Consider the following 72,089-nt stretch of genomic DNA (forward strand, 5'->3'; position numbering starts at 1 on the left):
GTGAAGGGAATGAAGTGGATTGCGGTTATTTATTGTGGAAAAGCGGATCAAACGGATCGAATTTTTCACCAATCTAAACACACATTACAACATTACAATATAAATGCGCTAGCGTCACTTCCCAGTGAATTAATATATATATATATATATATATACATATATATATATATATATATATATATATATATATATATATATATATATATATATATATATATATATATATATATATATATATATATAATGTAACATGAAAGAAATAGCATTCTTTTGTGAAATGTAAATATGTTGCATATTAAGTGCTTTGTTTTAAGTCACAAAATTTAATTTAAAACGTGCTTTACTAAAACAAAGAAAAAAATAACTTGTAAATAGGATTGTTTCATGTCCAAATGTTTATATATTGAATGGATAGTGCAGAGACCATGACAAAGGTCTGAGAGCGCATGCATATACTTGAATAAATGTTTTGATCCCATACAACAGACTTTTCTTATAGGAGTCTCTATTATATCTGTGAGTCTTTCTTTGAAATATCTCTGTCCTATTTTCTGTGTGTTTGGATGTGCATTTGTTTGTTTCTGTATGTCTGTGTTTGTTAGTATCAATCCGTTGTCCCTACAACTACATTTCACCCTAAAAATAGTTTTGACCCTATAAATCCATGACGTCACCAATGTTCAGTTCCCATTGACCTTCAGGTGACATTACCATGTTAAATTCCCAATGACGCCCATTGCAATATACCCATTTTTAACGTTAAGTTCTCATTTCGCGACCGCTCTGGTGACCTAGTGGTTAGAGCGTCCGCCCCGGATGCGGGACGTCGTGGGTTTGAACCCCGGTCGAGTCATACCAAAGACTTCTAAAAATGGTATTAACAGTTCTCTTGCTAGGAGCTCAGCATTAAGAGGTTAGTGTTAGGACTGGTCGGCCTGGTGTCAGCATAATGTGACTGGGCATGATGCCCCAGTGCTAGACATCACTTTAAACTGCCACACTGCAGACATCGTAGCGATATGACTGGAAAATTATTAAAGCTACGTTAAAAATTAAAATCACATACACACACACGCACACATTCCATTCTCGCTGAAGGTGCTCCATATACTACTTAAACAACGAGTTCTAATTTACTTATAAGATAAATAAATATTATATGATTGTTTGAAAAAGCAATGAAATATAAAATTGGTTTAATAGATCAACTAAGCTTTAGCACACTAACACGACTTAATACGTGAATTTGGATATATAAAGTCATACTTTTCAAACTATTTGTAAAATGTTTTATGCAAAATGAAACACATGCCGTCTTCTAGTTGTTCAAACTTTTTGTACAAATGGCGTCTCTATAATTTTCCTCATTAATGACTATACGCCTTTCTGCCCTTTCAAAATGAATAATTCTGCCATCAGTCAAACAAATCGCCCGGATTGAAAAATCGCAAAGAGCTCAATAGCTACTAGCGCTAAAATATCAGACAGAAAGTAATTCTTACTTTACTCTAGAAAATCTAAGGCATCAATAATAATTTGATTCTATTCGGACATAGCTGATGAAATTTACATTTGATTTATTTGTTTTCAAAAAAAATATTTTACAAGAATTGATTAATTACTTATGAATGAAAGGATAATTAAGAACTGATGAACATAGAGTGTAAGTCTGATATCTTTAGGTATAACAATAAAGAAGTTATAGCCTGGGCAGGAATGATGGGAAAAAAAATTACGATATTTTTTAATAATTTCCACAAAATACGATATAAAGCCTTGGTGGAAAGGAGACACCCACTCGAAAATGTACCTTGACTGTACATACGGTGACGATATGTGATAAGATATTGAATTTAGTGGTGGATTTATACCAGTTACATATTATTCATGAAATGTAGGTGAAAGTAGTGCACTTTTGATGCGCGATGAATGATCATTCTAAAATGTACCGACAGTGAATATTCAATATCAAAACGAGAAGTAGTACAGGAGTTTCATACCGGAGAAGATGCACAGACTCATGCACGAACGGACAAAATGAATCATATTTATTGCTTGCTTCTTGAAGCAGGGGACATACATTCATTTTCAAATAATCAAAACACTAAAGTAGAAATGAATTAGAATACAAGGAGATAAAAATTAAGCAGAGAAAAATCTGAATTTATTCCAAACAATTTGATAATTAATCTACTTCATGTCAATTTTACATGGGCACGTTCAACGATATTTCTTGGTGTTTATGCTCGTGTTTCCCGTCATTTTGATAAAGCATAGTAACTGTAGAGAACATTCGTTCTATTCAAGGCCAGGGAGTGAAAACTATATATCCGCCCAAACTGGGTTTTGACTATTAGTTTTTGCTCACTTGCTCCTTCTCGGCCCACAATTTACTCGGTGCTTCCGTCTACATTATGTATGTAATAAAAAAGGGAACATTAGTTTAGACACTGACAATTATAATGTTTTACTACAGACTCATTTCTGTCGCATGACGGCTACCCTCTTCCTCCCACCTCTCCTTCTAGTAAAAAAAAATCAAACCTACGTAATACAGAAGGAAACAAAAAGGCTTTGTCAGAGACTACGTTTTCGCGCCGATTAAGGAAGGTGTCTTATTGGGAAGGAAGACGCGAATGACGAGTAAAGAAAATATACTTTAGAATATAAGAGAAATTTTCTGACTGACATGAAAAGACAAAACAAATAGTAGACCTGAAAAATGGATTTTCACCAAAATGATTTGGGAACATAATGTGATTATTTTCAGTCATACCTGTCAAAAGAAACAAATTAAGTTGCCTTTAATACTGTACGAAAAGGAATGGAAAAACAATTAAACCTAGCTAAACTTTATTTTCACAATTGTCATGGTACTGCGTGAAGGATAGAAACACAGGGTACATGCAATGAGAAAGAATGACTTTATGTTTCAGAGATCTTTGGTATTTAAGGGTGGTAGGGGTAATGGGCGTCCTCCATTGTCTTCTTGACCCAGTCTGAGTATTGAACAACGTCCTTAAACGCTCCAGGCTCATTGTGAAGCTTGCAGTTGCCACCAGATAAAGCTATACCTAAAAAAAAGAATGTGAAATAATGTGGAATAGAAGATCAAACAAATAAGACAGTTTGTTTATTTTAAAGGAATACTTGTAATCCTTGGTACAGTTAAGTTTTACAACACTTCTTACGCCACTTTTGCACTTGGGCATTCTCGTAGAGAAAGTGTGATTTTGCTAAGGAAATGAAATCGCAGGACATGAGAAACAAATTCATTGCAAGTCATTGGATGGAAAAGCCTTACGTTTCATTCATAATTTGTTTTAAAAATATGTCGAACACTAAAAGCCGACTCTAGTATATGCATGTACAGCATACTTTCCAACTTTTATTTTAGTTGCCAGAACAATGCAAACTTACAAGACTTTGTGACAAGTATATGTAACTAAGAAATGTGGATGAAGACGGTTGTAGGATGAGAACACATTGAATTTGAACCGTCATTTGGCTGATATATTTTTTTATCTCTGAGGACAAAAGAGTGATGTTGAAACTCAGCATTTACATTACGGAGGCATCTAAAGACAGTAAATATTTGATATAGAAGCAAGACATCTCGTTAATTGAAATTGTTGCCCGCCTTCTGAAAGATGTTCTTTTGGAAATTATTCAGTGAATAGACAAATTTCATCTGTACCCAGAACTCAATCAGTAAAATAAATCAGTCCATGAGTGAAACACACTTTTAAAAAGAAATTCAGTTGACATTATATAAGTATATAGAATTATCCTACAGGCTAAATTATTTGTCTTCATTCATGAGAGATGAATCTTGAAGAAATGTGGTTATAAATGGATTCGTCCTCCAGTATAGGATGATTGCCACTTGGAAAACGTCACGCGCTGCCAATTCAAGATTTTTTATTAGCCTTTGTACTTTTCATTATAATGCTAGAGCTGGTTCGACAATTCATGGCCAGCCCTTCAAAGGTATTTAGCTAACTTTTTTTTGGCATGATACAGCCAAATAAAATGCTGAATATGCCGTCAAAAATCAACCAATCAAAGTTGATATTCGATTGCAAGAGACAATGAGTATTTAACAGTTCTGGTCATTTTCCGTTCTTCTCGGAAACATATGTGAGACTTTGAGACTGCTCGTTAGAGCGTATGTGCCCTCATGTGACCAAACTGATTTCTTTGTAATGTTGTTGTACTGTTTTTGTATACTTTAGTGTCCCGGTAGAAATACGAATCTGACAGTCTTATTATTTGAATCCGTTTACGTACAGGGTAGGTTGTTTAGAAAAATTGGTAACTTAATAATAATGGGGCCAATATGTTGCATTTTTGTAAAAAAATAAATTGATATTTTGTTTTATTTTTGTCTCCCCTCTGAATGGACGAGTCATCAATATAGTTTTCCCCGTCAGCGAAGATGAAGGCTGTGGCGTCATTTATGTTACTAATTTCTGTATTTAAGTTGTGAAAATATCTGCTACATATCTGGCTACATTCAATTACGACACTGGTGGATATTTGCTGCATCAGTGGCTGTATTTAATTACAACATTGGAGAATATTTGCTACATCAGTGGCTGTATTAAATTACAACATCTGCGGATATCTGCTGCATCCGTGGCTGTATTCAGTTAAAACATTGGCGGATATCTGCTGATTCAGTGGCTGTATCCAATTACAACATTGGTAAATATCGGCTACATCAGTGGCTGTATTCAGTTACGCCATTGGAGGGTATCTGCCACATCCCTGGCTGTATTAAATTACAACATTGGCGGATATCTGCTGCATCAGTGGCTGTATTCAATTACAACATAGTGAATATATTTTATATACCTAAGTGTTTACCCTGATATGAGTTCATATCTCGACTGCCTCAGCAAAATCTAGACTTCGTACATAAGTGAGAATTCTCGTGCGCGAAACCTATATTTAAAAAACAAGGGGTCATCCGACCGCTGTCTTACATGCGAACATCATTATTATGACGCATTTTTTCCTGCGTGTCAGACGAGAGAGGAAATCACACCACATCACAAAAGGTATTTATGCAGTAATACTAATCCAAGTTGTAATTTAATATAGCGAGTGATGTACGCTTCAGGAGACTTTAAAATACTTAAACACAGTATTGAACATTGTTGACAAGGACGAAAACAACTTCCAGAAAACTCAGTGGCGTCGCTAGGGGGGTGGGGTGCAGAGGGTGCGGACCGCACCGGGTGACACCATCTCAGAGGGGTGACACCAAAATGAAAAATTGCAAATTTTACAGAGCACACACTGCTCGATCTAGTCGGAATTCATAAGCGGATAACCGATCATAGTTAAATACATGACTAGCAGGCACAGCAGTGGCGTCGCTAGGGGGATGCGGGGGGTGACACCATCGGGGGGGTGACACCAAAATGACATTACTAAGGATTCTGTATGGTCTGTTACGGAAGGAGGACCATGGGGGTGACACCATGAGCTACCGCACTGGGTGACACCAACCCGAGTGACGCCACTGAGAAAAGTAATAAAGTATCTAAATCTCGCCAAACATGTAAGACAACAGGTCTGCATTGCTCAACGAAGGTAACTGTTCCATTCCAACTGCAATGGATATCTCCGCGGAAAAATTACCTCTTTACACTATAAGAATTCTGCGGAATGTTATTATTCAACTGATTTAATCCACAAACCTTGCAACGGCAGTAGAGAAAGACAAGTGGGTCACTATGATCTACTTTTGTTCGTCGTAAGAGCTATCTATCAAGATAAACACACCCATCAAGATTCATGACTACATGCAGCAGTGTGAATAGACAAAGACTTAGCATAGCCATTGGAGCGTCAACAAGGAGGTCACAGTGACTCATTTCGCTTGTGGTGGAGCATTACCGCAATGAATAAAGTTTCATAAATGGCCTAAATGCAAAAGGTTAATGTTGGTGCCTAAGCAAAATGCAATGACAATCCCTCTCGCTTGTTTCGCATGCGAGTGAACAACTGTTTAACATGTACGAATCTCTATAAAGTGGATTTATCATGTAATCTTAAATATTCACTCCACTTACCCTGAATGTACCACTGACCACTCTGGTCCTTGCAGAGCAGTGGACTGCCGATATCGTCCTGAAATAAATGAAAAGCAATGAAAATCGCGGTGAAGTAAATTTAGTGTACGCACGAATATCCATCGTACTGAATATTGACATTTATGTTAACCTTGTCTATAAGCAATCTGCAGCGCAACACACATGATAGAGATCACCTACCAAAAATTCAATGGAACAATTTGAAATGCCTAACTCTAGAAATGATTCCATGCTATTTGAAGCTTCTAGCATGAATAAAGCAAAGATATCAAAACAAAAGTCAGCCCTGGTGAAATGAAACCTAAAAAAAAAAAAAAAAAAGAAAAACAAAAAAACAACAGCACTAAAATAACAATTAAAAATGGTGAGTTACGTGTTCGACCCTCTCGGTCATCAAGTGCATGTTATGAAATTCTGGTCTGCATTACTTTGAAATGAGAGAGAAAGATGGCTTTTTTTAAATTTTCACATTTTCAATCCACTTTCATGCCTCCTAAAACGAAAAGACTCACAATTATTAAATCATTTCACGAGACCGATGATGATGATGATGATGATGATTATGATGATAATGATGATGATGAAATGTGTCAATAATATTATAAGTTAATACAAACAGAGAAGCACATGCCTGCATATACTTGTTCGTAACCAACCTCGGTTGCAGGATCCTTTGAATATGGCGAAGTATAAATTTTGGTAAAATTATTGTATGAGCTACTTTAAATATTTTGTTTCAAAAATTATGTTTGAAAGAGTAAATTTTACAAGTGACGTGAGACTCATAATACAAATGTATCATCATATTCAACCTGATTAAAATCGATATATACGATATGACGGAGATCTGAGAGGCACCGGTTCGATTTTATGTCTTCTTGACCTTTTGATTCATCGATCAAGTTGCAGCTTTCCTAATTCTGAAAGTGAAAGATGCCACTTTAAGATATACTCGCCATCTCTGCCAATAGAAACCGCAACTCTTGCGTAACCTACAAATCAGGAAAATTCTAAATCTCAGCAGAATATAAACTACTAACTATGCCTATCAATTTTAATCAATGTGCCACTATTATATGCAAGTTACATTTATTTCCGCTGTGATCGTTCTCATAACTAGTTATTTCTACGCCTTTGGGAGATATATTTGGGAATCCCTTGTCTCCCTGTCAGTCTATTATCTCTTGCATGGGTGGTGGCTATCAATGCACCACAAAGCGTGGGTATTGGTATTTGCATTGGAGACCCATCGAAATCAGTTTAGTGCTGGTCATTATAAATGTGATAGTAGATTTGTGCTATATTTTAAATATCGACGCGTCTACCTATTTACGTATTCTGTATCGCTCCAAACATTACTCACCTGACAGAAGCCCTTTGTTCCGTTTTCGTAACCAGCACAGATTTCCGTAGCCGGCAGGAAATCTGGCCTATGGTGTAGACAGATGTCATCAGAGAGGATTGGGAGGTCTACCTGATTTAATACCTCCTCGTTGCCGCTAGCTGTACAAATATAGGAATGTAAATATATGATTGTAAACAAACTACTCGCATTGTTGACAATTTACATCAGCTAAATGATATGAAAATACCTGCAAACAATAGCATGAACGAAAAACAAAGGCACGCTCAGTCTGGAAACCATGTATAATACATTACGTGGAAAACAATTCTGCATTTCAGTGAGCATTTTCCAAACTGTCAAATGCCGTTTTTCAGAAATAAGATACTTTGTTTATATTCTTAAAGAATCAAATACTTTCTATTTTCAGATTGTGTTGGTAATAACCAAATTACGTGACCTTAATTTGTCGTGAATGTATAGTCAATCCTTTTTACGGTCTTTTTCATGGTATAGTTATAAGGATAATCTGTAAATCTCATTAGTTTGAGCAATGCTGTTTTCATATCTTGGCTATGCGGACAATGTAGAAAGGATACAATCTAGAACAAAATGTGTCACCATCAAATAATATAAAAAATACTATCAACATAAGTAGCAGCAGAGAGGGTGAACAGACCACTTAAGGGAGTGGTCACCCTTGTGTTTGGACCCAAAAAAATAGTGACCCTTCATAGAGGTCAATTACCACGTCTACGATTATTGTTTGTCCCAAACAGAATTGTAGACGAGCCCTCTCTGCTGCTATCAGTCTTGGGAATCATCATCTGAATCATGGGAATCTTCATCTGAATCATGGGAATTTGTTCTATGTTTCAAGTAATATTCAAGTTCTGATGGTGGTTTTTCTATTTTTGGATTTATGTTCTTTCTGTGTTTATAATATATCATCAAACTTCTGTATCGATCTCCACCGCAATTTTTACAAATCTGATATAATCCTCTAACGCCGTTGTTACATCCAACACAACTTCGTGGACCAGCATGAGGATTTTTCTTTATAAGATAATTATGTTTCTTGCAATATTCTCCACGGCATTTTTTATTACAATTGTTAGTGGTTCCTTGATGTAACCACGCACAGTTGTTCATTATATTAATGATATCTATTTAATTAAATTTAATTTTATCATCACCCCCCTCTGCTGCTCCTCTTCTGCTGATATTAATTAAATTATTATGTTATAATAAAATGATACATCCAGAATCTCATACTGCAAGAACAGCTCGAGAACGATTAGAAGCAATTAAAAGATTTCTTCCTGTCAAAGACTCATTTAGAAAAAATCTACAAGCGCAGCAAGAAGCAAAATTTGAGTTTGAAGAAGGAACTAAAAAACTATTTAAACCCGTCACTGCAGCTACTGAACAAGTTACAACTGTCATCAAAGAAGATCTTCTTCCGGTATCAGAAAAAATAGCAAGAAGAACTAAACAGGCAAAGAAGATTTTACGAGACCTTCCAACTGACATAGCTGCAGCTCAACCTCCATCTGTTGGTGAGGAAATACTTGAAGGTATTGAAGAACTTCGTACTGAAGTCGCCGATGTGAGAAAAAAACTTGCATCTAAATTCAAATCAGGAGAAGAGAGCTTAAAATTAATTGCAAGATTTAATGAAGGAGTTGTTGAGGAAATTAGAAATATTGAAAGAGAGAAATTACCTGAGATGATATCAAAAAATATATCTAATAAATCTAATTTTTTAAAACCCTTTTATGGAAAAACAAATGATGATGATTTCATTAAATGGATATATCGCGTATATTACAATAAAAAACAAGCTAGAGGTCAAGAATTTAAAAGATTTAATGAAGAAGTAAATAGACTTAGAGGGAGACGGGAACAACTAGGACAAGGAGAGTCCTCCCAGTATCAGTTTCCTCCACCTCTGCAACAAATAGAACAACAGCAATCTTCTTCGTCGCAGCAAAGGTTGAAGTCGGAAATTAAAAGGGCTAAAGAGTCACTTAAACCACCCCCCCTCGAAGGAAATTTCTTCACCTTTACGTAAAATTTCTGCACCGAAAATGACATTTACACCGACAGATTCACCACCTGGATCACCCCCGGCCACCACTGAAGTACTTACTCCGGTAATGCAACCACCACCTCAAGATGAACCTAAACAGGATCTGGTTTATGTCCTGATAATATCATCAATGACGTGTCACGGTTAGAAGTTCTCATAGGAGGAAAACGTGCCGGAAATAATTCACCAGAAATAACCAATGAAGCAGCTGATATTTGTCGGCGACTATTTCAAGGTGGTATCATGGATATCGGCGTTTACCGAGAACTTATTGATGAGCTCGTTGATGACTAGTTGTTAGATAAATGGTAAATAAAATAAGATGATTGTGCATGATAATCATCGTAAACCCACACAGGTTAGAGCGGTAAACTCACGATTACCAATCTATGGTGTTATTTACGGAAATGGACTTGGTGATGTCATTCGGGGATTATTCACGAGGATAGCTCCAAAAGTAGCACCTGTTGCAAAACAATTATCGATGAAGGCTATTGATATTGTTCGTGATAAAGCTCCTGGTGCAACTGTCAATGTTGCTGGTAAGGCGTTCTCGGCGATCAAAGAAAGACTAGCACGATTATTGCGACGAAAACAACAACCACCGGTGAAACTGGCAAGTACTGAGGTGATGCCCGCAGACGTAAGTAAAATAATAAATCAGGCTGCAAATCAAAAACTAGCGGCGATATCTGAAGAAGCAGAAAAAAATATAACAGCAAATTTAATAGCAGGAAGTGGTCTTCGTCGACGATGATCATCATTTGGAAAAATGGTAACTATAATAAAAATGTTCAGGCGCGAATCAGACCCAGCATTTGATATGGAGGCACCTGTCCTTAAGTACGAGTCGGTACGTGATTATCAATTTTATTCTTATGACGCAAGACTACCAAATCAGCCGGGGAGAATCGAATTACAGGTTCATGATACAAGTAGATATTTCTTGCCCGCTGAGGCGTTTATTGAAGTAGAAGGTAGACTTGTAACGAATGTTGTAGCTAATACGCCATATGCTGCTAATTTACGTGTTGGTTTTGTCAACAACGGGATTATGGCGTTGTTTGATAGCGCCACATACATGATTGATGGAAAAAATATTGAATCAATTCAGAAGGATGTTGATGTTGCCACAACAATAATTGGTCTGGCGAGATATTCTGACGACTTTACAAGATCAGCCGGTCCAACAATGATGTTTGCCAAGGATATTACTGACAACGCTGATCATGTTCAGTATACCAAAATACAAGCAGAACGAGATACTGCAGTTGATCCACAGCCAGTTGACTTTGAACACGCAGCCAGACCAGGTGCTGCTTTTGATATTATAGGAGGCGTTAATGCGACTTACAACCTGGGATTTGCAACACGCCGATCAGCGCTGTCGGGAGATAATAGAAAGTTTTCGTGTGCAATTCCATTATCTCACATCTTTGGATTTTGCAGAAATGTTAGAAAGGTCATCTTTGGAGTTAAACACACAATTGTGCTCGTAAGAAAAGGTGATGATAATGATGCAATCTGGCGAGGTGCTGGTGTTGGTGAAGGTAAAGTAAATATATCAAAACTTTCATTGTGGATGCCAGTAATGACTCCATCTATTACTGAGGAACAAAAATTACTATCTTTTATGGATCAAGGCGGTAAATCATTGCTATCATGGTTAACAGTAACCACAGATGCTGCTCAAAGCAATATTAATGGTTTATTTACATGGCATATAGCATCACAACAGGGTGTTTCTGCACCACGACATATTTTTATTGCATTGCAAAATATTAACCGGATAAATAATCAAGAACGTTCACATATGATATTTGATAACCTTGGAGTTAATGAAGTTTCCTTACGGATAAATGGACATCAAGAACCAACAGAAAATATACAACTAAATTATGCACAAAATCATGTAGCGCGCGCATATCATCGTTTAATGTCATTCATGGGACGTGATCAAAATATAGATACCGGTTTGCAAATATCACAACTAGATTTTACAGGTCTATATCCGATTTATTATTTTTCACTAGAACATCTTGATTTATCCAAACAATCTGTTGTTGATATACACTTTCGAGCTCATGTTACTAACCCTCCTCCTGATATACCCGGTCCACCACTTGTTCACGGCTTCTACAGAGCGATCGCGGTCGTACTTAGCGACAAAGCCATGTTACTTGAAGGTGGCAGTGGTCGAATGAGGGTCGTTGATGCACCGGTGGAAAATCTTTAATCGTGTTATTTAGAAAAATATTATTTATATAAAAATGTCGTATAGTCATGTTAATGTTACTCTGACCCCCGGTCAGGTAAAAAAGCTTCAATCAAAAACCGCCAACAAATGCGGAACTAAAATATCACTAAAACGAGATCAGATTAGTGGTGGTCCAAACAAATTATCGTTGACAAATAATCAGATTAAACATTTCAATAAAGCCCTAGAATCAAAAACTGGAGTTCAATTCCATCTCTCCCCGAGCGCCATCAAAGACATGGTTAAAACAGGTGGTATATTCCCATTTCTCGCGGCCATTCCGGCATTAATAGCTGCAGCTGCTCCAGTCGTAGCAAAAGCAGTTGCGTTAGGTGCTGCTGGAGCGGCGGGTAAAAATGTTTTCGAAAAAGTTACTGGTGGACGATATAACAAAAAAAAGGGACGCGGTCTAAGATTGCCAGGATCTCGTTCGGGGAGAGGCCTAAGGCTTCCAGGGTCACTTCGTTAGACGTTCCAGCATCAAATTTTGATTTACTTGATGCTGCTAAAAAATTAAAAATATCTGCCTTTAGAGGTGTTTTTATGCGAGATCAATTACCGAAACAACCAAACAAACTCGAAACAGGTATTATTAATCTCGATGAACGTTCCGGACCCGGTACTAATTGGGTATCATACGCGGTTGACCCGCGTGGAATTGTTTATTTTGATTCGTACGGGTTAGCTCCACCTGTTGAATTTATCAAGTATGTCGCACCACTCCACGCAACAACCAGAGGTTCCAAAGTTTGGTATTCAACGCTACCCACACAAACAATGACAGATCCGCCAATATGTGGCCGTGAAGTAATTAATGTACTCGACGCTATATCAAAATCATCCAGGCCGCCACATAAAGTCGTGCACGATTATACAAGCAACCGATTTGTTGCGCGTAAGGCGTTTTAAACAACGGGTCTTATTATAATGGTTGATATTTACGGAAGATCTTCTACTAGTAAGAAAATAAAATCCGACGTTGATCTGTCAAAGTATGCGACTAAAGATGACCTCTCTGATATCATGAACCTGGCTGGAGTTGACCCAGATGAAGTTGTTATTTTTCAAGATCGATATGGTAAACTAAAAACCAGCAATATCAAATGGAATGATATAGTCCGGCGAGTACTCGGTGCAGTTACAGATAATATTCATGTGTTTACTGACGGTGGTAGAATCAGAGATTCAAGTATGTCACTTAAAACCATCAGAGATGAAATTGCAAAAAGTGTTGCTAATCGCGTGAGAAACACCGGTGACACAATAACAGGTGAACTTAACATGAACGGGAACAAAATAGTAGCTGTAACAGCTCCAAAATCTGACAACGACGTCGCAAACAAACTATACGTCGACGACGTGGATGGAAAACTATCCACGCTGCGGGCCGAATATGATGTTCACGTAACCGGTTTTACAAGGCTTCGAAGAAATGTTCAAAAAATCGATGATGCCATAAATAAGTTCTTTGGAACTCCTCCCGTCATTGACATGAAACTCGTTGATATCAAAAGTAACCTAGACACGATCAAACGAACACAGCTAGACATCGTAGCGGGAATTCCTGAGATTATCAATAAAACCAATTTGATTAAAATTCCAGCTGAAATAACTCCCGGGCACATCACAAACATCGTATGCACGGTATCATCGGGATTTGCAACATGGTCAAAACAAAATAATACTATCAAATATACCGCAACAGTCACTGGCGTGTACAGGTTGTCCGTGTTCAGTGCTGCAAAATTTGAAATATTTACAACGTTTCCATGGCGTCATTCCACCGACAGGTTTTCCGGGGTTGTATCTGTTATATTAAATATCGGAACCGAAGAAATATTTATTCTGGAAGCAGATGATAAGACATTAACCGCAACATCTTACTGGTGGTGTTTGGAATTTGTAGCTGAAGCACATCAATTGGTTACTGCATAAAAATATATATGGACGGTGCACAATACAGATACAATCAAGCGCGTGAATGGCAGGCTGCGCTAAAAGATCAAGTCGATCAATATACAGTAAAAGTAAAAAAATATCGACGACGATTGGTTATCGTTGATGTGATTGTTTATTCAGTATCCGCTGTTGTTGCTGAAACCGGTGTAATATTATCAGCGTTGACAACGATGGCACCAGTAGCTGTGACTATTTGTATTTCAGCAGCAACAACTATTGCAGGTGTGCTTAATATCATCACAAAAAAATATGTACTTGTACGAACGAAAAGTTATCCGATTACAAAATAAAATTACATACAGCGACGGTAGCATACTCGAAATTATCCTCTTTGTTATCAGCGAGTCTCAGTGATGGAATTATATCTGATTTCGAATTTTCAATGATAACTAAAATATACGACGAAGGTATCGGTATTAAAGATACAAGTATCAATAATGACAGAATTACTCCAGCAGATCGTGACCAACACAACTCCGCCAAAGATAACGATGATCTCGGTAAGTTCAATTAATCCTGAATTTAGTGTTAATTTTCCTACTGCAATTCCAGTAAAAGAAATAGCACTAGCACAATTACGAGTATATTACAGCTGGCCAAATATCAGATCAAAATCATTTAATGGTACACCAGCAAATAATTCGCTCGTATTTGCTAACAACAACAAACCCGATGGAACACCTGACTGGGTTGTTGTTGGAATACCAACTGGCAGTTATGAGGTCGAACAAATCAGTGAGGAATTTGCGCGTAGAATAAAATCAATAACAGGAAAAGAATCAAAAATATCAATTAATGTTCATGAACCGACCCTGTCCTCGACGATTGAAATAAACTCGCCTGATTATGCCGTTGATATTTATCAATCTTCAATCAGATCCGTACTAGGATGGCCTGAAATTCCCCCGGTGTATGTAGGACCACCAGAACCAACTCGGGATGATTTTACATCATCGAAAAGTCTTCGTCATGATATTAAAATGAATTCAGAATGGCTAGATTACATAGAAGTAAAACCAGGAAGGGGGGAGGGGTACCTGTATATGATCGTAGAGCTCTTTTTTATAATCTTGATGAACGTGGTATTGTTTTGAATATTGATTCTATATTTGCTTCAATAAACTTAGACCATGAAATACAGGAAAATAATTTACGTGATAGTTTTCAAGAGTATTTATTTGATTCAACATCTGCGCGCGATAATATTATTAGGTACATAGAAGTTTTAAATTATATAGTTAATTCTTCTGAAGTTATCTACAACAGAATTAGAGATATGGTTCTTAAGTCATCAAACAATTATAAAAAATCCTTCGCAGCCAAGTACAAAATACCCGAAGCTGACATTGTAACGTTTAAGTTTCCTGATTATAATCCGGATAAATTAAGAAAATCTGTCAGTGATGTCATTGATGAGTTTTTTCCTAAAATACTCCATGCATGGAGAAAATTAATTCCACCAGCAGCTGTTCTCAGATATGATAATGATCCACACGGCGGCGGGAGACACGTATCTCCGGGGATCGTTAATATAACACCGACGGTCGCGGTCAATCTGGTTTGTGACGTAATCGATGGCAGCTATCAAATAGATCTCGGAAGATCAAATCAAGCTCAACAAGGATACATCCTGTACACGTTCACACCACAAGTCCCCCCTGGAAGTTTAATCGTGCAAGAACCAACTAATCCTGTGTATTTACGGTGTCACAATAATATGTTAACACGAATCAATTTTAAACTCACAGACCACCTTAATCGCTTAATTGACATACGTGAAGAAGAACTTGTAATAAATCTGTATGTAAAGTCGTAAGACTTTTGTTGTAAGACTTTTGTCGTAAGACTTTTGTCGTAAGACTTTATCGTAGATCTTTATGTAATGGAGGGTTTTTACACGCGAGGATTTCTTAACAGTTAGAAGAACATTTGTAGCAGAGATCAGACTCAAATTCGATCAACTTAAAAAAAATAAATAAAAAAATATTTTATTATTACTGGCACAAATTTGTGTTTGGTACAAATTAATCGGCCCAGGCAACTAAAAAAGCTGGTCGATAAAAATAAAAATTAAAATTTCTATCACAAAAAAAATAAGATTTATTAATTTTCCTGATTTTTATTATTTTTTTACTGAAATTGTACGAATTACTTGATTTTGACTACCAACTACCCCGTCAGAAACATAAAAATGCACGAATTACTTGATTTTGACTACCAACTACCCCGTCAGAAATAAGAAATTCTAACCTTGTCAAATTGTTCCTAATAAATTTTATTTATTATAAATTAATTTTATTTATTAATAATATTATTTTTACTGAGATTTTTATTTTTTTTTACTAAAATACAACGAAATTGCTCAATTTTCCTGATTTTGACTACCAACTACCCCGTCAGAAATCAAGTAATTCGTGCATTTTTCTTTGATTTTGACTACCAACTACCCCGTCAGAATCAAGTAATTCGTGCATTTTTCTTGATTTTAGTAAAAAAAAAATAAATCCTCAGTAAAAATAATACTATTAATAAATAAAATTAATTTATAATAAATAAAATTTATTAGGAACAATTTGACAAGGTTAGAATTTTCTTGATTTTGACTACCAATACACGTGGTCAGCGTTGACATGGACCCCAGTTATCAAAACTTTCATTTTCATTATCACCAGTAACGAAGTTACTCTGGATCGTTTCACCAGTAACGAAGTTACTCTCTAACATAATTTTTCTTAATAGTCTTATGCGAGTACTAATCGTTTTCTTTGCCTCATACTCGTGGGATAATAACGATTTAATTCTTTCTACGGCGGCAGAGAGAGGAACGAACTCCTTCACATGATCATCTTCTACGGTAGCTAGCGACTGAAACATTGCCGCCTGAATCCGTTTCATGAGCCTGTATTCAGATGATAGTGTGTGTGTCCCCTGGGTTTTACGTTCTTGTAAAATCTCAAAGTCAGAAACTATTTTTTCAGGATTAAGTTCATCAGATATATTAATTCCATCTTTTTTCAATTTTTTAATAGCAACAATTACATCATTGATATTTTCATGGTTCATTATATAATATATAAATCTTTAAAATAAAAAAAATATCCCTAGAACCCCTATCGAGTGTATTAGCGAGTTCGTCGGGATGTTTCAGGGACAGCACAACATATACAATGAAATGGTTATATACAATGAAATGGTTATATACAATGAAATGGTTATATACAATGAAATGGATATATACAATGAAATGGTTATATACAATGAAATGGTTATATACAATGAAATGGTTATATACAATGAATGAAGAGCCCCTATCGAGTGTATTAGCGAGCTCAGATTATGAATTGGACGGCACAAACATATAACTAACTAAGGAAATGGATATATACAATGAAATGGTTATATACAATGAATGAAGAGCCCCTATCGAGTGTATTAGCGAGCTCAGATTATGCATTGGACGGCACAAACATATAACTAACTAAGGACAGTACAAACATACACGCTCAGCAAAAACCCACCCACAATAATTAATCCAGTGGGTGATACGAAAATATGTATCACCCACAAGTCAATATTGTGGGTGGGAATTTTGCTGAGCGGGGGGGGGGGTTTGCGGTTCCCCCACTATTATAAAAATCGCAATTATGCGCACACCACCGACAAATTGTCAGCCATGGGGGTTTGATCCTGGACCGCGAGCGTCACAGTCCAATATCATACTGACTGAGCTATCAAACCTTGTTACGAACATATGTTTTGGAAGTTAATATATAGCTAAGGAACCAATATTTACACTAAACAGCGGTTTCTGAATAATAACAGTTTCTGAATAACAACAGTTTCTGAATAATAACAGTTTCTGTATTTATAACAGTTTCTGAATAATAACAGTTTCTGTATTTATAACAACAGTTTCTGAATAATAACAGTTTCTGTATTTATAACAGCATTTTTCCTAAGCAGACTGCGAATCAATAATAGCAGTGGCATGAACACACCTGCAGATCGATTACCATGACAACGGTTTCTGTTCTACACACAGCTTCCTGCGGATCAATAACATTATCATGATTTCTCGTAATGTTGTATGATGGGAAATATTTAAAAACCATAAATAATACTTCTACGAGTAATTAATTACGATATAATTAGTTAAACTGACTAATTACGATCATAAAAAGTCAAAAATCTACGAAGAAAACTATATATTACAAAGTAATCTCCCTTTTATATAATCAAAATTCAGTAGTGTATGGAGAACCTACTGTGACATAAATTAAAAAAATTAATTCAATGTGGTGATGATAGTTAATAATGTGGTGATGATAATTATTGATACTGAAAGATGATTTTCTGCTTATATTTTTTCGATAAAGTAGATCTGGTTATATTTTCTGCGACGTATTTTACCACACGCGAGTCAATATCAAAATATTTAGCAGCTGAATACATTGAACGAAATATAACTTTTTCGCCAGTTTCTGTGTTTGTGGAAATTACCGCCCTCTTTCCGATTGTCTTACATCTTCCTGTATTACCACATGCAGAGTTCACGCTTCGAGTGACAACTCGAAGGATGTGTAGGGAGTTATTTTGAGTGTCCCCGTCAATATGATCAATAACAAGACCGTCTTTGATCACTCCGAAGAAACATTCGTAGATGAAACGATGACAATGATATCTTTTCTTTCCAACTGTAGATCTAAGATAGCTAGTATTAGTAACATTACCAACTGGTTTTTTTAACTTGCAGTGTCTGATGATACCATTAATATTTGATTCATAGTTTGTTATGACAGGATGTGGGACAAAAATATTTTGCTCCATTATAATAATATTATACGTTTAAATCATTGTTTGTCTGAAATCTTGATATATAATCCCTCACGGATTTTATAGCGTTTTCACCGCTATTATTTTTTTGTCATAATATCTTTTAAGTTCTCTGAACCGTTTTCCGCCGCACTTTCCACATAATTCTGTTTTTCCTCGCACTCCAATACCACACCTCAGACATGGTATTGGTCCTAGACTTCCTCGTCGTATGTTTTGTGAGTGTATCCAACAAAATTCCTTTCTACAGGATTTGTTGCATCGATTTACTGAGCCGATCATCAACCATCTACATTGAGACATTGTATATATATATATAATTTTCTTTATTTAAATATTTGTTTTAATTATATGAACGAGTTTGAGAGATTATCCCAAACTAGGCCTGTTAAATATAAATTCAACCTTGACAGATTATCTTCTGACTTGCCAGTGCGAGATTTGGTTGATCCGAAAAATAAAAGTTTGATCTCGAAAATTCACGACGCCAAGAAAGAATTTTACACGGATGGTGCATCTCATACATGGTCAACGTTCAAGATTATACGCCTTGACAAAGTCAGTGTCGACAAAGTCACGGACACCACAATGAACGACAAGCGAGCCGCAACTATCATTAACTACATCGCTGAATACGAGGGCAATCAAAAATATTTCTTCAGAGTAAAATTTATTGTATTAACAGAAACAGGTAGTTGGATTATCCGTGACAAATATGATCCTGTCCTTGGCAATAATAAAACTATCATATTAAGTAAAAATTCCAGACCGGGTCTACTGACGGGTATTGACAAACCGTATTATGAACGAGCGTATCCTGTAACAGCGGTTATTTATGGAATCTATGAGATAAATAAAAAACCCAACGTTGATAAACTAGCGCCGATGAAATTTTCAAGGTTAAATTGTGTAGCCGAACGAGTAATAGAACACTTTACAAACGTGATGCGTGGAAATGGATTAACTGATTTAAGGCGTGAAAAAATAAACTCGTGGGCTGATTCAGTTAAGGATACCGGTGCTACAATAAAAGATGTTGCTGAGTTAGGAAAAATATTAAAATTTCCAATAACTGTGGCGACAATAACGGGAGAAGTACTGTACCAGTCGAAATATAAATCGAAGGGAGCTCCAATAAATATTATCGATCATAACGCGCACGCATGGACTAACGCGGTAACAATATTTCTACGTGATCGAACTGTTAGATTTTACCCCACAGATATGGGGGGAGGTATGTTTGATTTTATTAAAGAAATAAGTAAAACCGATCCTGTATCGGTATGGTTATTTAAAAGTGATGAGGAGGGTGAATTTGATCAGTTTGTCAAACCGAACGGTGAAATATATCGCACAGAATCCCTCCATGACGAGATGAAAAATCTCGCGACGTTTTTCAAGTACAAGCACGCGGAAAATACTGACAAATTACTAACTAATTGTTTTGCCGTTCCATCTGTTGCGGCTCATTTCACCAGAGAGAGAAATTCATGGAAACCAACACGATTTGATTTACTCGAGGACGTACGCGCAAGTTGCGTCGAATATGGACATGGCGGATTATGGAATACCAAATACAATTACAATGATGTTATTTCGGTTGATATGGTTGCATGTTATCCAGGAAGTTTTCTGGGATACGGAGATTGTTCTGTGTACTTTGAAAGATTTGGTCACCCTACAAACGAGATGACGCGAGTGGCAATTAATGGACCATTACCTGATTTTGATCTGACTGGATTCGCCTGTATTGAATCATTCGAGTTTAACGAAAATCTTCACAAGATTTGTTATGTTTGGTTTGGTAGACATTTTTGTGAAAAACGTTGGGCACCTATAGTTTTGTTGCGATATATGCTAGATTGTATGATACTGACATCGTTGGTGGTCAGTGAGGCAATTATATCATATCATGCACAGACCAAAGTTTGGTTGCCCATGTCAGATTCTGAAGTTATCAGCGAGTTTAAGGATGTTTCCGAAGATGATATTCCTAATAAACTCAAAACCGCAAAAGATCTCGGTAGAAAAATTATAGGAAAATTTACTCAAGGTGGTGCATATGATTATAAAAGACATCACGCACGATTAATTTTAGATGATGCCGAGTACGATTTTATAATCGCTGACACAACAGCGAAAAATATATTTGTAAATCGAGAGAGTGTTTATTTATCCGACGGAACAAAATTGGGTACGATCGTTAGTTACATAAATGACGTATCCCCACAATATACTCATCTAAGATCTTCCATGTTGGCTTATGTTTCTATAAATTTATTATCGATGATTAATAGATTTCCTGAGACCGCAGTCAGAGTCGCAACGGATTCGTTTTATATTTCAAGTAAATATTTAGAACTTGTCATGAAATTTACAAGTAATGATGAACGATGGGGTTCGTGGAGAATAAAAAAGGAACTATTACACAATTACACAGAATCAGCAGATGTTCCAATGAGAGATTTTTATCGTGAGGGTAATAAAATATCAGAAATGTCGAAAGCACCATCGTTGAGTGATCCAATAACTAGATATAAGACAGTATATCTCAATGGACCTGGTGGATGCGGCAAAACAACTCGAACGATTAATGTTTTTAGAAATTCAGATATAATCGTGCTGACACCCACACATAGACTTGCACGTGAGATGAAACAGCGGCAAGTACAATCGTGTACGTATCATAGTTTCTTTCGGTGGCGCGGAGATACATGGACTCCTGAACGGATGGGAGAAAAATATATACCTAAAATAATTATTTGGGATGAGATATGCACGGTGTCATTGGATACATTAAAAATGTTTCTTGATTGGTTGTTGACAAAAAATACCGCCATAATAATGTGTGGCGATCATGGTCAACCGCCGCCCTTTGTTGGACCATCTCCACATGATTGGTTAAAAAATTTCGTTGATTATTACGAAGAAATAGATGATGATCATAGAGCTCTTGATGCAAATTTGAGGGAGTTTAAAAAATTAATCAGATTACAATCAAACAAAATTCAGTGTGAAATAATACGTGGAGTGATCTCAGAGACCTCAATGAGTGATTTTTTGAATTTATGGAGACCCACCGATTTGATCGTAGCAAGTAGAAAAATAATCAGAGACGCTTTACAACAACAGTTATTTCAACTACATAAAGAAAAATACTCAGAATTACCCGTACCGTTGTGTTATAGACCATCAGATACACGAAAACAGAATATTAATGTTGATATTCCAGGACCCTTGACAGAGTCAAGGAAACAGAATCTCGTATTAAATGATATTGTAGCCGTTGATATCAGTGTGGTCGAAGATGCAATACACGCTGACAAATCTCCATGGGTGTTGGGATACGCTATGACAATCCACTCGTCTCAGGGATTAACTATTTCTCATATACGAGTCTGGATTGTAGACGATCGCATCGAGTGGTCAAATTTAGTTTATTTGGCGGTATCGAGGGTCAGAAATATATCTCAATTACGTAGAATCATAATTCCTGAAATCGTTGATAAATTTAACATCATCGATGATGATATAATAAGAAAAAAATTAATCGGATACAAACAATCTGATAAAAAAAATAAACGTGACTTTGATCTTGATGTTGAATTTATTATTGAGTTAAAACAGCAGCAGAATAATCATTGCACCAGTTGTAATTGTATAATGTTATGGCGGTATTCGAGTAATGATTCAAGACAATTTACCGTAGATAGAAAAGATAATAGTCGCGGTCATACACGAGAAAATACCATGTTAACCTGTCTTGAGTGTAATCGACGTAGAGGCGCTAGTTAAGTGATCGAAATCACCGGAGTGATTTTGGTGGTAGTTGTGTATCCGCGGGAATTATTTGTAGTTGTTCACGTGTAAATCCACGTTGAGGAGCGGCCGAATCTAATCTGTAGATTGCAGGTCTGGAAACGCCTACGTTTCTCCCGGTGGATCTTGTCACGGTAGATATTTTGTGTGTGGTAACACTCCAAATAGGATCAGTCGCTCTCGCTTTACCACCTTCAAGTTCACCAGGCTCATATAAATATCTGACTGTAACATCACCTAATATTTTTTGTTTTCCAACATCTTTTCGTTGTGTTGGTATATTTTTTTTGTGACCGCGCTAATGGGTTTCATGTTGGTTGTTCGTGTGATCTCATTATTTAATGCAGCTATCACGCCTGGTAATCTTGCCACCCATTCGCGAGATCTTTTATCCTGAATAAATTCCCTCGCGTATTGATATCCAAATAACCGCTCAGCAAGTGTTCGATTAAATCGCTCAACAATTGCTTGATCACGGTGAATTGCAGTATGACCTCGTCGTATTTTGGTATTATGTTGTTTCATCAGCGATGATACTGGACCAAGAAATTCCTTACCAGGATCAACCTGTAGTAGCTGTGGCCATCGCAGACCACCTCGTTGATAAATTCGTTCAAACGCATCGGCTACTTCAGATGATGTTTTCGCTGATAGCGGCTCTGCTTCTTTATATCTACTTGCAACATCAACTACGGTTAACGCGTATTTGTACGTTTTTCCACGCACAGTATCATGCGGTAAAAACAGAATATCAGCTTGATGAACTTCATTAGGAACACTGACATCGAAATACGCGTACTGAATTTGTTTAGGACGTGGTAGATAAATTTGCCATATTGCTTGTTTAGATAACCACGTTTTAGCAGTAGAATGTTTAACCGCCGCTGCATCAGCGAGTTTACCAATTGCTGCTTTGCCTCTCCAGTATCCTCTCGGTGAATAATAAATTGATTCCATTATTAATTACCAGCCCCAATCGCTAATTTACCTTTCATCGAGGAATATTCTAACCAATTAGCTAATGATTCTCTAATATTTTTATTTTTTATTGAATTTAATGAATGAATTAATTTTACATCTGCAATATGCCTATCTTGTAGATTTTGACTTTTATAAGCTACATCATGAACATGACAAGCTCGATCAATAGCGTTTACTGGTTCCTCGCCTGGTTTTGGTTGATCTTGATCATCGAGCCTGATATCGAGTCGAGTACCAGGACCGCAATAATTATATCCTGGTAGATGTTTTTCTCCTGGATATTTAGCCCATGGAGTACCTGGAAACTTTGACATCAAATTAGCAATATCACCACCGCGCTTATTAGGTAAAAACGAAAATTTCTTTCTACCGCATATAGAACATTTTCCACCGTACGCTATTTTTTTATTTTTTGTTATAACTGTAGCTAAATCAGTAGTTGGAGTTTTAACTTTACAGCGTAAACAATATAGATTCATGTTATAATATATATGGATGTAATTGATTTCTCAGCAACTCGGCAACGAGAGCCAGTTAAGCATCATCCTGCGCTACCGAACTCCATCAGAATGATTATCATAGGACCATCTGGATCGGGTAAGACGCAATTATTACTTAATCTGATAATGAGATGGTTGAAATGGGATAAATTATATTTAGTAGCACCATCCGTTGATGATCAACGATGTTATGATGTACTTAAAGATTTCAATGAAAACGCACGATTACTGGATGAAGATAATGATGTTATAGAGTTTATAACCGATATTGATGAAGCACCATCCGTAGATTCCATAGACGGATTTATTAATAATTTAGTTGTATACGACGATGTGATGCTAGATAAACAATCAAATCCAGCCAGAATATTTTCCCGAATGAGACATAAAAATACAGACGTGATCTATGTTACTCAACGATATACACAAATTCCGAAGGTGATCAGAGACAACTGCAACATTTTAGTTGTGTTTAATGGCGTAGACACACACACGTTGCGAAATATTCATCAAACTTGGTGTGGTGGTGACATGGATATAATTAAATTCAAAAATTTCTTCTCACGAGCGCAAGCTACTCCGCATGGATTTATAACAATAAATTTACATGATCCAAGAACAAGATATCGTGTGGGTCTTGATAAAATATTTGGGTAACAGGGGAGCAGCAGAGGGGGGTGATGATAAAATTAAATTGAATTAAATAGATATCATTAATATAATGAACAACTGTGCGTGGTTACATCAAGGAACCACTAACAATTGTAATAAAAAATGCCGTGGAGAATATTGCAAGAAACATAATTATCTTATAAAGAAAAATCCTCATGCTGGTCCACGAAGTTGTGTTGGATGTAACAACGGCGTTAGAGGATTATATCAGATTTGTAAAAATTGCGGTGGAGATCGATACAGAAGTTTGATGATATATTATAAACACAGAAAGAACATAAATCCAAAAATAGAAAAACCACCATCAGAACTTGAATATTACTTGAAACATAGAACAAATTCCCATGATTCAGATGAAGATTCCCATGATTCAGATGATGATTCCCAAGACTGATAGCAGCAGAGAGGGCTCGTCTACAATTCTGTTTGGGACAAACAATAATCGTAGACGTGGTAATTGACCTCTATGAAGGGTCACTATTTTTTTGGGTCCAAACACAAGGGTGACCACTCCCTTAAGTGGTCTGTTCACCCTCTCTGCTGCTTTAGTCGTCCTAGATATCTATTTTCGAGTCAATTGCAAATATTTGATCCTTTGGAAAGAAATTTCCAGTAAGAATATGCATAGTCCGTCTATAAATAAGTGTAGACTCTGGAAATAGATATCAACCTAGTGACCAGGCCTAACAGTAACCTCTTAATGTTGAGCGCTGAGTGAGACAGCTATTAGTATAATTTTAATAAGTCTGTGATATGACTCGGCCAGTGTTCTAACCTGCAACCCCCGCATCCGAGGCGGATGGCAAACTGCGAAGTCATTAGTAATAGTATTAGTACTATTAGTATTATTATTCACCATGGATGCAAACATCTTCTCAAGTTTCCTCATAGATGCAACTGAATAGAATTCATATATTTGTATATTGATATAACACAGGGTAATGCAATCCAGACATGGGAGCACGCACATAGGGGACAAGGTGGGGGTACTCACCCCCACCCCCACCCCCAACCCCCCGGACTGCATCTCTAAACAGCCATTGGCTTACATCCGTAAAGCTGAATAGCTGACCACTACATGATTGCGTCCCTACACACCCACCTCGCCATTGAATAGATTAACAGTTTTAGTTAAAACAATCTTACCTGCAGTTGACCCCCAGCCAGGGAGGTAGCATGTCTGGCCTACTGTATACTGATGAGATGAATCTGGCAGACAGACGAAACGCACGTGGTCATTAAAATGCATTGCTTCCTTAGTAATGATCAGTGCAATATCGTTCTCCAAGGTAGAATAATTGTACGCGGGATGGAGAATAACACGTGATATATGGTAGTAACGTTCATTTGGATCTTTAATGTGAATATTGTGTTCCCCAGCATACACTCTCCAGTGCGCAATGTCTACATCAAAAATACTAAAGCCTGGTCTGAAATTAAAAATACGGCATCTATTAATGATTTCAGCAACATTTGAGGTGATGCTGTTCCAACATAGAACTAGAAAATGTAAGCCGAAAACTACCACCCAGTTCCATTTCTACACACATCCCCCTTTTCTCTCTTCCCTTAAAAGTCCCATTTCCACACACACTCCCTTTCTCTCTCTCTCTTCCCTTAAAAGTCCCATTTCCACACACACTCCCTTTCTCTCTCTCTCTTCCTTTAAAAGTTGGTGCGTCCTACACCTTCACCTCTTTAATCACCTAAAAGGTATGTAGATTTTAATTCATGTAATAAAACAAGACATTAAGCACGCGTGCGCGTAATCGTGCACATACGCTTGCGTACACGACCAGAACTATGAGAAGAAAAACATTTACTGCACTTTCTTTAAATAAAAACACAGAGGTAACTAGAAGTTGGTAACGTGTCCCATTTATATACTACTTCCTCACTGGAACTTCTCCATCCCATACGCATCACCACACACACATACATTTGGAGGACCTTGTAACTCCACATACATTAAAAGGTCCACCTCAAGGAAGATATGTATACCCTTCCCGTATACAGGATTTTGTTTGACTTTAAACAGAATATATCTCAGGGTCTAGATGTTTTGTAAAACTACATTTTTATTTGACTTATATGACGTGTTTTCCACATACATTGGAGGGATGACACACTTGTGATAAATGACATACAATATGGGGACACAGGTTTACACACCTTTAGTTCACTACATCTGAGAGGACTTCGCAGAATTACCTCCTCCTTGTCCAAGGGAAAATTTCAGAATTCTGTTTGCTTCGTAAATTTTATTTACTTAATTGATCAATGTTTTCAATTTTACTTTGTGAAGTATAGATAAAAAAAAGAAACAACACAATATATAAGTATATACATTTTTCCTGTCTTTGCTTTACTTTAGTATAAGCCGATGACTATAAATGACCTAGTAACAGGTACATATCACTTGTCGTGTTACAATTTTATGAGACAATTAAAAAAATTGGGATTTTATGGATCCAAATAAAACAATAAAAACATGAGATTACACAACAATAAATTGTTTTGGCAGTAGCATATTTTAAAAATTGTCAAACTGTGTCAATTTAAGACTATACTTGAGAAAGGGAAAATCATAAATGTTTTGTCTTGTGTTGCTTGTGAACTTATTTTTCTATCCCGATGTGGTCTGTCAGAGTATAAGGCGCGTTTATTTACTTTAATCAGGTTTGTTCTCGTCTAGTCTGGCATAATCTAGTATGTCTTATTTTGCTTACTCCTCTCCATTTCAGACCTTTTGCACTTAATCATATAGTCTTTGTTTTCTTAATATCCCATCATTTACAGCGAAGCTGTTGGCATGGTTACTGCGAGGCAGTTTAAACGCTTTATTACAATATTTTAGAAACTATCAAATAATGTCGACCAATAACTATATTTTTAAAATAGAGGCAATCTGCCTGTGCTTTTTGCTATCTTAATATTAATTCGATTGTTTTCGAAGATATATCGATTACAGTTGATGGTTCCTCATTCATGGCATCTCTAAATGCCCAAATTAGTCTGAATTCGTCTGTGATTATTGCAAGACTCGTAGCACAGTTGCTACAAAATACTGTTTGCTTTTTATCTTTACATATTTGAAAACCTTAAAATAAGACAGACAATAACTACATTTTAGACGTGCTTTCCTTTATTTATTTTTCTTTTCTATCACAGATTAGTAAGGCATACTTGGGGGCTTCTCATGCAAAAGTAGGGAACGCCTGATTGGATAAAATAAAAGTAACATGCATAAATAAGAGAACGGAAATTAAGCAAATTGCAGCAGAAAATGTACCAAAAGAGAAATAAATCTAATTACTAAATCAGATGTTTAATAATGCTACATTTAACAAAGTAAAAAGATTATGCAGTGAAGACTATATTTAACCCATTACAAAGGGCTTACTTTGGAAAACCGCATTGAATGATGCTTACCATGTCAACTTTCGATTTTCCAGCAAAAATATTAGGTCGCGGGGGGGGGGGGGGGCTCCGAAAGAGTACGGTTGAAGTAGAACATACCTTGCAACAGCGAACACGAAAGAAATAAAGGAAGATGAATGATAAATGAACGAAGATTTGAATAATATGAATATAAATTTACTAACTGCAACCGAAAATGAACGTGCAATAAACAAAAATAAAGTATAAGGGACACAAAAAGTATATTCTAATACTGAAAATAGTGAATAAAGTGTAACCTAAATTTTGGGATAAATCTGTTTGGATTTTTATGAAGAATTGGGAGATATTAAAACTGAGTAAACTATGAATATAATTTAATTGAGAATGAAGCAAGTTTCTTATGCAACGGAACGGTCAGTTTTTAAAGAGGACCGCCGGTGAGATTGCAAATCATTTTTCATCTAATACTGAACGTCTCCCGAGCGTCTCTGGCAATCACTATGTGGTATAACCCCGTGTGCTTAACTAAAGTATGTCCAAACACGTTTTTCCTAAGGTTCGGGATGACCACCGCCAACTTTTCAAGAAGGTTCCATCTTTATTGAACTTTAACTTAAGTTGTTGATCAAATAACCAGTTTTGCACAATTTTAAATTTTCTAGAAAAACGAACATTGTAAATTCACCCTGATATATACCTCATGTAGAATAAATTTGTATAAAGTGTCTTTGTTTATTGAATTTTACTACTGCAGATAGAATTACACGTGAGAACATTGTCGTATATCAAAGAAACCAGGAGACGAGGTTTTCCAGCATGAACATCAACATATGTGGTGTGTTCGTTGACAATTTATTAAGACTGTGATCCTGTTCGAGGAATCAAGAGTTATTCGACAAATTTAATAAAACACAAAAGAACATATTATTTTATATTAAATTCTAAATGTTGCGAGTTCAGAATAAATTTGTATTTTACAAAAGAAAATTTAGTTCAATTTCGCAGAGTAAAATGGATTACCATGCAAAACAATCGCATGGCCGACAAAATATATAAAGTTCCCAAGTTGAATAAATAATTACTAAATCCTATAGCCATACCGATGGAAGTCAAAGGTAGCAATGGGAAATTTGCATCAATTTATTCTTGCAATCGTAGATGTTGGGCCTGGTTACAGGCTTTGTTCCGCTTGCTGAAATACACAGTGAATGCGCTGACTTGAATTGAACGTAATGATATTTGCACCTTGCACTAAATATCATTTGAATTTCGGAAAGGGTTCCCAGGAATGATCCTGTACAAGTATAACTTGGTTACTTGTTATACTTACAGTTTTCCTCGATACTGTACAATTATAATTTGGTTACTTGTTATACGTAAAAATTTTCCTCGATACTGTACGAGTATAATTTAGTTACTTGTTATACTTACAATTTTCCTCGATACTGTACAAGTATAATTTGGTTACTTGTTATACATAAAATTTTCCTCGAAACTGTACAATTATAATTTGGTTACTTGTTATACTTACAATTTTCCTCGTAAAGGCCGTGTTGCCTATCATTTTAACTATAGGAATGTAGTTAGTACTAACCATAGCTGTGTTTATTTACCCTTCAAAGTGCTGAGCTGATGTCACCAGTACGTGTGCATTCAAGATTGTGGCACTCCCGGAAATGTAGCCTAAGTCATCTACCAGCAAAGTCTATATATAAAATTATTAAATCAAATATACATAACACTATACACACACACACACACACACACACACACACACACGCGCGCGTATATATATATATATATATATATATATATATATATATATATATATATATATATATATATACATATATAAACACACATGTATATACACACACACACACACACATATATATATATATATATATATATAGTTATGTATATTTAATTTAATTTGATTGTTTGTTTGTTAGTTTGTTAGCTTTAATTTTTTTTTAAATTACATTACATGTTATAGTAATGTAAATTTTTTTTAATGGAATTTGACATTTTCCAGAAATTAGTTTGACATGACTGTTGTATTTTTGTTTTTTTTCGTAAACAGCTAATACTAGAACTTTGTATCTTAAAGCTGACCTAGCTCCTGGCCTTGATTCAGAATCAGTAAACAACTTCTTTTTGTATTTCGTTATAGGGTGATTTAGAGGTGAGGTTGTACTGGGTGTACGTGACTTAAGACATGAAAGTAGCTTGTATTTCTAAATTTTGTTTTAACCGGAATTGCGCAGTAGTGAGATTTATTAGTGATATATTGAGACATTTGTTTAGTCGGGCTTTAAAACACTTAGACGTCAAGGTGTTCTTTTTGTTGTGACCAGCTTGAGTTGAATTTAAAGTTTACTTCAAATTATTTGGATTCTAAGAGATTAATTATTTTCCCTGGGAATATTTGAGCGCTCATACAGAATTCTTGGACAAAGACATTTATTGAAATTTTATTCGGAATTCAAAACTGTAATATTATTTTCTGTGGTTCACCAAAGAACTTAGACACATCAGTACTATAATGGCTACAGTTTACGTCATCGCCTTACATTTTGGATTTTCGTCTAGACTCGAACTCAAGTTCATTAGAACATTTAATTACTAGGACTTCTAAGTTTTATTTCTTGGATTATTATTGGATTAATTTTGGATTTGATTCTTAAAACAGTAAGCTCACTTGGTAAAATGTTACAAAGCTCGTTGTCTTCACTTTTTTATTGTTACTGTTTATGAGAGCCTAAACACGTAACTATATATATATATATATATATATATCTATATATATATATATATATATATATATATATATATATATATATATATATATATATATATATATATATATATATATATATATTACTAGCAATTGAATAAACAATAACATCCCAACTTACCAACAGTGTGCTTGTACCTGATATAAGTAATTGATCCATAATTTAAGGCTGCCATGATCGTATTAGCAGAGATTAAAATCAGAAATTTAGCTTGAGTTGTATATTTAAAAATAACGTATTTCAGTCTTGTGCAGCATGTATATCTATGGTGTATGCAACTATACATCCAGCACTGGCTATAAGAAGAAACAAGCTGTATACAGATGACGTGTTTTCTGATCGAATAAAGATTTCCATTTGAGCTTCTTGGGGAAAAAGTAATTACAGTTTCAAGTAATCTCAAAACTAATCGTATAAATATTAAGTAAAACCTGTGGATTGAAAAGAAGAGTTATATACTGAGTTTCAAGGGTGTCTGGAAACCTTAATCGACCAAATAACCTATTATCACCTCCCATGGGCACCACCCTTTGTTCTGATATGTGTTTTTTAAACAAAAGATAAGGGTTGTTATGTCCATTGCCAGGTACGTTATGATGACAGTCTGTCAACTGAGTCTAACGTTGCACATGGAGGTGTAAGGTCCGTTGTCAGGTACAGTATGATGACAGAGTGTCAGCTATGCCTAGCATTGCGCATGGTGGTGGAGCGTTCGTTGATTTCAGTTTCTGGATAATGATACAAATACTCAAATATCGATCTTAAGCGTACATATATATTCAAATCAATATAAATTGTCCAATATCCGTCCAACAGATTTATCCTTGCATGTAAACATTGTCATCATAATACCCGAGCAGTGTATGGTATTCAATAGTCAATGAGAAATGGATATTTCCTTTAACAATATCAGTGTAGTCAACCAGTCGTAACTCGAAAATAAATTATTTTATATACTAATGTTAACGACTACTAAATTAGAATCACTACTTACGACATAAGGCCATGAATTAGGCGTGCTCTCCACGCCTCCCACGATAGTAGTGAATAGGGATACCCTACGGACAATGGGAATTAGCATTACAGAACCCCTTGGGACAATCTACGGACAATGGAAATTTAACATGGCGAAAAATCGTGGGACAATCTACGGACAAGGGGAATTTAACATGGGAATAAATCGTGGGACAATCTACGGACAAGGGGAATTTAACATGGGAATAAATCGTGGGACAATCTACGGACAAGGGGAATTTAACATGGGAATAAATCGTGGGACAATCTACGGACAAGGGGAATTTAACATGGGATTTTTTAAACTTTTTTTAAAAAAAGGGGTAGGCAATTCAAAGACTATCTCTTTTCGAGAAATATGGCTGGCCCTGAAAAGGGCCTTTGGGTTTATGTTAATGTATTCATAAACATAAATGGCACCGCATTGGTCTTCTTCTTCTCCTTAGGCTGCGTCTTACTGTTGGTCCGTACATCAGCACTCTTTTCAGGCATCCTTGTCTTTCGACGTAGATCCTACGTATCCACAGGCTGGTGTTTGTCCTGTGGACAACGGTCCACTTCGATCGGACATACATAAGCAAGTCTGTCCGAAACATCATGGAAGACACAAGGGTGGATGACTCAACTGTAGTCCACATCTTGAAGCGACGAGAATAGGTGAATCAATGCAGTGAACGGCGCTTATTTATAGGGACAGGAGGGATTGAAACGGATTGAGTTCATTCGCCAATCCGAACACGCGTTAGAGAATTCAGTCAGCCCGCATCCAATCCGAAGAGAGCAGTCTGTGACGTCACGTAGTCAATATAGATTCGCTAGCGCTTGTGTGCAGTCAATCTATGCGACAGTGATTCAACATGACGGAAACTCAGAAAACGATCCAATGGGGTACACCAGCAGGGGAGACCGCCCAAGGGAACCCGGACTTACTTTCAGAAGAGGTAAATTGGGATTTTGTGGATTTTCTCTCCTCGCAAGAATTTGTTCCGGAACCTTCGTTACCTTCTTCATTACCGCAAGTGGAGAATTTTAGACAGAGACAGAAAGAAGAATTGGAGAAATTTATGCAACGACAAAAAGAAGCGGAACAGGCTTTTCTCCTGCAGCAACAGCAACAAGAAGAAGAGGTAAGAAAAAAACAACAGCAACAGCAAGAAGAAGAAGTAGCAGCAAAGAAACAAGAGGGTGAAAATCAAACGGTCACGGTACTGTTGGACATTTTAGCGGAGTTAAGAAGTCTGAAACAAATGTATCAGACTTCATTATCACGACCGAAGAGAATACGACCTTCCCGAGCTAAACACGTCAACCCTGTGACTAAGCCTACCGTACCACCCTTAGTGATTTCAACCCAATCATCATCAACATTACGCAGTCCAGAAGTAGGCCTTGGCCGTGGCAAAGGCATAAGGCAGTTAAAGTTGATTGCTTAAACTCACCCCTACACCATGAAGAAAAAAGGCCCTTTTCAGGGCCACCCACATTTCTCGAAAAGAAATACAATTTCAATTTGCCAATAACTCAAAAAAACCCCACCCATTTTACCCTTATAGTACGTGTCTGTGTATGAGTGCGTGAGTGTACGTTCTTATTTTAAAATCACAACTCAAAGACTCTTACCTTATATCATTCATTTATTCTTTTCTCCATTTTTTACAATCTAATTCACAATTCACAACACATCACTTTAATTTAAAGTTCATTGACTTCTTCTTTTTCCTTTTTTAGTCTCTCTGTTTTTTAAATTTCTTCACCGTCACACTCTTTTCCTCTTCTTCCTCCTCACTGTCTTCCCTTCCTCTTTTCTTCTCCTGTTTCTTTTTCTTCACCTGTCTGCTTTCTTCCTCTGAAGAATTCCTCTCTTCTTCTGAAGAATCCCTCTCTTCTTCTGAAGAATCCTTCTTTTCTTCTGACTCCTCTTGTTTCTTTTTTGGGCAATCTGGAGACCAATGTCCTTTTTCTTTACAATAATAACAGGTATCTTGACTTTTGTCTTTTTTAGTCCCTGTTTTTGTTCTTTTTTGACGGTCTGGACACTCTGAAGACCAATGCCCTTTCTTCTGACAGATATAGCAAGTATCTTGACTTTTATCTCTAAAGGAAGGAGAGTAGTCCGTAGGCTGGTCTGAAGAGAATTTTCTAATGACCCCTCGCAAAGCTCTGACGAAACGTTCCATCTGGTCAGTCTCTTCCATCGTTGTGTTCGGCTTGAGAGTGAAATGAATAGTGAAAGGACAAGACACACACCCTTTTATATACGCTGGTCTGCTATGACTATAAAGTAGTTTATGGTGTTTGAACTTGAGTCATTTGACTTTTTGCTTTCAAGATGAAACGATCCCATTCATTCGAGAAGAAAGAAGAAGAAGAAAGTAAGAGGCAGAAACGTGATCTATCGCCTCGTACCAGGGCTGAAATCTTGGCACAAATTCATGCCAGTGATTTTGAAGAGGACATGAGTGAACCAGAATCAGAACCCTCTAAACCAAGTTCACCACCCTTAGTTAACCCTGAAAAGTACTATTCCATTCGAGAGACGGAAAAGCGCTCCTCTAGAAAATTTAGAACCACGGCTTACAAATACACGGTGAAGTTTAAAGATTTCAAGGCTGAAGTGCCGTTAGAGAAAGCAGAAGTGTTCATCACCGAGGTGTGGGATTCTTTGCTCACTGCATTGAGTGCAGTGAGTGCAGCAATGTCAACCCAAAGAAGACGATCGCTTGAGACTTTCCATACAACACGACGGTTTGAAATCCCCTGTTTGGATCGAGTTTAGCACCCCTGCAGAATTGACTGCTTCCAAAGTCATGGACAAGATTCAACACGTGCAACAGTCTAATGACCAGTTTGACATCACCGATGGAAAAGCCACACTGGACATGACCCACGTCTCTCCTCCTCAAGGGACTGGACGCAAAAAGATGTTATTGGTAGACGACCTTCGCAACACCAAAACAAGTCTCGTCCGAATTAACAACCCTCAAGACCAGATGTGTTTAGCCCGTGCCATCGTGGTGGGACGAACCTATGCCAACAAGAACGACACGGTAGAATGGAAAAGAACCTGGGACACTATTCAACGTTCCGACCGAGCCAAACAACGAAACGAAGCAGAACTCTTGTTACAACAAGCCGGATTGCCCAAAGACACACCCTGCGGCATTCCTGAGATGCAAAAATTGCAAGATGTCCTAGCTCCACGATACACCTTGAAAGTGCACCCTCAAGAAATGCGCGGACCTCTATTGTTTCGAGGCCAAGATTTTAAGGACGGAAAATACATTCATGTTTATCATCACGATGACCATTTCGATACGATTACCAGTATCACCGGATTTCTGGGATACGGTTATTACTGTGAGAAATGTGACCATGGTTATAATAATCGAGAGCAACACAAGCATTGTGGATTGAAATGCTCAGGATGTTTGGCCTCTTCACCCTGTCTGAGCGAAGAACCAGTGCCTTGTTCCACTTGTCTGCGCACGTTTGTCAGCCCTACCTGTTACCAACAACATCTGAAAACGCAAGGTTCACAGAAGAAATGTGCTTGTCAACTCCTGAGATTGTGCCCTACGTGTGAACAAGTCATATGTACCAATGCTGCCAAGGCACACGTATGTCGAGGAAAGAAAAAATGTCACATTTGTCACCACATCGTGGACTTGGAACACCAATGCTACGTGCAAAAATACCAACCCCCACCAGAGAAAGAGGACGGTCACAAGAAGAAAGGCAATTTCATCTTTTTCGATTTCGAATGCATGCAAGAGACCGGCATTCACATTCCTAATTTCTGCGTGGCTCATCGAGCGTGCGAGAAGTGCATTCAAGAACCTATCTTCAGTCATTGCCCTCACTGTAGCAAGATACCCGGAGGGCGTGAAAAAATCTTTCGGGGACCAAACACGTTAGCCGATTTTGCCCAATGGGTCTTAGACCCCGTCGACAAGACGTGGAGCCAAGAGGACATCGAACGTTACGGAGATTGTCATTGTCATGCCACGGTGATGGCTCACAATTTCTCCGGATACGATGGACAGTTTCTTTTGAGGTACTATACGGAACAAGGCACCGAGCGTCCTAAAGTGACTTTGAACGGAGCCAAAATCATTTTCATGCAAGTGGGACAAGTACAGTTTAAAGATTCGATGAGCTATTTGGCCATGCCTTTGAGTCGAATGCCTAAAACGTTTGGAATGACAGAAATGGCTAAAGGGTACTTTCCACACTTTTTCAATACGGAAGCCAATCAACATGCCGTTCTACCCCATTTACCTGAGGCTCACTATTACGACCCCGACAACATGCGTACCGAACAACGAGAAGCTTTCTACGCTTGGTACCAGGCTCACGCCTCGGACCCTTTCGACTTTCAGGAAGAAATGCTAAAGTATTGTCGTTCCGACGTGGACATTTTACGGCGTTGCTGTGGAAAATTTCGAGAACTGTTCATGGAACACGGAGGGATCGATCCTTTGAAAGAAGCTTGCACCATTGCCAAAGCGTGTTCCTTAGTGTACCGCCAACGATTCATGCCTGAAAATACCGTGGCTGTCATCAGTCCTCAAACGACCCACTATGTCAAACGTCAATACTCGGTCAAAGCCCTACGTTGGTTACATTACTTGTGCGACAAGGAAGACAAATGGATTCAGCATGCCCGCAACGGAGGAGGCGAAAAGACCATTGGAACGTATTCGGTTGATGGCTGGGACTTAGAAAACCCCAAGATCGTGTACGAGTTTAACGGTTGCTTATTTCACGGATGTCCCGTCTGTTACCCTGACCGTGGCACTAAAAATCAGTTTTTGCAACGAACCATGGAAGACTTGTACCAGGACACTTGTCAGCGACGCCTAAAGTTAGAACAGCAAGGATACCAAGTGGTGGAAATGTGGGAACACGAGTACGATCACCGTATGAAAACCGATCCCGAGTTTAAACGCCTCGTGGAAAGTTACCAGTTCATGGACCCGCTGAACCCGAGGGATAGTTTGTACGGAGGAAGGACCAATGCCACCTGTTTGCTGTACCAAGCCGACGAAAAGAAAGGAGAAGAAATCAAATACTTGGATGTGTGTTCGCTGTATCCCTACGTGTGTAAATATTGTCGCTTTCCTGTAGGGCACCCGCAATTGCTGACGGAACACATCGACCTGAAAAACATTCGACAATACGAAGGCTTGATCAAGTGCAAAGTTTTGCCTCCCACGAACCTCTACCATCCCGTCTTACCTCACCATTGTCAAGGCAAACTGATGTTTCCCTTGTGCCGTACTTGTGCCGAAACGTGCAACCAAGACCAGCCTTGTCATCACAGCCAGGAAGAACGGGTCTTGACGGGAACCTGGGTCAGCGTAGAATTGTTCAAAGCTCTGGACATGGGATACCAACTGTTAGAAGTATACGAGATTTGCCACTTTCCCAAGACACAACAGTACCGCAAGGGTGATCCCAGTCAGAAAGGCATTTTCGCCGACTACGTGGATGCCTTTTTGAAACTGAAGCAAGAAGCCAGCGGCTATCCTTCCTGGTGTCACACTCCCGAAGACCAAATACAGTTCAAAGAGAAATATTACGAACAAGAAGGCATCACTTTAGACCACATCGAGAAAAACGAAGGCAGGCGATCGTTTGCCAAAGTGATGTTAAATTGCTTGTGGGGTAAAATGGCACAACGACCGTGTTTACCCAAGACGGAATATTTGACAGAACCTTCCCGCTACTTCCAGATGATTCACGACAAAACCAAATACATGAAACACGTGGACGTCGTTCGAGAGAATTTGATCTTGGTCAATTACGAAGAAGATCTGGACTTTGTACAAGACGACCCTTTTGGAAATGTCATCATTGCGGCTTACGTGACAGCCCATGCTCGCTTAAAATTGTACGAAGCTTTAGAACTGTTAGAAGAACGCGTCCTGTACTTTGACACGGACAGTTGCATTTACATCCATCACCCGATTCAACATCACCCTAACATCGAAGGAGACCGTTTAGGAGCCTGGACAGACGAGCATCCCGACGACAAGATTCTAAGTTTCGTCAGTGGCGGTCCCAAAAATTACGGCTACGAATACCGGGACAAACAAGGAGAAGTGCACACGACGTGCAAAGTGAAAGGACTGACTCTGAATTATCGTACCAGTCGAGTGGTCAATTTTGGGGTATTGAAAGAAGCCTTGCAATCGGGAAAGGATGGAAACTTTAAAGTGACCACTTACCAACCGAACAAGATTGTACGTTTACCCACTCACCACATCGTCAGTCGACCCCTGGAAAAAGTCTATCAAATTGTGTACCAGAAGCGAGTTCGACTTCCCAATCATTTCACCTTACCGTACGGTCACATCGGTATTGGTCTTTATATAAAAAAGGAACCCTAGGCAAGATCGATAGTTCATTGGGACTACCAAAACCGAGCGAACAAGATGAATACTTTGAAAAAGACATCGTTCCAGTTTGGGGATTGTAAAAAAGCTGTATCTTCCTCTAGTGTGACTAATACTGGATGGATAAGACCCATGCATTGCGACGGAAAATGTCCGGAAGGAAACTGCGATTGTCCATGTGGTTACCATTGTAATTGCGTAACGGAGTTTGCAGACGAGTGCGATTGTGAGCCTTGCGATGGGACCGATGCTGTACCTTGTGACCTGAGCGATGCCGTAAAGCATCATGGGAACTTTAGTGCCCCTACCCCTGTCATGGAAAGTGATGCTGTGCGTGTCAAACCTGAGGGATGCGAAAGCGATGCTGCTCGTCCTCTTGGACATTTTACTGGGTTTCGTTTTAAAGGGGAATGTCGACCTTCACGTTTACCTCCCTACGGATGTCATCCAGCCCTGAGCAAACTCCTGCCCATTTCACTCAACCCTCATCGAAACGAACCTGTGAAAAACGAATATTCGTTTCCTGTGCGTTTGTCGGAATACTGCGACTTTGAAAATCGTCTTCAATCGTTCAAAGGAAAATGGCCTAAGTATCTGGGAGGACCGACCCCCGAAGAATTAGCCAGAGCCGGATTTTTCTACTTGGGCGAAGGAGATAAAGTCAAGTGCTTCAGTTGCAGTGTGTCACTTCACCACTGGGAACCGCAAGATTCGGCCTACGTAGAACATGCTCGATGGTCACCGAATTGTCATTACTTACCTTTAGTGGGACCGAGACATTGAAGTAACTTTTTTTACCATAATAATCTGTTCATGAATACTTTACAAGAGAACATTCGTGCTTTGCCTGTGGAGTTGAGAGAACGCATTTATCGAGAACTGGTCAAAATACAAGTGAAACGTAAAGAACAATTGCATCCGATACGTCACCGGTGTTTGAACCACTGGTACCTGAAGGCTATACAAGGACTGATTCAATTGAAAGTGTTCCATTGGACAGACATTGATCAACGACCTCCTGGTTATAAAAAGGAATGGTTTGGTATGGACGATTTTATCTACTACATTGTAAACGTACTGCATCGAATTCCAGAGGAAGAGTTAACGAATTACCAACATCTTTCACACAATGTCAACTTGGTGAAAGAGGAAACTTCTGAACGAATTGTAATGTGTAGATTAGTGACTCAACGATTTAAATTCGACACTGAAGTGAAACCATGTTTGTGCAAAGAGTACATTTCTTGTGTCAGACCAAAGAGAATTTAGTATAACCTATTCATGGATACTTTACAAGAGAACATTCGTGCTTTGCCTGTGGAGTTGAGAGAACGCATTTACCGAGAGCTGGTCAAAATACAAGTGAAACGTAAAGAACAATTGCATCCGTTACGTCACCAGATTTTTAACCACTGGTACCTGAATGGTATAAGAGAACTGATTCGTCAGAAATTCTTTCAATGGTCAGACATTGTTCAAAACTTTGAGGTCGCTAATGATCGACATGTTCATGATTATGGTTACTTCGAGATTCACCTACAGCAATACATTGAGGAAGACAAGTTAAAGGATTACCAACATATTTTACGTGGAATCTACTTAGAGGAAGAGGAAACACCTAAACGAACTCTGACGTTTCGGTTACAGTATGCAAGATTTAGATTCCCTACTGGAGAACGAAGATCTCTGGCTAGAAAGTACGTCTATTGCATCCGAAAAAAAGAGAATATAAAAACAGGCTGTCATGCCACGGTTTATGTCACATGTCATCCAACAGATTCCGTGGAAGGAACTCAATGACCATATTCAAACCGTGGATCATTACCATCAATTATTACAAGAACTGTATCCATTCAATTTTGGACGACAAGTGGTGTGTGTCTTAGTGACTTGTTTTCTGGGATTTCGTTTACCAGCCGATTCTTTGTGGACTCTTTACGATCAGTACTTACCACCTCCATGGCCTTAAATGGTCACGAAAAACTCCTTTTGTTCAAAGCCTTGCGTTTTCATCTGGATACTTCTCGACCTCAACAGGAAAAAAAGATTCGTCAACTTTTAGCGACCCAAGACGTGTATGACGATGTGTGTGTAGCTTGTGACTTACACCCTCATTGGACAGATGTTCGTGATTGGAAAAAGGGGGGTTTTGAGGTTTGGACACAAGAAGTGGCCCAGTATGCACAAGAGTTGTTCAAGGAAAAAAGTTACTTTTCAACCTGTGTTAGTGACGGTGCCAGAAGAACCCGTCACCGAGAACAACCACTCGCTTCAGGACAGGACTGTCATGGACATACCTGAAAGGTCATTCCGGGAGGACACTTGTGTGACAATACCTCAAGTAGAGACTGTAAGAACATTACACACTGTCCCTAGGACATCTTCGTTACCCAAAACATGTTGTACAGACACTTGTTTATATTTCACTTTGATTGTTTTGCTGTGTTTTATATTCCTGTACATCACTATTTGGGTTGTATGTATTTTTGTCTTTCGTGTTCATATTTGAAACATTCAATAAACGTGTTCTGAAAAAGTATATAAACTCTTGTCTTGTTTGTTTTTAGTGTCACAAGTGACATTTCTCACACCATGGCTACCTCTGCTGTCTCTGCTCCCTCTTCCTCTACTGTCAAAGTCATTGACGAACACTTAGATCGTGCCAGTTGGGAGGCTTTGTATCTTCGCCATCCCTTTAACATGCTCATTGCTGGACCTAGCGCTTCAGGCAAAACCGAATTCGTCAAACGTTTGATCGAACATAAACATCATTTGATCGATCGACCCCCTCAACGGATCGTGTGGTGTTACAAAGAGTGGCAATCGGCGTACAGCCTCTTGCGAGAAAGTCAAGGCGATTCCATCGTGTTTGTGGAAGGCATTCCTAAAGAAGACGATGGCATCGTCTCTGACTCCCGTCTAACCCATTTGGTCATTTTCGACGACATGTTAGGAGAAGACGAAGAAGAAATTAAATTGTGGTTTACGCGCAAAGGGCATCACCGTAATGCCAGTGTCGTTTACATCACCCAAAATTTGTTTCAACAAAGTAAAGCCCATCGCACCATCAGTCTCAATGCGCATTACGTGGTCTTGTTTAAAAGTCCTCGAGATAAATCGCAAGTGCAAGTCTTAGCCAAACAGTTAGGAACGCCTTGGCTGACTCAGGCGTACGACGATGCCACTCAAACGCCACACGCCTATTTACTCGTCGATTTGAAACCTACGACCCCCGAGGATTTGCGATTTCGTACCCACTTGTTTCACCACTGGTGCCAAGACGGAGGGCCTGTCCTGTACACGTCTCCGTCCTCGACTTCATTTCACTCCCCATGAAAAAAATCTATAAAAACCTCAGACCCTTTTTCGTCTGTCTCACACAGTGTGAACATGACGTCCCTTCAGTCGCATCTTCCCGTCAAATTGATTCGTGCCTTGTATGGCATCAGTCGAGAAAAAGATCCACAAACACGAGCCCGTGTCTTAGAAGCTAGTCTCAAAGAAGTCTTACGATGGTTCACGGTGACGGCACGTCAAATACTCCAAGGAATCATTCAGATTCCTCATCAAACCAAACGCTTTTTCGATCGAAACAAAGTCGCTTTGGTCCAACTGGCCGATCCCCGCATCGACACTCAAACCAAAAAACAAATCATTTTGAAACCTGGAGGGAGCGGTACTCTAGGAGGGGTCATCATTCGCTCACTCTTAAGATGGGATCCTAATGCCCCCAAAGTTATCCCCAAGACAAAAGTCCAACGAAGCCCCAAGAAGAAAAAGAAAAAGACCAGGTCCCCAAGAAGAATAACTTCTCCAGTGGCAGGACCCTCCTCTTACCAGACACCACCCCGAAAAAAGAAAAGAAGCCCCCAGAAAAAGAAACAGAGAAAAAGTCCCCAGAAAAAGAAAAGTCCACAGAAGAAAACTAGTCGCAAGAGAGGCACTTCGGCCAGGACGCAACCTTACACTCGCAAACCACGACCTGCCACGGCAGTGACTGCGTCTCCGGCATCCTCACGTTCATCCACTTCTCCGTTGATGACACCCAGAACTGAAGAGTACTTGGAGACGTTGATCACACCAAGAACATCTCCGTTGATGACCCCCAAAAGAACTTCCCCAGTGGCAGGACCCTCCAATTTAGTGGCAGTGGCTGCTGCTCACAAAGTACCTTCTCCCAAAATCAAAGTCCAAGAAAGATCGGGCATGTTACAAAGTTTACTGGATTTGTCCAAGCAAGAACTGGCTCGATTTAGTCCGTTGCGTACCCCTGCACGACGTGTCATGCCTGTCCTCAAACTGATAAAACGTAAAGACAATCAGTGGCGACGCGTTCCAGTATAAAAAGAGCCTGTGACCAAGTCGGGGTATCAGTGAACTTGTAAAAAAGATGTCACCTCCAAGAAGCCACAAAAGAAAGAGACAAAGGCAGACGCGTCATCCGACAAAGCGCTTAGCCAAGCATCGACATTACCCTAAGAAAAGACACAGTCGTTCCAAGAAAAAGAGGCGTCAACAAAGGGGAGGATTCCTTGGCGATTTTGGGAAAAACATTGTCACCTTTATGACAAAGCGATAGTCCCAAAAAAAGATAAAAGGGTGTGCGTTAAGTCATCGACGTTAGTGTCTGTTCGGTGAATGTCCCGGAACGCACAAGCAAAAATGTCACCCTCCAGAAAACCCCAAGGAAAGAAAAGGAAAGGACTGCCACCACGTTTAGCTAAACATGGGGACCTGTTATCTGTCCTGTCCAAAGCTTCTTCGCCCCTACGAAAAAAACTCATTCAAACGGCCTCCAAAGAGGTCATCGATACCGTCTGCGAATGTTGTTTGAACGTTTTGAAAGGCACGATCCCTTTGTCCAAACACCAGAAACAATGCTTAGGCAAACATCGTCACGTTCTTCGCCAAATGGTTCGAAAAAAAATTCCCATTCGTCAAAAAAAGAAGATGTTGGTTCAACGTGGAGGCATTTTGCCTCTCTTGTTAGGCCCCATACTGAAAGGAGTCTTGGGAACCATGTTGGGAGGACTGATGGGAGCAAGATAAAAAGGCCTTCGAAAGTCCCAAGATCTCAGAATCGACCCCTGACAACCCCATGGAAGGACGAAAACTAGCTTTAGTGCCTTACAAACGATGGATGGAATACCATCGGTGGCAAGAACAACGCACCCCGCATTTACCTCCCAATCCCAATTTGAGCGAGATGTCCCAGTTACAACACGAATTGCAATCCTTGATGGATCGCCAAGATTTGTCCGAAACAGAAAAATCGCAAAAGTACGGTCAACTCTTGCAACGATTGCAACTCTTTCACCAGAAAGCTTTAGACGAAACAGCTCTACCCACTCTGAAAGATTTTAAGACCTTGATGAAAAGTCCAGCACCATCACCAGTACCAGTACCAGTACCAGTACCAGTGGTCAAGACAGAAAAAGGAGAAGAAGAAGAGGAAGGGTTTCTAACTCCACCAGAAAAAGTACGCAAGTTAACAACACCACCTACCTCCAGAATTGGATGGATTAAAAAGATGATGGCCACCCCTTCTTCATCACAAGAGAAAAAGAAAGTGAAGACAGAAGTGAAACAAGAACCCATATCCCCTGCACAGACATCCTCCTCCTCTTCGACACCTATTGCTGGTCGCACACGCAAAGCCTTGCAATCCAAGAAAATACCCCAAGAGAAAAAGAGTAGCCTCTTCCAAGAGTGGGTGCCTTATTAACACATCAACCAACACAAAAAATGGAAAAAGTCTTAGCCAGCATTTACTACGATCCCTCGCATCCTGCAGGTTACGCAGGAGTTCAAAAATTGTATCGTGCTGCCAAAACTCGACTGAAAAGTCTCCGTTTACCTCAAGTGCAACGATGGTTACAAGAACAAGCTACCTACACTTTACACAAACCCATTCGACGCAAGTTTGCCAGAAGTCGCACCCGAGTGGAAGGCATCGATCATCAATGGCAAGCCGATTTAGCCGATGTCTCTCATTTGGCCAGCTACAATCGCGGCTACAAATATTTGTTTTGTGTCATCGACGTCTTTTCCAAATTTGCCTGGGTCGTGCCCTTGACTTCCAAATCGAGCAGCGAGTTAGTGCGAGCCCTGCAACGGGTGTTGAAACAAAGCGGTCGTCACCCTCTTCGATGGCAAACGGACAAAGGCACCGAATTTCTGAACCAAGCTTTCCAAAAAGAATTAAAGAAACGTGACATTCATTTTTTTACCACCGAGAATCCCGAAACCAAAGCCAGCATCGTGGAACGTTTTCAACGTACTTTGAAAGAACGCATGTGGAAATATTTTACGCATCACCACACTCTGAAGTACATCGACATCTTACCGCACCTGGTGCAAGCGTACAACCAATCTTACCATCGAAGCATCGGACGTGCCCCGCAAGAAGTGACTCCCGACAACGAAGTGCTGGTGTTTGAGCGTCTGTTTGGTACGTCCCCGACGAGGGCTGTCCCCAAGAAAAGTGGAGAGTTGACCGTAGGAGATTGGGTGCGCATTGGCAAAACCAAACGCACTTTCGACAAAGGTTACTTACCTAACTGGACGACCGAATTGTTTCGCGTCACTGGACGAGTGCATGGCCGTCATCCTGCCGTCTATAAATTGGAAGACATGAACGGAGAAGTGCTCAAAGGAACGTTTTATTTGCCCGAGTTACAACGTGTCACCAAAAAAGAAGACGACGTGTACGACATCGAAAGCATTCTCGAACGCAGAACCCGTAAAGTGGGCAAACGACGTGTCAAAGAAGTCAAAGTACGTTGGAAAGGATATCCACCCAGTTTCGATTCTTGGATCGACGCTTCGCAAGTCATCGACTATAAAAAGAAGAAGTGACCATCATGCCCTTTCACACAGCAGACGCAGCTACGTCGACCAGTCCTTCTTCCCCTAGTTCTTCTGTGCAAGATTTACAAAAACAACCCTTGTGGGTGTGGTGTGGAGAACGTGTGCCTAAAACGCAAATCGTCTTTTTCTGCCAAATCTTCGTGGTGTATTGTGTCATCGGGGCAGCCATCGCCAATTTGAGTTTGCAACAAGGAGACAAACAATTGTGGACCATTTTATTGAGCAGTTGCATCGGTTACCTGCTTCCCAATCCCTCCCTGAAATTCTCCTCGAACGGGAACGTTGTGTCCAGTGCCAGTGCCAGTCACCACTCCAACCACAACCACAACCAGAACCCCATTTTGGACGGAGACACGCCTCTGACATCCACTAACCCCTCGGACAGCCACAGAACTCTGGAATTATGAGTCACCAAAACCAATTTTACTTAACCTTACCCAGTGACAGTTCCATGGAGGTGTTTCCCCACAACGCGTTGTGCTGTTACACGGCCAAATTACCTCAGGCCATCCCCTTAGATCACGAAGCCCATTGGGAAGTGGCTTTAGTGGAAATCATTCACCCGACCCAAGTCCTCAATGTCCTTCCCAATCAAAATTTTTTTCATGTGGAAGTTAATGACGAGTCATTGCAACAGGAGTTGAATAAGAAAGTCATATATGACAATAAAACCTATAATGAGAAAACTCAAAAGTGGACCTACCACTTTTTCATTCCTCCAGGTTATTATTTCAGTGGTCAACATTTGGTCAACATCATAGCTGTCAAGTTTAATGGCGTGTTTGGGAAAGCTTTGGAGCATGTCAACAAAAGTGTCACCATGGAGTACCACAAAGTAGCTCGTCGCTTCTCGATGAAATTTGAGCGGAGTAAAATCATGTCCATTTTATTTTGTCCTGAATTGTTTGACATGTTGGGCGGAGACATGAACCTGAGAATGAACATACTCAAGAACAACGAATTACCCATCGTTTACGACAACGAGTCTTTTAGCAAGTTATTTCGTACCCCAGTAGAACTGAACCAAGGACTGAATTTGATGTTCGTGTACTCCGATGTGGTGGAGTATAACGTGGTGGGACACACCTCCGTACCGTTACTGCGTGTCATTCCTTTCAAAGTGGATTCTGCCGCGAACGCTGACGAGGAAGGTGGAAACACTTACCACGTCCACCGCGAATTTGTCCATCCTCACTATTTGCCAGTCAGCAAGTCGTATTTGGACACGGTCAACATTACTATAAAAGGAGATCTGGGACAAAATATTCCATTTACCAAAGGAAAAGTCACGGTGAAACTCCATTTTCGAAAACGGTTCTCTCACGATTCGTAAGTAAGTCGTGTATCCAGTGTACCAAGGGGTTGCACGACAGCGAGGACACGGTTTAGGAGACATGTTAAAATCGGCCTTTCGTTCGGTGGCCCCGGTGTTGAAACCGATGGTGACACGCGGATTGCACGCCTTGAAAGATGCGGCACTGACGCAAGGCAAAGAATTTCTCCAAAATGTCATCATCGACAAACAAAACCCTAAAGAAGCCTTCATGAGGGCAGGCAAAAATGTCCTGCTGCAAACGGGTAAAGACATTTTAGGCCGACGAGACACACCTATAAATGCCCTGCACGCTACCGAGTCAGGCATTCAGCAAGGACAAGGCAGAAAGAGACGACGAAGAAAACACCCTTTCACCAGACTTCAAGCTAGAAAAACCAAGAAAAGAAGAACCGTTCGAGACTTAGACGTTTTCGATTATTGAGACACAGAAAAAAATGATGCACCGAGAGTCATGTGCTTGTTCCAAGACGGAACTGGATATGTTTGCCATGCCCCCCACCATGATGACGATGCAAGAATCCCAGTGGGTGGAATTTCATCCCGTCTCCTCTTTGACGGATTCCGCTCCCATCGAGTTCGAAATCAAAGGACAACCCGAAGATTACATCGATCTGAATAGCAGTTACCTGTATTTGAAAGTCAAAGTGATCAAAACTGACAACACCAATCCTGGAGCCAATGATAGGGTAGCGCCCGTCAACAATTTCATGCATTCCTTGTTCAGCGAAGTGGACTTGTACTTGAATAACAAACTGGTCAGCAGCAGCATGGATACTTACCCATATCGTGCCTACTTGGAAAATCTCTTGACCTACGGAAAAGAAGCCAAGAATACTCATCTGGATGCTTGCGTGGTATGGAAACCTGACACGGCAGGTGCAGGCACGTTTAGCGACACAGCCCTGACAGAAGATGACAATCCTCACAATGTGGGGTTTAACACACGTAGAACTAAAATTTTGCAAGGACGTAGTTTAGAACTGATGGATCGTTTGCATTTGGACATGTGGTTACAAGAAAAGTATTTACTGAACGGAGTTGATATTCGCCTGAGACTGAATCGTAGCACTGCCGCTTTCCATTTGATGGCCCATGCCAACGAATACAAAACTGTTATCCAAGAAGCCAGACTTTACGTACGCCGTGTGGAAGTGTTACCTAAAGTGGGAAACGACATCAGTCAGACGTTGAGCAGAACGACCGCCAAGTATCCCATACGACGTGTGGAAGTGAAAACGTTCACCATTCCTGTTGGACAGCGATCCATGATCGAAGATCATCTGTTCCAAGGACAGTTACCCAAGCGTTTGATCGTTGGTATCGTCAGGAATTCAGCTTTCAATGGACTTCACAACGAAAATCCTTTTGAGTTTCGACACTCTAGCGTGTCCAAAATCGAAGTCAGTCGTGACGGCAAGACCTTGTGTACACGACCCTTTGAGCCTAACTTTGCCCAGAACAATTACTTGAGATCGTACTTGTCCCTGTACGAAGCCACCGGACAGTTAGGAACCAATACCAGTCACGGTATTACGTACGAAGATTATGCAGGAGGCTACGCTTTGTGGGCTTTCGATTTCACTCCAGACCAAGGCAGCGACGAGGGACATTTCCACCCTATAAAATCTGGCCAGATTCGTGTGGAAATTCAGTTTGCAAATCGAGACCCTGCTGATCCAACGTTGAACGTGATCTTGTATGCAGAATTTGACAATACGATAGAAATCAACAGTTTGAGAGAAGTCATTCTAGATTACTAGAAGCCATGGAAGACTGTTATCCCTCTTTACCTAGTGAAGAAACTTTGGACATGAAATGTGAGGAGACCGTGGAAGGAGAATCCCAAGACAAAGACGAAGAAATTGTCATGATGAAGTCGAGATGGCCAGAACAAGAAGCCCATTTAGTCTCCTGTTTTGCCAAACACTTGGTCGACAAAATGACGGAATTGATCAAGAAAAATTGTTATGGATGTCAAAACGATCATCCCAGTCAAATTCAACACGATAAATGCCTGATGTTGAGTCAAGAAGAAAAATTGGACGAGTATCTGGACGAAGCTTGGAGTCTCATCTCAAACAAAGACGTGTTGCACCAGTGGTATAAAGACTTGCGTGAACATTCTTGTCCACCATTAACCACTCAAGAGATCCATCGTATCGAAGCTCTCCTGAATCAGAGTGAGGAAACAGAACGAATAACCGTTTATTCGTCAGACATTTTCAAGCAAAAAGTCAGGATCGAATTGACGACTTATTATTACCTGTGAAGAAGAAAAAAACACAAATCAATGGATACCTGGGAACTTTATTACCTTTTGAACCATAGTTCGTATACGGCTTCTTGGAATCCTGTCGTCTGTGCTAAAGATGAACTCCCTCATCGCAAACCTAAAGACCATCAAGCTTACGTGATCAACACGGACGAAAGTCATCTCCCAGGAACCCACTGGGTAGCCGTCTACTTTCCTCAAGAAGGATGTGTGGAATATTTCGATTCGTACGGATTGCCCCCTTTGGAAGACGATATCATCGACTTTATGAGAAGAAATGCTCAAACCACCCGATTCAATAACGTGAAATTACAAGGCACAGATTCCTTGGTGTGTGGACAGTACTGTGTGTATTTTCTGCATCATCGCAGCCTGGGCTATTCCTTAGAACATTTAGTGACTCATTTCGATCCTCGTTCTTCTGCTAGAAACGATGTGAAAGTAGATCGATGGTTTTGTGACCATTATGCTTATCTTTTGTCTCAAGCTAGGAAACGTAGTGTCCATCAATGGCCTAATGATTTCCAACAGTGGAAATCACAATTTCATTCACAACGTTGTCAGCCCTGTTCAAAGTAGTTAGTATTTGAAGAAAAAAATGTTTGTGATTAGAAAAAGGTTGTTAGATGTTATAGTGTTGGATTATTGTTAAAAATGTTAGAAATGTTGTTGTTTAGTGATAAGTGATTTTTGAATAAAAATGTTGTGTTTTGAAAAAAATGCCTTTGTGGTTTGTTTAGCTATAAGAATATTGGATTGATGCTCTTTCATTTCTTACTATCCCTCTCATGAACGTTGCGGCTCGAAAACCGTGTGGGGGATGTTTTCCTTCACGTCCGCGCTTTCACTATAATAACCGGGGTTGTTTCCAGTCTAACCATCCATTGTCGACTCATCCTCCTAAGAAGATGTGCTCCAAACTAGCTAAGCTCAACGAAGCCTACGTGAATTTGCATAGGGTCAGACACAGTCTGATACCGAAGCCAGAAGAAATAGAGAATGTGAGAATGTTAAAAATCACTGAAGACCTAATAGAAGAGCTCTTCAGAGAAGAAGTGAACAGGGAAAAAGAAGAATGGACAGAGAAGTACAGACTTCAAAAACAGCAGCAACAACAAGAACAGCAGCAGCAGCAGCAGCAGCAGCAACCTGAACCTGACAGAGGCTTTGTCGATTGCCGTATCGACACCAAAGAGTTCTTCTTCTCTTTCCGAAGAAGCAGACCTATTGCCAGAAAGTCTATCCTCAGAGGACATCGCATTCTTAGAAACTAAAAAAGAATGCCATAGCAAAACAAAAAACAGCCCTTTTCAGGGCTACCCAATACTCTAGAAAAGAAGTAATGATCCATTTGCCAATGTGTGTAGGTAGAGTAGTGTGAAAATAAACACTAACTCTTTATTGATAGTGAGAGTGTATGTGTTTGTGTGTTTGTAAGTGATAAAGTAGGTTGTTGTGGATAGTAGATTAAAATGATGTCTTTTTGGTGTTTGAGGTGTATATTTGGGGTTAGATTGGATTGCTTTGCTTATGTGATAGTAAATTGAAGTGATGGGTAGCATAAAAAAGTGAGCGAGTGTTTCTTTTAGGTCCGCGCGTTGTTGTTGTTTCTTGGTCATGATCTAGGTAAGATGGATTTTATGTTTTTAGGGGATGTTTTCGTTCACGTCCGCGCTTTCAGTATAAATTGAAACTCGTTCGGCAGTCCAGCTACCCTTGTTGATTGATCAACACCAAATATGAACACGAGACTTGAGAAACTGTTGGAGCTTCATGTGCATCTGGAATATGCCAGGCGCATATTAAATGAACTGGCCGCGGAAGCCATTGTCGAGGAGGGAAGGATAAGAGAGGAGGAAAGAAGAAAAAAAGAAGAAGAAGAAAGAAGATATAAAGAGGAAAGAAGAAACAAAGAAGAGGAGGAGGAAAAGGAGAGAAGAAATTTCAAAATCCCAGAGAGTGAAAATTGGGATTCTGAAGCGACATATCCTGCCTCTGCTCTCTCCCCCAAAAAGGTAAAAAGTAACTGGGGGATAAGATGTGTATGTGGCGCCAGGCCTGGAAGGTGCCACCATTAACCAGGTGCCCATGAAGTTCCAAACAAAACAGCCCTTTTCAGGGCTACCCAATACTCTAGAAAAGAAATAACTATCGATTTGCCAATGTGTGTAGGTAGAGTAGTGTGAAAATAAACACTAACTCTTTATTAATAATGGAAGTGTATGTGTTTGTGAGTTTGTGTTTGTAAATGATGAAGTAGGTTGGTGTGAATAGTAGATTATGGGTTTCTTTATTGTTTCTTAGAGTATGTGGAGAGTATAGTTTGGGTTTGATTATATGAAATGAGAAAAGTGGGGATGTTTTCCTTCACGTCCGCACGTTGTTAGGTTATGATCTAGGTAAGATCCATTTTATGTTTTAGGGGATGTTTTCCATCACGTCCGCGCTTTTTGTATAAGAACCCACAGTATTCGTGGTTCAAACCATTCTGCAAAGAATAAAAAAGAAGATGGCTTCAAACCACCTTAACAAAATGGAAAAATTGCAAAACGTCATGGACAATTTAGGAATGTTTGAGCAAATGTTGGTTAACCTAAACGAGGATCACTACTCATATAGTCCCCATAGAGTGAAGATGGAGATAAACAATTTACGAAAAATGAAGGTAATCATCAGTGATCTGTTAAAAGAAATAAAGGAGGAAAAGGAGGATGAAGAGGAAAGGATAAGGATGAGAGAATGGAATGAAAAAATTGAAAAAGAAGAAGAAAATGAAAAGAGGAAGAAAGAAGAGGAGGAAGAGAAGAAGAAAGAAGAGGAGGAGGAGAAGAAAAAAAAGAAAGAGAAGAAGAGTGTAGGAGATAAAATAAGAACTTGGTGGAGGAAAAGAAGAAATTAGAAGAAGAAGAAGAAAACCCAAAGGCCCTTTTCAGGGCCAGTCATATTTCTCGAAAAGAGATAGTCTTTGAATTGCCTACCCCTTTTTTTAAAAAAATTTTAAAAAATCCCATGTTAAATTCCCCTTGTCCGTAGATTGTCCCACGATTTATTCCCATGTTAAATTCCCCTTGTCCGTAGATTGTCCCACGATTTATTCCCATGTTAAATTCCCCTTGTCCGTAGATTGTCCCACGATTTATTCCCATGTTAAATTCCCCTTGTCCGTAGATTGTCCCACGATTTTTCGCCATGTTAAATTTCCATTGTCCGTAGATTGTCCCAAGGGGTTCTGTAATGCTAATTCCCATTGTCCGTAGGGTATCCCTATTCACTACTCACGATCCTCGTTGTAATTGGCTGAACAACTGGAGTACCACACGTGATATCTGAGTTATTATAAAAAGGTATATCTATGTTAAACAACTCAAATCATTCCTTTAAAACGAACATTCAGGCTAGTCTCTATTTTCTTCAAGGTTTAATCATTCTTTCGAATGCTTGTCAAAATTATAAAGCCATAACTAATTTAACTGCATGTGTCTTGCGAACTATAAACCTGGGAAATAGTGTTTAACAGTTCTTTCAGATAAAAAATAATGTTGTTCAACTCCCTAAATTAATTCGTTTGAGGAGAAATAAAACTTTATCTCTTTGTCTAACTCCTATGAGCGAAAGTAACAAACATTTAAAGGCTGCATTTCTTAATGAGAAGAATTAGATGAAACACATAACTTTGTGACCCGTACGACCTTTGTTCATAGGTGTGTCGTGTTTCTATTGGTCGCTGTGTCGCATCAAACGTCAAGCATCTTATTAGCTTCTTTAATTAACAAAATGTTTGGCTTATGAGAGAACAACATGAAACAAATACTATAAGCAAAACACTTCAATTGTTTAATGCAGTATTTATGATTAAAAGGGGACAGTTCGAATACGTGTTCCTAAAACTCACAGAATCAGTATTTTAAAGTGCGGCCTCCAATGAAAGGCAATGTTAGTTAAAATGTTGAAGATATGTAAGGTCATAACTTACTTCCTTGTGTTCTAACCAAGGTCACAAGTCCGAGTGAGACCAGGAGTGACAGCATTCTGACTCAAAAGATGTATGTATATATAGATGTATGTAAATATATATATATATATATATATATATATATATATATATATATATATATATATATATATATATATATATGCATGTAAGTGTGTGTATATACAATACTACTAACAATAATAAACACTATTATCATTATTATTATTATTATTATTATTATCATTATTATTATTATTATTATTAAAACAATAATGCTAACTTGTTCTATTATAAAAATAATACTAACTTCTTGATTTAGTAATTTAGTCCACCGGCCCATGTTAGAAAATACAATAAAAGTAGTAAATATAGTGTGTGCCATGGTGGATAATAATTAAATGTAATATTCAACATGAGTATACCTACATAATTTCCTGTCAGTAATCAGTATATAAAATTATAAAGATGTTACTACCAATACGTATATCATTCACCATGAGTTGTCAAAGACTGTCAAGACGAAAAGCCAAACTGATATAGTAAGAAAGATTTATTATAGAATTAATATATTACTGTGACTCACGAGGAAACAAATATTTCTACAGACGGATAGAGAAAATAAACTTAATTAAAATATTTCTTACTAAAATAGTCATAAGATAAACAAGTAAAATAGAATTAATATACTACCAAATAAACATTATTTTCCGGCATAATTCACAGTACCTATTATTTCTCTCAATCGTACTATGCCTACATATCCCTGTATTCAGAAAATGCGCTGAACACCTAAAGGTATGTTTCTGGTTCCAGTTCAGTTTTCAACTTGTTATAATATATACATTTATGTGAATCGTTAATATCACTTTGCCAGTTTTGAAATGCTAAATCCTTAATTCTTTGAGAAAATAATGAGATGAATAGTTTTTCGTCTCCAACATCTTGATTTAGCTACATATACCCAAAGCCGAAGCGAAATAACATGTCTTTCACTTTGGTAGAACAGGTGTTACGGTTGGTTGCATCTAATCTTTCCAACATTAAATAGTATTGGTTTTGGTATCGAGTTAAAACCATTCTTACAACATTCAGCTAGTATTTATTACATCACAAAAAAAAACGAGATAAAAATTGGGTATTTTCCGCACTCCCGTAGTATAATCGCATTATTGGTAATTTTAGGAACACCTCAATACTGTTTTCAAAAGTTGTTTTTCTAATTTTAATATCTCTGCTAAATTCATATCCCAAATTTCCGACCCATAGCAAGCAACTGATTTTATCGAAGAATCAAAAACTTTAAATGCATCCTCTATACTAAAACAGCCAAATCGTTTCTGATAATTCAAAATTCTTGAGGTTAAGGTCTTTAACTTTTCCGCGAGTGTCTTTTTAGCTTTTGTCCAAACCAGCTTTGGGGTGAAAAATAGACCCATATTCTTGTAGTAAGGCACACACTAAGTACGTCTTTCTTTGAAAAAATAAACCCTACTTTTGCTTGAGTTATCCCCCATATCGTAGTTAGTAGTGGAGAGGTTAGCGCCTAATTTCATAAAGAAAATTAATAATACATGCTTATATTACAACCTACCAAAACGTGTTTTCGAGTCTGTGTCATTTTAATAGGAAACGAATACGATTTTCTAAAGGTACATAAAACGACAATTCACTGAATATAGGTTTACAGTTCTGAATTCTTACATGGCCCATTAAAATAAATATTATATGATAATTGAGTTTTTCTTAAATTTGTACATCATCATAAAAATAAAGATATGTTGTTGAAGTAATTGATAACATTTCGATATGTTCTATAGAAAGATGAGAACAAATCAATAAAAACGCGTGAAAAACCATAATGTGACATTAAACTGAACTCGGGAATATTTCAATGTAATTCTTGGAATTTATGTCGCTAATTATTTTCCGTATCTGCTTCTCGAACCTAATAATTTAAAGATGACTGATAGAAAGTATTTGACATACACGGGAGTGATACTGATTAAAAGACTATAGGATGACTATCTAACATGTATTGAAATAGTATAGAAACGAAATGCAAATTTTATGGAGATCTTAATCAAATACTTCTTAGAACGTTAAGATCTACGTCGTATACTTACCTTTTACTGGTCCGATAATGCTGCTTGAAGGGATTGAGAAAAAAACAGATTGAAACATTGCTATTTATTGCAAGTGAAATAGGTCTTATGGGTTTTGTGAATAGATCACGAACAAAATTCATTTCAACATGTATGGACTTGGGAGAATGAATTATAGAGTGAAAACGGGCGAATAAAAGCTAGGTTTTACAATGTTCACCCCATTTTGTTTTTAGATATGTGCGACCAATTCTTAGAATTGAAATTATCATTTCTTTCTGTTTAATTAAAAGGACATAATGTCCATTTATATGTTACTCTTCCCTTAGGAAACCCCGCACAACACTACGGTTATCTTCCATTAAAATTACCTCCCATGACCTTTGTCTGCCTGGATATGAGACAGTAAAGAGCTTTCTCCTATATAATCTATGACGTCAGACGCCTGACCTTGGGATTGTTGGATCATTCAGTATGAGAATGAACTCAAGATTTTGTGCTGTGCAATCCAAAGATGACTTCTCTTTCAGCACAAAACCTGAACTGAATTTCAAATACCAAAGTGGTCACAATGCCTACACATCACATTTGTATAACTTCTCTTTCAGCACAAAACTGAACTGATTTTCAAATACGAAAATGGACATAATGATTACACATCACATTTATAAGACTTCCCTTTCAGCACAAAAACCTGAACTGAATTTCAAATACCAAACTGGACATAATGCTTAAACATCACCTCCATAAGATTTGTCTTTCAGCACAAAAGCTGAAGTGAGGTTCACATACCAAACATGACAGCATTCTTACACACACCGATGAATTTTGTTTTTGTTTTCTTAGTTTTTTTAAAAAAAAATATAAAACCAAAACAGATGTTCAAAAAACCAAAATGCATATTATTGTTACTGAACTGAGGTTCAAATAAAAAATGGACGTTATGCATTCGATGTACACGTCCTATGACTGCCATGAAGATGTGTGAGTAGTATACGTGTCCCCATATACTACTTGTATGTCCATGAGTATATACATATATATGCATTAAATGTTAGTGTATGTGCATATGTACACACACACACACACACACACACACACACACACATATATATATATATATATATATATATATATATATATATATATATATATATATATATATATATATATATATATATATATATATATTCTCACGGTTCTATCACAAGTCCAAAAGATTAGAATGATTTGAATGAATTCCACTAGTTTTGATTATCTTGAGATGTCACAATGTCGTGATCCAGAATGTCTTTGAATGAATTCACGATAATCCCAATATAATGTTCTTACGACTCTATGGTCTTAAACTAAGTAACAGAAATGAGCGAAAACCAACAATTTAAGTAAAAATCAACAATCAATGTATTACCCTTACATACAAATGAATCGTAAAAAAAAAAAAAAAAACTTACAAGTATTGTGAATGAAATCTCAAATAGTCCTAAGCGCTCTATCAGAAGTCTAAAAGTATCGAGTATTCCTAAAGAATTCCTATTGTATTCCAAATAAATTCCAGTCTTTAAACGAATTCATAATAATCATAACTCAGTGATTTAGTCTTAAGAACTTTGTAATTCCAATGTATAATTTAAATAAATAAATAAATATTCTCATATTAAAATTGAACGCAGCTAAAAGACTGATTCCGCTAAAGTTCTTAAAATAGGAATAAAGTGTTCTGATTACCACAACCAAAATCTAAAAACCTAATACACATAATGTGGATCAGGATGAGGGTCAAAGGTCACTCCCAGATCATCATAAGTTGTAACATGGCAAATATCAGTTATACCGGAAATTGCAAACTGGCAAACCAATGTCCTAAACTCAGATTTGCTATGCCATACGTTGTTTACAAAATGAGCTTAATAATATATTACCATGGTGAAAAGCCAAACAAACAATACAAATTAAATATTATTATGTTAATCCAGACAATGAGGAATATAGTCACTCCAATGAATGATTTGAATAATTCGTCAATAATAAAATTGTAAACGACAGTAAATAACTCCCGATACTGATCTTAAGATACGAATTAATAAATTTTGTTTATCTCTAACTTAAATGAAAAACATAAGCCACAAGAAGATTACGAGGATGTGGGCCATACATTCGCGCTTCCAAAACGTTCTGTGGTCAAAAGGCCATATCAACATATTTACTAATTACCATTGTATTAAAGTATAATTTGCACTCAGGGACAAAAGTTAGCTATCTAAATATGTTTACAAATGACAATTAGTTTATCCAATAGTGTACAAAATTTAAGCACACACACACACACACACACACACTTTCTTGAAGCAAATATAGAATTATTAAAACCTTCCAATTATTAACTTTAGAGATGCCTTCCTGTCCCATCTTCGCTTTCCAAATACTTTAGGCTTTCAAGTTTCTCTGCCTCTTATTAGGCTTTTTAACTATTGTTTTCCCTAAAATGCAAAATAGAATTTCGAAAAGTACATTTTTACTAGGGTTGTTTCTATGGTTTAAATTTAGTGATGCACACTGTTGGGTTAAATCGGCAACGTTTTTTTTAAATACATATATCTAAATATTTTGCCAATGTCAATTTTGGGGGCGCCACCCTTATCCCATCATCGGGTATATAATCTTTTGGGTTTGTTTCCTTGCCACACCACTCCGGTGGCCTAATGATAAAAGCGTCATCATCGGATGCGGGTGGACGCGGGTTCGAACCCCCACTGAGTCATACCAAAAACATATAAAAATGTTGCTAACAGCTGCCTCACTAGGCGCCCAGCATTGCGAGGTTAGTGTTAGGACCGGTCAGACTGGTGATAGGATAATGTAACTGCGTGGGACATGGTGTTACGTGTCTGCGGCAGGATGCCACAGGGTTAGACATGTGTAAACTGCGACACTGCAGACGACGTAGCGATATGACTGAAAATTATTAAAGCTACGTCACACACACACACACACACACACACACACACACACACACACACACATTCACAGTTTCCTTACCCTGTATCATTGATTGCCCATTTGGAGAGCGAATTTCTTTCAATGACCTTTGTTGTTCGGTCTATTGTGCAATACTAACGTCTCATTTGCTGTGTGGTACATCGATGTGTACATAATCGTTAGTAGTGGTGCATGCAACAAGATTAATTAGGTCTGTGGATTATTGGGGAAAAGGGAAATTACCTTTAATCTTCCGTGGTTTTGTTGTTGTTGTTGATAATGGTGGTGTTTTGTCTGTACATGGGGTACAATGGAAAATTAACATTAGGTTGGAATTTTGGAGGCATTCTGGGAACATGTTAAACTCCTTGTACGAAATATCCAATGTACTGTCCTTTATAAATTCTGCATGAACTCAGAAAGGGGGAGTTAGAATTTTGGCTGTGCTAGATTTAAGATTCTTACTGTAATTGACAGGGCCGACAAGAGGGGTATTTATCCCCGGGGCCAGGGCCGGTGAGGGGACAAGGACCGAACAACACTTTTTAATTTTATGAAAGAAATTTTTTGTTTGATCACGGACTAGGGGATACCCGGGTGTTTCTTACCTCATGGTCCGTGATCCGTGTATTACCAGCATAGCTAGTATATTACTGGCTACATATGGTATTATTACTGTGATGTCGTAGTGGTATTATTGTTTTACATGTAAAACACACGCGCAATAAAAGGAAACAAATCACTTGTTCCCGAGAAGTCATATTGTATTGGTGTGTTTACATGCGTAACACAAAGTGAAATGAAAGGACACCTATCGCCTGAGACGTTGTACTGACAGAATGTCACATTAGCGGCCTTTTTCCATGGACGTTAGTAGCATGAAAGCCGTTTTCTCTTTCACAGAACAATACAGACAAAATATGTTTGAACGATATTGCGTTGTTTCATTAATTTGTTTTTAATTTATGTATTTTTTGAGTGGGTGGTGGTCGATGAACTCGGAAATCAAAGCGTGTGAAGAACTACAGCTGTTTACAAGTTGCACTTGAGAAATCTTCGATGAACAATGTGATTACTATGTCGTTAATTTACAAGACTAGACTATGATACGTAGGCAAATGTCACACTCTGAAGCTATTTATAGAACATTTCAATTAAAAATAAACAAGTAACACATTCTAGTCGTTCGAGTTTTATACTAATGGCGTGATTATAATTTTGGCCCTTTAGAAGTTGTGTAGTTCTGAAAACTCCTTCTATAAGATTTTGTCGTAAGTATGTGCAGTGTTGCAATGCCTGATTCAAGAACTTGAAAGTCCTCTTACTCAAGGAACATTTACATTTGCTTCTTCAATCTTCTGAATTAGTTTGGCATTTTCCTTCAAATGATATCTAAACAAGCCCATCAAAACTCCAGATAAGGCAGGTTTGTTCTGAAATATACGTAATCCATTATCTCTACGGTCCCGAGAATGACTATAGTCACGTGACAAGAAAACGTTGAACTGCTCTGTACGATCGTGATATATTTCACAAGCAATTATATGACATATGTGAGATTTGTTTTATTAAACTCCTTAGACAGAATTAAGGATTGTATAATCATGTCAACCAGTTCACGCTAGGCATATTTTGATGGGATCATGTCTATTTTGGGACTTAGCAGACTAATGTTTGAAGGCCACACTCACGTCATTTAACTCTCTCATGCCCTGAAAAATCACAGATGGTCAACAAGCAAGTATCGCTAAAATATTGTTATCTCTCTCTCTAGGCATCAATAACGAATTTGGTTCCATTTCGCAGTAATTCTGACAGATCTTAAGAAAATTTACATTACATGGATTTTGCAAGTAGGATTTACAAAATAATTGCTCAATGACTTATGAATGAAACTATAGTTTAAGCAGCAGAGAGGGTGAACAGACCTTTCGCTCAAACGTCATTTTTGAAAAATAAAGCTTCCTACGAAAATAGAAAATATAAACGTAATAACACCTAACCGAAGCCTCTAACTTAGCGAGAGTTTCTCTAACTGGGTTAGTTTATTTTGTTACTTTTTCTTTGTCGTTACTTGGTTTAAAAAGAAATTGTAATCGCGCTTTCGTTTAACCGCCATACGTAAATCCGGATGGAGTAGATTGTGCTTCTCAAAAGAAGTTTTTAAACCTAATCATGTCCATGTTTTCACTACACCAGGTTTAATGAATATTTCGCAGAGTATGTGTATCGACTCCGTTAAACAGAACTAAGATATTACAATTAGGTATTTGTACATATCGCTGAGTAACATAAATCACATCTGTATTTGTATGCCCTCCACGGGAACATATACTAGCTGGATTTGATTGCTTGTCGAGCATCACATCATCATAAACTACTAAATTATTAATAAATCCATAGAGGTCATCTACGGATTCCCTCGTCAATATCGGTTATAAAACTGATAATATCATCACCATCCTCGTTCAACAATTTTACGTTCTCATTAAAATCTTTAAGTACATCATTACATCGTTGATCATCAACCGACGGTTCTACTAAGTATAACTTATCCCACTTGAACCATCTCATTATTAAATTAAACAGTAATTGAGTTTTACTCGATCCAGATGGACGTATTATTATCATTCTGATAGAATTTGGTAGAGCTGGATGATGTTTAACTGGCCCTTGCTTCAGTGTTGCCGAAAAATCAATGACATCCATGTTATGCAAATATAATAAATAATATGGATTTATATTGTGTTCGATGTAGAGCATCCACCCGCCCCCCCCCCCAAGTGGATCAACATCAATAATAACAAAAAATAAAAAGCGTGCACTTACAGGAAAGTGTGTGAAGTGTGGTACAAAATATATATATACTTATTTCTAATAATAAAATCAGTGGTGGTATCGCTACTTCATTAGAAAAATTACCAGGAACTCCATGGGCTAAATACCCAGGAGAAAAGCATCTTCCTCGATATAATTATTGTGATCCTGGAACCCGACTTGATATCCGACTTGACGAGCGAGGTCACCCAAGACCTGGAGAGTATCCGATAAACGCGATTGATCGAGTATATCACGTTCATGGTGTAGCTTATAAAAGTAAAGATCTGCAACAATGATATATTGCAGATGTGAAGTTGATTCATGTATTACATTCTATAAAAAAAATCTTTCAGAGAATCATTATCTAATTGGTTGGTAAGATCTGTGATGAAGGCAAATTATTATTCGGAGCCGGTAATTAATCAACCGATGATTATAAAATAATGAAATCGATTTATTATTGCCCAAGAGGATATTGGAAAGGTAGAGCAGCGATTAGGAAACTCACAGATGCAGCAAATGTTACATGTTCTGTTGCTGCAAAATGGTTAACACGACAGGGATTATGGCATATTTATCTACCACCACCTAACAAAATTCAGGTTACACATTTTGATGTCAGCACTCCTAATGAAGTTCCTCAAGCAGATAGTTTATTTTTATCATATGATACTGTTAAAATTGGAAGACGTCAATCACGTACATACAAACACTCATTGACTGTCGTTGACGGTGCAAGTAGATATAAGAAAGCAGAACCCCTATCAACTAATACAGCAACTAAAGTTTCTTCTGCTTTTGAACGAATTTATCAACGATGACCCTTACTATAGTCACAACCATTACAGGTTGATCCTGGCAAGAAATTATTCGTACTGCATCATCTCTGATGAAAAAACAATGTCACAATTAGACAAGGACATACCGCATTTCATCGGGATCAGGCAATTGTTGAATGATTTAATCGAACACTTGCTAAGCGGTTATTTGGATATCAATATGCAAAGTAAACAATTCAGAAAGATATGAGATCTCGCGAATGGGTTGAAAGATTACCAAGTGTGATAAATGCATTAAATCACGAAATTACTCGAACAACTGCCATGAAACCCGTTAACGCGATTACCATAAAAAACCCACATGCCAATACAACGACATGAATTTTCAAAACAACCAGTATTAGGTAATGTGACTGTTAGGTAATTATATGAACCTGGTGAACTTGAAGGCCGTAGAAAAGAGTGACAGATCCTATTTGGAATATTACAACACATATAGTTTCTGGCGTGGTAAGATTCAGGAGTAGACCTGCAATCGACAGACCAGGTTCAACTGCTCCTCAACATGGATTTGTACGTGAACAATTACAGATAATTCCTGAAGATACACAATTACCACCCCGTTCACTTTTGCAAACAAGCACCTCCACGTCGATTATATTCAAGACAGGTCACCATTACATTTTCGCGTGTATGACCAAACTTACTAATAATTATGTCTACAGCAAATTGTATTGGATCATTATTTGAATACTGCCAAAACATTACTGTGTCACAGCTCGCACAATGATTATTTTTGCTGTTGTTTCAATGTCATGATAAATTCAGCATCGAGATCAAAGTCGCGTTTATTTTATTTTTTTGTCACATTGTTTATAATTAATTTTTTCTTATTGTAACATTGTCAACACCATCACTATTATAAACAGTTTCTGCAAAGTCTTAGACAATTTTCCGCAGCTGACTCCAGATACTGCAAGATAAACTACGATCATCAACGATCCAAACATTTATATCAGACATGGTTAATCCTTGTGATGAATGAATTATCATTGCGTATCCTAGCGTCCATGGAGTTATTTCCATGGTTAATGCGCTCTCAACAACATCGACAGGAACTAAAACAATATCATTTAATACAAGATTTTTTTTCTGACGATCCTGGTATATCAACGTCGATATTCTGTCATCGCGTATCTGCTGGTCGATAACATAATGGTACGGGTAGATTTGAAACTTTTTCTTTATGTAACATACATAATTGTTATTGAAGTGCATCATGAACAATCTTTCTACTTGCAACTATTAAATCAGCTGGTCTCCATAAATTCCAAAAATTGTTAATAAGAGCTTCTGAAATTATTTCACGCATTATTTCACATTTAATTTTATTCAGTTGTAGTCTGATTAATTTCTTAAACTCTCTTAATTCTTGATCAAGTGCTCTATGATCATCAGTTATTTCTTCATAATAATCCACACAATTCCTCAACCATTTATGTGGAGACAATCCAACAAAATTTGGTGGTTGACCATGATCGCCACACATTATTACAGCAGTATTTTTTGTCAATAACCAATCAAGAAATATTTGTAACATTTCTAATGAAACGGTGCATATTTCATCCCAAACAATTATCATTGGAAAATATTTCTCTCGCATTCGTTCAGGATTCCATTTATCTCCCTTCCATCAAACGAATTTATTATAAGTGCATGATTTAATATTTCTTTCTCTTGTTTATCTTGCGAGTTTATGTGTAGGTGTTGAAACATCTATTTCTGAACAACTGTTCAATAATAATTCGATCACAAGAGTTGTTTTACCACAGCTTTCAGGCCCACTAAGATAAACTGTTGTATGTCTATCTACAAGATCAAATACAGATGGTGCTGATGACAGTTTTGATATTTGAATTTTTTGGTAATACATATCCTTAATTTCAACGTCGGAGGATTCATAATAATTAAGTACGTTTTCTTGTTTTATTCTCCATTTACTCCATAATGCATAAGTGCCGACATGTAGTTATTCTAGCAATCATGTAGTTTTTTTTATTGATATAAGATGAATCTGTAGCGACTTTAACTGCATTATCAGGAAATCTGTTTATCATTGATAATGTATTTATCGAAACGTATGCAAGCACTGAAAATCTTTAATGAGTAAACTGAGGTGACTCACCATCCAGAATAATTCACAATTGTACCTGACATAGTTCTTTCTGATAAATTAACATTACTTCGAATTATAAACGTATTTTTATTCGTTGTATCAGCAATTATGAAATCTAGTTCAGCATCGTCTGTAATCAATCTTGTACATTGTCGTTTATGATCATATGATCCTCCTTGGGTGAATTAACTGATTATTTTTCTGCCAAGATCTTTTACGATTTTATTCTCAAAAGCAGTTATATCGGGATTTTCATCATCGGAATATTTCTTTTGTTATGGTAACCAAACTTCTTTCTGCGGACGATATGATATAATTGCTTCACTTGCTGTTAATAATAATAGCATTTTTTACGTCGAACATATACCGTAATAATACTTTTGGTCCCACATTTTTTCTGTAAAATGTTTCCCAAACCAGACAACAAACCGGATGAAGATTTTTAGCAAACTTAAATGACTCGATACAAGCAAATCCAGCAAAAATCAAACTCCGGTAATGGTCCATTTATCTATACTCTGGTCATTTAGTGTGTGGGATGTCCAAATCTCTCAAAATACTTAGAACACTCTCCCATTCCAAGAAAACTTTCTGGATAACATGTAACCATATCAACCGAAATAACATCATTATAATCGTATACAGTATTCCATAGTCCATCGTGTCCGTATTCGACACAACTGTGTTGTATTTTTTTTTTGTCAAGAAAATCCAATCGTGTTGATTTCCACGAATTTTTTCTCTAGCAAAATTAGTAGCAACTGAGGAACGGTAAAACAATTACTCAGTAATTGTTCAGCATCGACATGGGTCTATTTCAACGCAACATTCTTCATTTTTTCATGAACAAATTCTGTAAGATAAATATCTCCATTAGGTCGTACTGATCATTGTTTCCATTATCGGAACATTGTAATAACCATACTGATACAAGAACGTTCTTACTTATTTCGTTAATAAAACCAAATAAATCTCCTTGGTAAAATTTAAGAGTTCGATTTCATGGAAATACTGTTACCGCATAAGTCCACGCATGCGCATTATGATCAATACTTTCAATCGAAGCTCCTTTAGATTTATACTTTGATTCGTATAAATATATCCGGTTATTGTTCTTACTGCTTTTGGGAATTTTAATTTCTTTCCTAGCTCAGCGACGTCCTTCACAGATGCTCCGGTATCTTTAACTATTTCTCCCCACTCTTTTATTATTTTATGCCTTTTATCGGTTAAACCGTTTCCACGTATCGCGTTTGTAAAATGTTCCGTTACTCGATCGGCTACACAATTTATTTTTGAAACTTTCATCGGTTTTAGATTATTAACGCTGGGTTTATCATTTATAGGATAAATTCCGTAAATAACTGCGGTTACATGATACGCTCATTCATAATACGGTTTGTCAATGCCAGTCAACATTCCTGGTATGGAACTTTTTCTTAATACGGCAATTATTTGATTATGAAGGACAGGGCCACGTTTGTCACTCATAATCCAAATATTATTGCTTGTTTCTGCTAATATAATAAACTTTACTCTGAAAAAATATGTTCGATTGTCGAGATAATTAATAATTGTTGCCGCTCGTTTGTCGTTCATTGTAGTATCGACGACTTTGTCGACACAATCGGTCCTGCGTATGATTTTGAACGTCGACCACATATGCAAAATTCTTTCTTGGCCTCTTGAATAGTAAATATTATTAATCAAACTTTTATTCGTCGGATCAACATCGGTAAGTCGGGGAATATTATGTCAAGATTAAAATTATTTTTAGAAGGCTTAATTTTAATTATTAATAGTATCTCGCTCATATTATAATTAAGACAATAAATAGATAATTTTTAATTCGTACTCTACGGAGATTCTAACCCATGTTCCCGTGTAAACGGCACCCAGCGCCTTGCCTGCACACACGAGCCCATATTCCCTCGCGACTAAGCACACAACACCAAAAATGATGTTACTCAATCGGTGTTACATGTACTCGTGTGTAGCAGACATACTCGTATGACGACCTAGTAATTCAGTCTCATGTATCTTCAGTCATTCCGGATTCCTATAAAAGAAATCAAGATATATTGAATTAATTATAGAGAATTATAAATATACACCAGACAGAACGGAAAGTGATATCCCTGGAGAAAATATACAAATCTTTATCTAAGAAAATGAACAAAAGATAACTTTTCATTATTGTTGAAAGAAGATAGCTCTGTCAAGCTACGATATCTCCGGTATGTTGTTTCAATACTATATTACTATTTATTTAATTTTTTTTAAAATTATTATACACATTGTCAATATACTCATAGTTAGAACTGTTATTTTATCAATCGTCGATGAGGATCTGTATACAAAATTATTAATTATATATAGATAATTGTGCACTTTCCTAGTCGCAAAGTGCATAAGTATTTTTATGTTCATAAAATATCATGATACAACAGTTATTTTATCAATCTGAAACTTTATTGTCAAGCTAAAACTCTCCCCGGTAGAGTAATTGTAGTTACCTCGCTTGTTTCTACGTTACTGATCTCAAGGGAGATAACTATGCAGTTTATTTGTCTTTGGTAGAGCTTACTTTTTTATCATCTTAATTGATTATTAACCATTTGTGTTATAATTAATATCAGTAGGGTAACATAATTTTATAATAGTTCAAATTAGTAAAAGGGTATTTGTACTTTCTCACATATCGACAAAATCAAGGCAGAAAACAGGTCACACACGCCGTTACATGTACAATACAATTCAGTTATTTCTAGACCTTTCTATTATACAGAAATATATATACAATTATTTTATACAGTGTGTTTAGAAACAGAATTAAATCAACGCTATAATTTTACTCGATACTGTATAATAATCATCTGTAGCAATCCAGCGAAGGTAACTATATAATAATTTCTGAAATATATATTCAAACAGTCTTTTTAGCAATGTACAATCTGCATATCGCCCTTGCTACAGTACTGCAACTACTCTTCTAAAAGTAGTTAATGGCATTCTTTCTGCGTTGGATAGCGGAAAGATTACAGTCCTCACCCTCCTTGATTTGACTTCAGCATTTGACACAATTGACCATGATATATTACTTCACCGTCGCCAGCATGTATTTAGTATTCATGATACAGCCTTACTGTGGTTCAAGTCCTGCTTGGTCAACAGGACACACATTATGTCTGCAAATGGAATGCACTCCAGCCCAGTTGATCTATGTTTTTGTGTTCCACAGGGGTCTGTTCTTGGACATGTTCTCTTCATCTTATAAACTCAGCCGCTCTCAAGTGTGATAGATCATCATCCAGTGTCTCACCAATTGTACGCTGATGACACCCAAATATACAAATCTCGCCGCCCAACTGAAGTTGATGCTACCATCCAAGGTGTAGAGAGGTTTATTTATGATGTGACATCATGGATGACATGTAACAAGCTACAGATGAATGATGATAAAACTGAGGTCATTTTGATCATAACACAAAGACTTTCTCAGTCACATCCTTTACCTCAAACAATGGCTATCAGTAACACCAACATTAAATTCACACATTCAGTACGAAATCTAGGTGTCACTCTGGACAGTACTCTCACGTTGCACTCTGGACAGTACTCTCACGTTGCACCAATATGTCATGAACATATGCAAGCTGCATATCTTGAGCTGAGACGCATCAGCTCCATTGGCAAATATCTTTCAGCTGATGCCACTAACACACTTGTATGTTTATTAGTACTTTCAAGACTGGGCTATTGTAACTCAATTCTGTCTGGTTCATCTCAATATCTACTTCAGAAACTTCAAAATGTTTAAAACACAGCTGTTCGGATCATACTTAGAGTACCACGATCAGAGCACACCTCCCCCTGCTCTGTACCCTATACTGGCTATCCATTCGATCCAGAATCAAACACAAAATGTGTTCTCTGTGTTGCGTTTCACTGACGGACTCCAGTCCAACATATCTATCCGACCTCACCCACGTGTATACAGCAGCAAGATACTTACGCTCCTCTTCTGACAATCATATACTCATTATTCCTACTTTCAAAACGAAGTCATATGGACGTTCTTTTGCATACCAGGGCCCAGCAACGTGGAATGAATTGCCTACTGACCTTAGACACAAAGACACAGTGATCCCATTCAAGAGTGCTCTTAAAACTCACTTCTTTCGACTGCAAGAACAAACTTAAAGACCAAATAATGTTCCGTGCCTTAAATATTTACAACATGTTTTTTTATGTTTTCTAATTTCATGGTGTTTCTTTTCTGTAATAATATCATTATATATGTTTTCTATGTCATATGTGTTGTCTAATGTTGTAAAGCGCTTAGAGCTTCTAAAGATTAGGCGCTATACGAAGTCATTATTATTATTGTTATTATTATCATTATTATTATTATTATTATTATTATTATTATTATTATTATTATTATTATCATAAGATTGAAATGTAGAGCATTGCTCGCGCGGCTGATTCTCATACTCGAGGGGTGGCGTTCGAAACCCGTGACTGACATCAGTCGACCGTGGCGATTTCGCATTAAAAAGGCGGGGGTTGTGTTTGGCAATGTAGGGGTTCACACCCTCAAGAAGTGCGTGGACCTTTGTTGTTACGAGGCAAAAATTTCAAAGACGGAAAATACATTCACGTCTATCATCACGATGAACATTTTGATCCATCACCAGTATCACTGCATTCCTGGGAGACGGTTATTTCTGTGAGAAATGTGACTATGGCTATAACAATCGAGAGCGACACAAGCATTTTGGATCGAAATGTGAGGGATGTTTGGCGTCTCAACCGTGTCTGGACAAAGGACAAAGACGAGTGCACATGGGTGTTGCGTTGTGTGTGTGTGTATGTGTGTGTGTGATTTAGATTGTTAACGTAGCTTTAACAAATTTTCATTCATATCGCTACGGTGTCTGCAGTGTGACAGTTTATTGTGATGTCTAGCACTGTGGCATCATGCCGCAGACATGTAGCATGATGTCCGTTGCGCTGATAACGTTGTGTAAATATATTAATTTAAATTTATACTATATAGTGAATTACGAAAATATTAATGATATTATTTCTGAAATAAAAAAATTAAAAAGACGGCATGAAAGTTAAACTTGATCCAGAAAAAAATATTTGTGATTTTGAATCATTGCAAACACGTAAATTTGAAGATAGACATACACTACCAGCAGAGTACAGATTAGAAAACTCATCCAATAAGCTATGGCTTTTTGACTAACCTTAACAATTATTCATTCATATCGCTTCGATGCCTGCGGTGTGACAGTTTATAGTGATGTCTAGAACTGGGGCATCTTGCCGAAACATGTAGCATGATGTCCCACTCAGTAAATTATCGTGACACCAGTCCTAATACTAACCACTTAATGCTGAGCGCCAAGCGAGGCAGCTATAATTTGTGTAAGTCTTTTGTATGAATCGGCCTGAGATTTAACCCACGACCTACCGCATCCGAGGCCGACGATCTAACCACAAGGCCACCGGAGCGGTCCTTGTGAACAAGTGATACGCAGCAATAATGCCAAGGCTCATGTATGTTCAGGAAAGAAAGGATGTCATGTCACCAAATCGTGACCTTGGAACATGAAGAGGAAGATGACCCGAAGAAAGGCAATTTCATCTTTTTCGACTTCGAATGCATGCAAGAGACTGGATTCGCCACTGGAGTACGATTACTTGTGTGAAAAAGTACACTTATTACTTCAAACAAAAGACAGTATAAAAAGCTGGCTACCATGATACGACCATTATCATTACAACGATTACCGAGGAAGGAAATAGATCAGCGTGTTATAAAAAAGAATAAAACCTCCTGTCTTGTCTGTCTTTATGTCAAAAGTGACATCCCAATAACTATGGCTACCTCTTCTGTCTCTGTTCCCTCTTCCTTCACTTTCAAAGCCATCGACGAAACCTTAGATCATCCTAGTTTGGAGGCATTGTTTCTTCGCCATCCCTTTGACTTGTTTTTTTTTCTTTTTTTTTTTTTTTTGTTGCTGGACCGAGCGTTTCAATCAAAACCGAATTTGTCAAACGTTTGATCGAACATAAACATCATTTGATGATCGTCAACCTCAACGAATCGTGTGGTGTTACAAAGAGTGGCAATTGGCGCACAGTCTCCTGAGAGAAGGTCAAGGTGACTTCATCATGTTTGTGAAAAGCATTTATGGCGAAGACGACGGGATCGTGTCTGAGGCCAGTCTGGGGCAAGTCAAACCCATCTGGTCATTTACATCGTCGTTTACATCACCCAAAGTTTGTTTCAACAAAGTGAAGCCCATCGCACCAGCAGTCTCAATGCTCGTTACGTGGTCTTGTTTAAACGTCTAAGAGATAAATCACAAGTACAAGTGTTAGCCAAACAGTGAGGAACACCTTGGCTGACTCATTTGTACGGCGATGCCACTCAAACCATTCAAGCCACTTTACTCGTGGATTTAAAACCCACCAATCCCCGATTATTTGCGATTTCGTACCCATCTGTTTCACCACTAGTGGCAAGGCAGTGGGCCTATCGTGTACAAGTCCCCGTCGACTTAACAAACAAAATCTATAAAACCCTCAGACACCTTGGGTCTGTCTCGGACATGGCCATCATGACGTCCCTTCAGTCTCGTCTTCCCATCAAATTGATTCGTGCCTTGTACGGCATCAGTCGCGAAAAAATCCACAAATATGTGCTCGTGTCTTAGAAGCCAGTCTTAAAGAAGTTGTACGATGGTTTATGGTGACAGTACGTCAACTAATGTAAGGCATCAATCAAATTTCACATCAAAATCAAACGCTTCTTTTGAGAGAAATAATGTAGCCTTGACATAAGTGACAGATCCCGCATCGACACTCAAACCAAAATGCAAATCATTTTAAAACCTGGAGACAGTGGTTCTCTAGGAGGTGTTATCATTAGCTCCTTCTTAAAATGGAACTCTTACTCCATCACAGTCATCCCCAAGAAAAAAGCCATTCCACGACCAAGAGGTACCCAAAAGAAAAAGAACAGTGATGTCAAGACCAGGTCATAACCCCAGAAAAAGAAAACGAAATGTTCCCAGGAAAGGCCCCATAAAACAGCTTCTACGGGCAAGATAGGTACTTCGGCCAGGGTGTAACCTTACATCACCAAACCACGACCTGCAGCGGTGGTGACCGCGTCTCCAGTAGCATCAGGTTCGGCTACTTCCCCGTTGCTAGTGACGCCAGCAAAGCTACATATGACACTAGTCTTTCCTCATTTGATGCATAAAATGGAAACCCTGTCTCCAAGAACTTCTCCTCTAGCGGTGACACCCTCCTGCTCTTCAGCTGCAGATGCAGCTGCTCACAAAGTACCAGCCCCCTTAATCAAAGTCCAATAAAGATCGGGCATGTTACAGAGTGTACAGGTTTTATCCAAGCAAGAACTGTCTTGATTTATTCCTTTGAGAACCCCTCACCGACAAGTGATGCCTGTCATCAAGTTGATACGACGTACAGAAAATCAGTGGCGAAGCATTCCACTATAAAAAGGACTGAAGGAAACGATGGATATCAGTGTGCTCCTGAATGCAAAAAGATGTCCCCTCAAAGAGATGCACATCACCGCCATCGTGGTTCTCCTGCCCAAAAAGGAAAAGGAAAAGAAAAAGGGTAGTCTCGTCATCCGAAAAAGCTCTTAACCCAGCATCGACATTTACCCGTGAAATGACACACTTGTCCGATGAAAAAGAAACAAAGAGAAACAACAAAAGGGGAGGATTCTTTGGCGATATACGAAAAAGTCGTCATATTTTTCACAAAGTCTTGCGTCCAACGTCAGTAACTCTCATAACAGTCACCACCCAAGCAACAACCACAACAACCCTCTTTTAGTCACTCCTCTGACTTCGAGTGACCCCTCAAACACCAGAACTCTGGAATTATGAATAACCAAGTTCGCTTAGCGTTACCCAGTGATACGTCCATGGATGTTTATCCCAAAACCCATTATGCTGTCTCATGGCCCAATTACTTCAGACGATCCAACTGGATCACGAAGCCCATTGGGAAGTGGATTTGGTGGAAATGATTAACCTTACACAAATCCAAAACTTCGCTCAAACTCAAAGCACTTTTCACGTTGAAATCATGGACGAACAATTGTAAATAGAGGTGAATAAAATTAAGAGTCCAGGTAGAAAAATTTCAGCAAGCAATCCGTTATTAAAAATCTATACTGTAAAAATTCCGAAAGCTATTATTTTAGTGGTCAACATTTGGTGGAAACGATTGCTGACAGGTTCAGAGCCAAAAAATGTGTTCAGATTGAGTGCCATAAAATGGCTCGTCGCCTAATGATGAAAGTTCAGGATACGAAAACGTTTGCCATTACTTTTAATCGTACTTTGTTTGAAATTTTGGGTGGACATCAACGGTGTGTATCAAATAATTTGAACCCGAACAACACTATGGATTTTTATAGGTCTTTTGAATCCCCGGTAGAAATGAACGAAGGACTCAATTTGATTTTTGTGTACTCCGGTGTGGTGGAGTACAACGTGATGGGACACACCTCCGTACCGTTACTGCGTGTCATTCCTTTCAAAGTGGATTC

The 72,089-nt window shown here is 38.1% G+C and overlaps 1 protein-coding gene across 2 annotated transcripts; it reads right to left on the reverse strand.

Annotated features, from left to right (window-relative positions):
* Window positions 1-2,836: 2,836 nt before the first annotated feature.
* On the reverse strand, window positions 2,837-54,882 carry LOC149806150 (trypsin-like). 2 transcript variants are annotated; one of them, XM_089951049.1, is made up of 9 exons: window positions 54,746-54,882; window positions 52,623-52,678; window positions 51,926-51,975; window positions 31,754-31,792; window positions 29,575-29,666; window positions 25,706-25,989; window positions 7,468-7,607; window positions 6,084-6,141; window positions 2,837-3,074 (listed from the first exon to the last, which is right to left on the reverse strand). In XM_089951049.1, the coding sequence occupies exons 1-9, from the start codon at window positions 54,865-54,867 to the stop codon at window positions 2,950-2,952; spliced, it is 966 nt and encodes a 321-aa protein (XP_089807175.1). In that variant the 5' UTR covers window positions 54,868-54,882; the 3' UTR covers window positions 2,837-2,949. The 2 variants fall into 2 exon arrangements, with proteins under 2 accessions (XP_089807175.1, XP_089807177.1); XM_089951051.1 differs by having other exon boundaries at window positions 52,623-52,682; window positions 54,746-54,826.
* Window positions 54,883-72,089: the final 17,207 nt, after the last annotated feature.

Source organism: Sinohyriopsis cumingii, chromosome 2, assembly GCF_028554795.1.
Source record: "Sinohyriopsis cumingii isolate HCF-2022 chromosome 2, ASM2855479v2, whole genome shotgun sequence".
Classification (NCBI taxonomy): Eukaryota; Metazoa; Mollusca; class Bivalvia; order Unionida; family Unionidae; genus Sinohyriopsis; species Sinohyriopsis cumingii.

What these genes read in the sequence shown, in the direction of transcription:
- LOC149806150 (XM_089951049.1), bottom strand. Translation starts at nt 54,867, where the DNA reads ATGAATTTTGTTCGTGATCTATTCACAAAACCCATAAGACCTATTTCA. An exon ending in TCAGCTCAGCACTTTGAAGG is followed by an intron (nt 25,990 to 29,574) that starts GTAAATAAACAC and finishes TTTTAATTTCAG; the next exon opens with ACCAGGCTTTAGTATTTTTG. An exon ending in TGGCTGGGGGTCAACTGCAG is followed by an intron (nt 7,608 to 25,705) that starts GTAAGATTGTTT and finishes ATATTTGTACAG; the next exon opens with CTAGCGGCAACGAGGAGGTA.